Raw genomic sequence first — 62,893 nt, forward strand, 5'->3', positions numbered from 1 at the left:
AGGGAGGGAGGGAGGGAGGGAGGGAAGGAGGAAAGGAGGGAGGGAGGGAGGAAGAGAGGGAAGGAAGAAAAAAGAAAGGAAAGAAAGAAAGAAAAAGAAGGAGAAAAGAAAGAAAGAAAGGAAGGAAGGAAGGAAGAAAGAAAGAGAAAGAAAGGAAGGAAGAAAGAAAGAGAAAGAAACAAAGAAAGAAAGCAGATAAATTAGTTAGGTCTTTACATTTACTTTGTGCCTGCACTGATTTGTTATTATTATTATTATTGCAACATATCCTTTTTAAAACTACTATAGGATTGGAACTCTGATCATATATGACTTTTTTTTTGTCAGTCATGGGGCCTGAATTCTGGGCCTGGGCGCTGTCCCTCAGCATTTCAGCTCAAGGCTACCTCTTGAGCCACAGAGCCACTTCCAGCTTTTTCTGCTTATGTGGTGCTGAGGAATAGAACCCAGGGCCTCATCTGTGCAAAGTAAGCACTTCACCACTGAGCCACCTACCCAGCCCCATATATGGCTTTTGATGCTGGGAATGAAACCCAAGAGCCTCAAGTATACTGGATAAGCTCTTTACCACTGAACCTTACCCTCAGCCCTACCCTCGGGACACTTGACTTTTTGGTCGGTGGGTATGCTAGTCTTAGGGTTGGAACTTAGGGTCTGGGCACTGTCCCTGATATTCTTTTTCTCAAGGCTAGAGCTCTACCACTTGAGTCACAGTGCCACTGCTGGCTTTTTTTCTGAGTAGTTTATTGGTGACAAGTGTCTCATGGTCTTCCCTGCTCAGGCTGGCTTCAAACTGCAATCCTTAGCTCTCAGCCTCCTGAGTATCTAGGATTACAGGCATGAGCCACCAACACAGGGCTCTGAAGGTTTGACTTATAACACTTGTATTCAAACCTTAGCAAAAGCCTCAGACTGGCTCAGTTCTAAGGGAAAATAAGCACTTAATCATCAGAATAAGAAAAAGAACTGAGAGATTAAATCTGACCAAGAGATTAAATAATAAGCACTTAAGCATCAGAATAAGAAAAAGAACTGACGAAGAGAGATTAAATCTGACCAAGAGATTAAATCTGAGCCCAGTGTAATGGCAATTTAGGAAACTGAGATTAGAAAGATCACAGTTCAAGGTTATCCTGCATAAAAAGCTGGGCCTGGCAGTAGAAGATTGTCACCAAGCTATGTTGGAAGTATAAATAGGATACAAGTCTCTATTAGAGAAATAAACAACTAAAGCACAATGAGCTGAGGGCATAGCTCAAGTTGTAAAGCATGTGTCTAATAAGCATGAGGCCCTGAGTTCAAACCCCAGTACTGAACAGAGAGGGGAGAGAGAGGGAGAGAGAGAGAGAGAGAGAGAGAGAGAGAAGATACAGAGGAGAGAGATTAGAAAAAGAAAGAAGGGATGACAGATAGAAGAGAGAGCAGAGAGAGAGCCAGGAAAGAGATGAGAAAGAGAAAAGTGACATGAATTTGCTAGATTTCAATATGGACATGTAGAATTAATGACTCTACTACTTCTCCCCCATGATCCTCTCTGTGACCACCATGTGGCCATGTAGTCTACCCTGAGTTTGATCTGGAACCTCAGGATTGAATCCTATCAATTCCTGTAAGTGTTTAATTGCATTCATTGATTTGGGAATATGCTTTGAATTTTCTACCCAGTCTGTATTGTATTAGCTTCAATGCAAACCTCGAAAGGCTGTTCTGCAGTGAAATGAAATGATTTTAAAGGTGGAATCGAATGTGTAGAAGTATTCCTTAACTCTTTCATAAACCTCCTCATTCTCAAAGGGATTTCATTAATGGGTCGACTTCAGCTAATGAAGAACTCTACCATAAAAGAGACAGGATGTAAATTTTCTGGGGCTGCTATAAAAAATGTAAAACCAACACAGTGTCTTAAACATCTAAACATTCTTCTCTTATGGTTCTGGAAGCTGAAAGACCAAGATCCAGGCATGGGTAGCATCCTTTCCCTCTTAAGGCACTAGGGAAAGATCCCTCCCATTCTCTCCCTGTGGTAGCTGTCAGCTTGTATTAACCATCCTAATGTTCACATTGGCGCTCCCTGTCGATGTGTTCCAATTCCTCTTCATATAAACACAAATCTTGGTATTCAATTCATGCCCATCGCCTCACTTTGTATGAACACCTCTCTAAAGACCTTAATCTCCAATTAAAGTCACATTCTGAAGTTTGTGGTTAGGACTGCAAAATAGTGTTGGGGGGGGAGAACTTGGTTCAATCCATAGATCCACATAGTTCTAACCAACTTACAACTAATCTCCTCAACATCTTCAAGCTCGTAAATACACTATTTTACCATCTTCTTTGCTCTGGCTCAGACTTTTCTTATGTATTTCCTGGTGTAAGGCAAGAATCTTTTTCCAGTTCCTCTATTTTCATGAGCTCTATTTCCAACCCTTCATTGTCTACTGAGCAGCCAGTGTTACCTTGTAAAATATACCTCTGACTTTGGCATCTCACTGATGAAGATTGCACACTAGTTCCACATAAACCCTTAGTATTAAATACAGTTCCTCAGAATGACTGCAACATCTTTTCTCCATCTGCATTCTGGTTACCTCTTAAGCCTCAACTTTTAAGTCTATTCCTGCTTTCACAAACAGAAAGCAGGTCTTTGAATAGAAGATTTCATTTGTGTCCTTTTGCAAGGCTGTGGTTAGCAAGTAAAAAAGAAGCCTTTGTACCAATTAGGAAAAGGTGCCTAGTAAAGGGAGGTAAATTACCACAAGGAAGCATTCTTTCCTCCAGGTAGAGGCGCCCTGGTGTAGGCTCAATAGGCAGCATAGTAACTAGGGAACTGGTTATATCTGCCCCAGTTCATTCTCCTCCACCTGGTATAGGATAAAATATTCCCATCATGGCTGCTTTGTCCTGTATCCATGTGCAGCAGTTGTCCCCCAAACATACATTAATCTTTAAAAAAAAATCTCAGGTTTGTTTCCATCACAAAAGAGTTCTGACCTCCCAAGCTGCAGAAAATCTTAGACTAGGGGATTCAGTGGCAGCACCAGAGAGCCTGCATCCAAGAGGAAATGCGCTCCTGCTGGTTCTCATCCCCCTTCGGTATTTCTGGCACCATCTGGTGCAATATACACATAGACTCAGCCCCACATGGATTTCCTTTATTCTTTACAATTAGACAGTCTACGGAGTCACCAGTGTTGGAATAGGTGTTGGTTGTTAGCAGGGCTGAGAGTCCTCTCTTTGCTCCTGTACCTTCTGCAGAAATGAATAGAGCATGTGACCATTGATCTTCTTGATCCTAGGCCCATTCCAAGGAAAAGTTACTGATCATACAACGAATTGTCTTTTAAAAATTATTTTCACGAGCTACTAAAACAAAGGGAAAAAAAGCTTCTCAGATCTAACATCATGTGGTTACAATTGTGCTATCAAAAGAAGCCAATTGTGGCAACAGAAATCCTCCTCCCTTCTTCCCTCCCTTCCAATAGAGCCTGGAAATTAAGGGTCCAAAATTTTACACCTGGGCCAGTAGGTGGGGCAAGTAAGAATCTCCTTTAGATTCAGATAAAAGTGAGAGATAAAAGTGGTTTGGCGTTGATGGCGTTCTCTGTGTCTGTATCTCACTTGGCATTTGTCCAGATTCATCAGAATGAACACCAGGGAAGTACCAGCACTCACTCGACTAGCAGCGCGAAGTCTAGTGAAACATGACGCTTTGGACACTCATGTCCTACAGGAGCTGCCTGTGGAGTTGTTCCCACCACTATTCATGGAGGCCTATGACAATAAGCACTCTAGGAGCCTGAAGATTTTGGTGCAGAACTGGCCCTTCAGCCGCCTCCCTCTCGGGGCTCTGATGAAGACGGTACAAGTGAAACCCATCCATGATTCACTGCTTGGGTTGGATGAACTAAATTTAGACAATAACTACCCCAAGAGATTGAAACTTCGAGTGCTCGATTTGGGAACTCGGCCTCAGAACTTCTGGGATGTATGGTCTGGACACACAGACGATGCCTACTTACCAGAAGCCAGGGATGTCAGGGCAATCATAGCACACAATCGAAAGAGCCGTGCAAAACCTCCCTTCCAGGTGTGGGATGAGGTATGCCTTCAGGACCAACAGGATTTCTCAGAGAATGCCTCCGTCTTTCAGTGGGTCAGACGGAAATCGTATTTGGGAAAGGTGGGTTGTCCAAGACTGCATGTGACAACTTTTCCTGTGTTCCTGTTGAAGCAAATATTGAACGACTCGGACCTGAATACAGTACTGGAACTGAAAGTGCACTGTACTGAAAATGAGCCCACCGTAGATACTATTTTTGCTGCTGTGGGCCAGATGAGAAACCTTCAGGAACTGTTGTTCTACAGAATCAGTGATCCTGGCGTCCTGCTGGGTAGAGAAAATGTTGCTTTAGAATTGTGCAAAAAAATGAAGAAGCTGACCTTCCTCCGTAAGATCTATCTAAGCAATGTCTTCTTCCTGAAAGACAACCTTGGCAAAATCTGCAGGTGAGAGGATGTCTTTCTGTAATGTCAAGCTTAGTGGGTATCTGCTGTTTGCCAAACGCTGTTTTGTTTGTGGGGTTTTTGTTGTTGTTGTTGTTTATTCTCCAAGATGAGGGTTTGAATTCAGGGCCTGGGCAGTGTTCGTGGCTTTTCTGCTCAAAACTTGTGCTCTACTACTTGAGCCACAACTCCACTTCTGGCTTTTTGGTGCTTGATTAGAGATGAGAGTCTCATGATCTTTCCTGTCTGAGATGATTTCAAACTTTGGTCTGCCTCCTGAGTTGCTAGGATTACAGGCATGAGCCACAGGCACCAGGCACCCGGTGCCAATGATAATCAACCATGATGGAGCCAGTTGAATGTCAATGAAATGCTTTGTTTCTACTCTATCCTGAAGCAAATTCTCAGATAAACACAAAGAGTGGATTAAATTGGGATGGATGGTCTAGAGGTCTAGAAAGGGCTACCATGTCAGGAAGCCAGCTGTTTAGGGTTCAGCTTTAGTGGGGGTGGATTCATAATTTCCTTAGGAAGCATTTGCAAGTTTAGGTAATGAGAAATAGGAAAGAAAAGAGGGTATTGAAGGGAAAGTACCTACATCTGCACATTATAAATATAAGCTCTGTGGAAAGAAGACAAGCCTTCTTGAATTTGCCATCTGTGATAAATTGTGTTGAGGTCCAGTAAGGGTGATAAATAAGTGGGAAATGCATGGTTCTTGAGTCGAAGGTGATGAACAGAAACTATTATAAACTGGGATAGATGCTTTGTAGAGAATACAGGTGTGTGAGTCCAGGTGATATCGTTAGATCTCTTCTGACTTTTGTCTTTGTACCTTCTTCCACTGGTTTTATCTTGTCAGAACTATAAAACAGTTCGGGGCGTTTGTTTTGTTTTTTGTGCCAGTACTGGGGCTTGAACTCAGGCCTTGGGCATTTGTCCTTTAGCTTTTTCACTCAAGGCTGGCTTGCTATCATTTGAGTCACAGCTCCAATTCCAGCTTTTTGGAGATAAGAGTCTCATGCACTTCATTGACTGGGCTAGTTTTAAAACGTATCCTCAGATCTCACCCTCCTGAGTAGTAAAGATTATAGGCATGAGCCACTGACACCCAGCAGAGTTGTAAGATTCTGATAGTGATGGAAAAGAGCTATAGAGATTGTAGGTCCCCATGGTCACACAGTAATATGAAAGGTCTCAGCTTAAAAGGAGGAGACTTGAACAACCAGTCCCTTCTACACACAGCATTCTTGGTGCTGACCATCTGATGGTCAGAATGACCTTGGTTCAAATGTTTGTCTCCCACCTTGGGATCATTCCTGACCATCCTCTAATCTCTACCATAATTGGACAGAACTGTTTTGTTTCTTTTTAGGTCCCTAAATGCCTCTTTGGAGACGCTGTCAATATCCGAGTGTGAGCTTACAGAATCAGACTGGAAAGACTTGGATTTGCACTTAAAAACCAGGAAGCTAAAGACCCTGTGCCTGTGTTCTGTCAATCTGTCCAGTTTTAGTTTTATTCCCTTACAAGCTCTGCTAAAACGAGTTTCTGGCACTCTTACAAACTTCAAGTTGGAGGAGTGTAAGATTACAGATTCCCACATCAATGATCTTCTGCCTATCCTGAGCCACTGCCAGCAGCTCACCACCATCAGCTTCTACGGGAACACCTTCTCCACAACCATCCTGAAGGACATACTTTTGAAAACCGCTAGTATGAGACAATTAAACCTGGAGCGGTACCCTGCCCCACAGGAGAGCTATTACACAGGTGGTGCTTTCAACATGAACACCATTGCCCAACTTTTTCCTCAGCTCAGGCAGCATTTAAGAGCTATAAGGCAGCCGAAGGAAGCCTTACTGTATACTAAACAATGCATACACTGTGGGAAAGAATTAATCTATCATCTGTAGGCCTGCCTATGTCAATGCCAGACATCTACCTAGTTGGATGAACCTGGAACCTAGTTGGGGAACTTGGAAATGAAAGCAAAGACTATTCAAGAGAATAGAGAATAAATAACATTTCAGTGCAGTGATATTTGTGGGTGGGAGGGTTTCCACCTTTTGGGTGGCTACCTGTTCACCTAGGGCTTCAATAAATAGGCAGATGTTTCTCTTTGGGGTTAAAGGAATTTAGTCAAAAGTACTGGTAGTGAGTGTGTAGAATTTTTTACTATTCTGATCTTTTAGTCTTTCTATAGGAATCCCTACAGCTAGTTGTAACACTGTAATGTGTCTTTTATGATCTACTTTTCTTATAGGTAGCAATAACATAGTTTTGGAAAATTGAAAATAGTAGGGTGCGAAATGATAACTTGAGGAGAAAACGCAAATATCCTTGAACACTAAGTTCTGAGCATAGGCAATTCTATAAGTAAGAATATTTTGGAAATAGATCTGCATCCTCACTTCTATACCTGGCCAACACAAGAATCTATGTGACTAATTATGTAGAAATTCCCTGAGGAGAAAATAGCATTTTATAATTATGGAGGTTTTGTGTGTTTTTCCTTTTGAGGAGGCCAAGTGAATCTAAGAATCTCTTGGTTTATTCTAAGACTGAACTTGTTGAGAGAGCAAGCAGTCCAGCTAATTCTTTGTTGTCCTTCACAAAGGCCTACATTTTAAATAGGTGGACAGGGGTTGTTGGAAGTATTTCCCAGCATTTTAGAAAAGATATTTTATGGAGACAGTTCAAGTTAACTATAATTGAAAATAACCCTCTAGTTATCAGTTCTATTCATTTACCTAATACTTATTTTAATAGCAAACAGTTGGTGATTTTGCCAGAGAACCTATTTCCTGGCTTCCTTGAGTTTTGGAGTTTTTGGTTGTTTTTTTTTTTTTTTACTAGATTTTAAATGAGTTTGAGTATTTCAGATGCTTGAATATTACTAATGTCACTTCTTAAACTGCTGTACTTGCTAAAAGCTATTTACATTCTTATTAATATACCTTTCTACCTTTGGGTTTTTGTCTTTTCTCTTTTGCAAAGTCCTTCCAGATTTACAATTCATGGAGCCCTGATAGAATAAGGGAAGTTCTACATCCTCAAGAGAACTGAGGTTTTCCTTTCTGATTTTCTTCCAGAAAGGAATTTTCCTAACACATATGTCAAACAAACAGCCCATCTCTGTCTGTCTGAGGGCCTTCAAGTATCCTTTTTTTTTGTTCCCAGGAAGGAAAGTTGACAAAATGCAGAACTGGATCATTTAAGTCTTGGGTCAAATTGTGACTCATTTTGTAAACAACTAGGTGTGAATCGGGAATCCATATATGATTTTTCTATATATCTGTCTCAACAAGCTCAATTACAGCAACTCTGACAAAGATGTAGTCTCTGTAACAATGCTGCTTTTGTAGTCCATATGCTTTATCTAGCAGCTTTGAAATCTAACCACTGATCTTACACAAGGGTATTTTTCAGTTTGGGGGCTGGGGTAACAATCCTTTCACTATGTACTTTGGGGAACCCTATCCTGTCTTGTGACTTGCAACTGGAGGGGTAGATTGAGCCTTTTATCAAGCCTTTGTTTTCTACCAAGTAGGAATTAGCCTCTCATCTTTCCTTTTTCAAACACAACAAACAAAACACAAAAGAGTCAGGCTGGAGGCTCAGAAGCAGGACACTGAATTTACTTGCTAATTTAAATTTGAATGTAGCAAGCTGATGAAACCCTTTCTAAAACTAAGGACCATAGGCAATAGACCATCAACAGCCCATTCACACCAATTAGTCCAGACCTTCAGTTCAGAAAGTGAGGAAGATTTTCCCCAAATCCTGGAAACCTAGGGACAGAGTTAGCAGTTACTCTCACATTCCTAGACAGTTCTCACATTGTTAATCTGATGATTACTCAAATATATCTTAGGTGCTTAAACTATGTTGACTATTTTTAAGGATAGATTTTAAATTAGTTTTAAAAGGAAGCTTTTTCTCATGAGTATTTGCATTGACTAATAAAGAGTAATTGTTAATCTCATCATATATATGAATATTAAAATGATTGTTCCTTTTAAAAATTCACTGGCTTGGGTTTTCTTTGCTGCTTTGAGGCGTTGTTGTCGTCTGTGATAATACATTGGGAATTTCAATTTATACTCATTTCCAAAATTCAGGTGGGGTTTTTTTGGAGGGGGAGGAGGGATGTATTGGTGACTTATTCAACTAACGAGAATGAAATATGTCACTCCTGAATTATAACCAAACTAATATGGCTTATTCATTGCATCAGCATTGACTGAAAGCACATCAATTCTCTCACTCAGCTCCCTTTCACGTTGTAGACTCATAATCACATTGAACACTACTTAACAATGTTCTGGTCCTCCAACCAACAGGGCTCAACCAAATTGATAACACATTGTCATACTTTCCCAGAGATTCATCCAAAGAATGGAGATTTCACCCTAACTTTCATTTTCCCCATATGGTATAGGTGGAAGGGGAAAGCTAACTGTTTCCTGGTAGAAAGTCTCCTGAGTTACCACCCATCAAGGAGTTTTAACATGTTTCTTTCATTCTAAGAAGTGTCAATGTCCTTCAGTTCCCTAAAATACATAATTTACAAATTAATTTTTACCCATAAATCTACATTGTCAAGATGCTAACAGTTGATATTATGCCAACATAGTTCAAAGAATCTGATGGAACTAATGACTTTGGGTGTTTCATCTCATTAGGTATGATTAAATTATAGCAGAATTCAAGCCTGCTGAAGGCTACTAGCACTAAAAAATATAAGGCAACTCACTGCCTGAGAATTTTCTCATTCCATCAAGCTGTTTCCTTTTTTTAATTAAGCTTTAAAAAGTTTCTTAGCAATGTCAGGTGTAGATGCTTACTCCTATAATCCTATCTATTCAGGAGGCTGGTTCAAAGCCAGCTCAGATAGAAAAGTCTGACAGTTTTATCTCTAATTTACCAGCAAAAAGCCAAAAGTTTGTAGTAGAGCGAAAATGCTATGAGTAGAAGGTCTTGAGTTCAAGCCCCACCATACACATATACACATTCACATCATACATGTGTGAGTGTATGCATACACAGGCACACATGAATTCCTTTAAGAAAGTTGATTCATAAGAACAAAATTATGACAGTTCTATTTTGCCTAAAATCAGACTTGTTTGCAGTTTTGGATGACAGGCCCCACAGTTATAAGCTTTGGACACATAAACCTCCAACCCTAACATCTCTGTTAGCATTAAGGAAGGAGCCAAGTGATTTCAGTACATGAAACAAAAAAATTGAAGCAATTATGCAGTCATTCAAGCCCAGAGAAGTGGGGTGGGGGAAGAAGAGAGGGAACTGGCTTGAATTACCTAGGAAGTGCCTCCATTTTCAATCAAAAACTCTCGAAGCCACAGCCTTTTCTTCAGGGTAAAGCTAATGGAGTCACCATCTGAATATCTTTTGAGTTTTATATGTTTAGCTAGTAATTTCCAGGTCACTAACCACATTTTCTTACCAGGAAACACATCCAGGAATTCTTTTGAACCCACAGCTCCCACAGAACATTGGCCAAAGCCTCTAGTTTTATTCCCAGTCTTGCATATTGCATGGGAATACTAAAACAGATTTGGAGTAGAGGGTCTTGGGTTGAGAGAGACCACAAAGTAAACAAAGCACCTTGGAAAGTAGAGGCTGTTCCCACTTAGCAGCCCAAAACTCTTTTATAGTTCAGGAACTCAACTTCCAGGGGTGGGCTAGATTTTCTTAAGAATAAGATGTCTAGACACAGGAGGGATGTGCACAGTAGTTAGAAAAGTACAGAAAGAAATACAAATATGTTAGAAGAAAAGTATAACAGGTAACAACTCAAGTGCCAGGGTCAAGTGAAGGGGTAAAACTAAAATCCCCCAAAGGCAACACAACTGGTTTCCAATTGAGAAGACAGGTGGCCCCCTAGGGAATGGGGCTGTGTTCTCAAAAACAAGTACTTCACATAGTATAAGGTATACTCTCCTTTGATCCACCTACACCCAGCTTAGGGGGAGGCTCCTTCCTGGTATCCGCCAAACATGCTGCTCACAGCTTAGAGCTTTTTTTCCTGGCGTGCTTGAACAGATCACCTCCTCAATTAGTCCACTCACTAACAATTCCTGGTGTTGTTGATGCTTGTCTCTACTGGGGCTTCTACCCAGCATAAACACATACATTACAACTGCATTTACTAGACTGTTGTGGAGTCCAAATATATGGTACAAGCAGGAGTAGTGACTTCCACAGGTAAGTTAACACAAGTTTTTAAACCAGGCTTACTTGGGCATTAAAACAAGAGGCTAAAAATAAGGATGCAAACTCCATGTAAACTTAAACAGGCTTAAATCATTTAGGTATGGGATGCTGTATTTTTTTAGAATATTTTTTTGTAAATCTAACTCTTAAAGGAAAAAACACAACTTAAGCATAAATAAGCTTTCTATAAAGGGCCAGTAAGTAACTGTGACTTTGGGAGAGAAATCAAGTCTAGTTTACAACTATCACACTGTGGTTATAACAGAAAACAGTTACAAGAAAAATATCTAATGAATTTTGAATACAGTCATGTTCTAATAATGTGTTATGGATATTGAGATTTGAACTTTATATAATTTTCACCTGTCATGAAATATAATTATTTCAAGTTTCTCAACCAACCGGTTACCTTGCAGGGAATACCAGCTAGCTAGCCCTGATATCAACTGAAATGGTAAATTCCAAGGAAAGGCAATACAAGGAGAAAAGAGGCAGAGTTAAGGAGTTGTACTAAGCACATTTTTGAATTTTCTGTAAGATGTTTTGCCAGCTTATTTTTTTTTTCCTGGCTAGGGAGCAGTAGATCCTCCCAGGGCTCATCAAGACTACTTAAGGGCTCAACTTTGCAGCAGACCTGTCATATAGCTCATCCCTAGCCCACACTAATCTCTACTTTAACCTCTTGTATACTGAGCTAATTTTCTTCTGCACAGATACCAGCCACCCAGACCACCCTAATAGTCCCGAGCCCCCTGGAATTATTCACACTTGTCAATCCTGAATTTTTTATTCTATTTTATTTTTTACCTAGTTCAATCTTTCCTTTCCTTTGAAGCATTCCCCCTCACCCCACCCCCCCACAGACCAGCTTTTCTTCTACTTTCTGCTTCCTCCCCACCCTTACTAGTCTCTCCTGTGGCCCTGCCTAGCATGCGGTTCTTCCTTCTCTTGAGAACTGCTAAGTAATATAGATTGAGGGAAAGAAAGGGAAACTGCTAGGTAGATAAGAACTAAAAAGTGGAAGATGTAACATGTGGTCCATCATAAGGCTTCTTGTTCCGGTAAGTGCCTCTGACTTCTGCTTAAATGTTTCTTCTTGTAATACTGTGAGGTCTGCTTAAACACTTCTTCCCATAATTCTCTACGTGCAGAACACTCTCAACCAATGAAAAGAGTCAGGGTAGCACAAGCACAAGCCATCAAGCAATCAGTGCAAAGCCTAGAAGAGGAGATATGGGAGGAGCCCCATAAAACAGTAACTGTCCTCTGAGAGAGTTCTTCTCTAGGGCCCCTCTCCCAATTCAGGCTTTTGCTATTTTATTCTCACAGATTTTTAACATTCAAATAAACTGAATCTGTTTACCTTAAACATTTTACTGACTTATAAAGAAATCTATCCCCCTAAATGACATCAAAACCTTTCAATGGTCATAGCTTTCTTGTAGAATTGATTCCGTTACCTCATCAATTAAAATCTCTGGCCGGTGCTAGTGGCTCACGCCTGTAATCCTAGCTACTTAGGAGGCTGGGATCTGAAGATCGTGGCTCAAAGCCAGCCGGGGCAGGAAAGTCTGTGAAACTCTTATCTCCAATAAACCACTCAGAAAACTGGAAGTGGCACTGTGGCTCAAGCGGTAGAGCGCTCGCCTTGAGCTGAAGAGCTGAGGGACAGTGCCCAAGCCCAGAGTTTAATCCCCATGATCGACCAAAAAAAAAAAAAACACCAAAATCTCTGGGAACAAAAGAGACAGGAGTGTCTATACACTAAGTAGAATCCAGGTCCAAAAGTTTCAGTATCTTCTGGGGCCTCACTGCAGATCTACAGTTCTAAACTCTAAATAAAATCCCCAGGCAATGTACAAGGATACTGAAGTTTGAGATGCGCTGGTGGTTGAAGTCTGAACTCTGGAAGTAGAAGGTTCAAACCCTTGTGCTTCTTGTTAGTCATGTGGCCATGAACAACTTACCATATATACATTTATCAAAAAAAACTATGGTGATGATCACATTATCTGTGATTAAATATTTAGAAAGTACCTGGCCCTTGCTATTCATTAAATGTTTAATATGCTTCAGTTTTAGAAAATAAGTATCCCTGCACATACTCCTAAAAGTTACTTTCTTACAGCTGACATTCTGAGCTGGTCACAAGAAATGGAACTCCTGTGATTCCATGCCCACCCACCCCACATTCCCATCCATAAACACAAAGAAGGACACCACAGCTCCTGGCAGCAGAGTGGGAATTATATTGATGGTTGTAAAAGGACAAGTTGGAGACACTTTAGACCCATTGCGGTGAAGCAGAGCACACACACATGCTTGGTTCTGGCAACCACAGAAGGAGGTTTCCAGATACAGCTCTGGTTTGAACATGGTGTTTTGCTTTTCATTAGCACAGATTACTACTCTACAGTTTCTCCTAGAGTAAAGATACATAATAGCTGTTTGCAGAGCAACTATAGATCGATTTAGATGTTTAACAAGCTGAACTATTTCACAAGCAGATCCATCATTGTCTCCACATCAACATATTTGTCAGCTGTTTTGATTCACTTGCTGAGGGTGAGGAGGTCACTTTTCCAATTTACTCTTTGTTTATAGGTTTAGTCACCAACAGACTCCAAGAAGTAACCATAAAAATTAGTCTGTTAAAGAAAATAAACCTGTAATTATGACAGGGTTTTGTTTTGTCATTAAACCTTCAAAGTCAGATAACTTAAATGTACAAGGAAAAAAAAATAGGCATCATGGAAAACTAAGTAACAAAAAAACTACAAAACAACAATACATCTGTAGAACACAGTGGTCAGTTAGTTGTAAACAGTTCCAGAAGGGCAAAGAGAGCCAAAGGTCCCTCTAGCTTGGTTAGCAGTCCAATGACAAACTCTGCTTTTTTTTTTTTCTTCCTAGTGGCTATTTTCCTACCACAGTGTTAAGCTTCATTCTTATATTAAATAACTTATATGGGTAAAAAGGAGTTTGCTAACCAGCAGCCAACTCAAAACTTCATAGGAAGAAGGAGGAGAGGAATTTACAACACAACACATACTAAAGGAAGTAAAGTCCATGGTTGGCATCAAACCAGTCTTCCCTAGCCTGGCTGAGGTCTGAGATCTAAACTGAGGGGGATTTCCCCTCACTCCTCTCCTTTTTTTCATTTAAATTAACAAAGAAACATGGGCTTCCTAAGAGCCGGTGCTCAGCCAAGTAAGTCCCATTAGCAGCAAATGTTCAACCAAATAAGCAAAGCACACACACGCACAAAAGAAAACTCCATCCAGGTGCAGAGCTGTGATTCACATGGAAATTCCAAAAGATGAATCATGTCAGAGCCAGGATCTTTAGAGGATTCTTTCTCAAGTGTCTTCAGTGAACATTTCAGTCCCACAAAACCTTGAGTCAATCTGTCAGCTGTGGGAAATGACTTTCCCATCTGCTCTGCAGTGGGCTTTCTTGCTTTGTTGATCTGGGATCTCCCAGGGCTGAGGGGTCTCCATGATCTGTCCTAGGAGGAGATGCCAGAAAACAAAGGCCAGCCTTTCTGTGGTCTGCACCATGCAGCAGCAACAGCAACAGCAACAGGCAGCTTCTATATGTTAAACTCTGCCTAACAGGCTGGACCTATAAAATAAAGAAGACCGTGTAAGATTGATGGCAGCTTTTAGGTCCAGGATCCATACATTTTGTTTAGTATACATGTTCTCTTTTCCAAGTTTTAAATTTCATTTTACATAGGTAAAACCAAAAAGGGGAAGAGAGTAGTAATTGCATGTTGGAGGACTGTGGTACTGTTCAGCCAGGACAAAAGCGTTAGGTCCTATGCAAAATATAACTAAAGCAAAAAGAGATAAGTAGAGGCATGGCTCAAGTGGTAGAAGACCCAACTAATAGCTCAAATACCAGCAGAAGGGGAAGAAAAGTGTGTATTGTAAAGCAATTTTGATAGTACTACATTATATCTTGACCTGGGGCTGCTTTTACCTATTAGAGTATTTTAAATGCCTAAAGTACAAATACCAGTTTTGTTTGAAAAATGCTAATAAAATAGCAACATAATAAAAAATTTGAGTAAAAAACTCCTGATGGTTCTTAAAGTCCCAATTCTCTTCATCAAAGTAAAGAAGGGAGTTCATTGCCATAACACCCCAAACTTACCAACTTTAACCTGAATTTAGTCTCACATTTCCCCCTCCCCTTTCTTAATCTCAAGTCAAAAGGATTCAGAAATAAGAACTGATCTTTTAATCTTTTAGGCAAAGGAAAACGGCTTGTTTTTTCAAGATTTACATTTTTAGCACATGTTTAGCCCTACTGCATGGTAATTTCAACTCCAATATAATACTATTATAACATGAAAAGCAATAAAACTAAAAAGCAGTACACTGAATGATGGCAGTGAAAATTCCAAGCTACAAAGATTCAATGACCAGAATGTTAAGATTCCAAAAAGTGAAAAAGGTAGCCTGGGTTTCCCATGGGATGCATGTTGGCTTTTTTTTTTTTTTTCAGGTAAAACCATTATTTCCTGTAGATTTGCACAACCATGAGAAGAAATGAAACCTACCTTAAAGACTTCCATCTGTCTTTCTCTGTGTGGTTTTCAGGTCCTTCACTCTCATAAGAAGCCAAGTAGAGAGCTACAATTAACCAAGGAAAAGACTGCTTCAGTACTGAGGCCTCGTCACTGTCAGCCATCCCCTGGAACTCTGGGTTTTTTTTGGTTGTTATTTGAATCCTTACATTTTTAGGCCAGTTTTTTCATCTTTCTAATATTTTTTTCTTTTTCTTTTTTGGTCAGTTGTGGGCTTGAACTCAGGGCCAGGGTGCTGTCCCTGTGCTCTTTTGTTCAAAGTGAACACTCTACCACTCTACGATAGCTCCATTTCCAGTTTTCTGGGGTTAATTGCAGATAAGTCTCAGGAGGACTTTTCTGCTCGACTGGCTTCAAACCATGATCCTCAGATCTCAGCCCCCTGAGAATCTAGGATTACAGTTATGAGCTACCAGTGCCCAGCCTTTTCTTACTTTTTAAAATCAAGGAATAGTAGTAGTAATACTAGTAATAGTAATGCTAACTTAAAATTCTCTTCACTCCTTACTGTAGACACTATCAATGTACTATAAGGTATTATTAACCAATAGATATACTGATTGTTAGAATTTTAGGATAATTACAAAATAAATAGGAAAAAACAAGGTTTTTTTTATTCTAATCTTTTCCGGTGAATTATTTCTATATATATCCAATCATGTTTTTCTGTTTCCATTTCCCTAATTTTTAACAGATCAAGATTTTCCATTATTTTCAGGGAGCAAAGGATAGCAAGTCAGTGTTTTGGTTCCTAACTCTCATTACTTGGACTATCAATAGACCACAAAACACCTTTCCCTCATTGGAACAAATTGAAATAAGAAAAATCACTTTCAAATGTCTTTTTCCCAAAGCAGATCAGGTATTAAAAATATAGATAGATAAGATAGATAGATAGATAGATAGATAGATAGATAGATAGATAGATAGATAGATAGATGGATGCATGGATGGATGGATGGATGGATGGACGGACGGACGGACAGACAGACAGACAGAGAGACAGACAGACCTGGAAGTACAGTGCATAGGAGTGAATACTAAATGAAAATCTTTTTGGGACAAATCCCAAGGCTATCTGTGCAACCAAACACCCTAAGATGGAATAGAACAGAGGAATGATCTCATACACGAGGAGTAATCAAGCGTCAAGCAGCTGTGTTCTAGTTTTCTAAATGCAGATCTGGGTATGCTCCATAATCCAACAGAATGGCCTTACCATCTTCACTGAAGACAGGAACTGTGAGGAGATACTGCAAGATCTTCCGGTCCCTCTCAAATGGACACTCCACTTGTTTCCATGTCATAAATTCACTTACTTGTTTGGCCAGTTCCCAAAATTTCTAGGAGAGAATATAAAAATTTTAAAGGGAGTCATCAAAAATTGCGTGTGTTGTTTTAAAACTGCTTAATTACAATTTTTTTTAAAAAAATTAACAAAAACTGTATCTGCTGGCTAGGTGCAGGTAAAATTTACTAATGCTCTCTCCCATCGTCCTCTTCCTCATCATGTAGTAATAGTAACGCTGTGGCTACTCTATGTGGTTTGGTATTGTTGAGTTTTTACAAAAGAACAAGGAAAGAGAAAGTTGTTTTGTTTTGTTTTCCTGGAACTAAAGAGCTATCTCTAGCTGCCTGGCCTGGCATGCAATACTGAGAAACGGTCTGTGCTCTCACTGACAAACATTTTACTTGCTCACACTCACCTCAAAATTGACATGGCCATTTGGAAGGCGGTTGGCACAGCCCTCATTAAGGAAATAAATATCTTTGATTAGGAGACTGAAGAATGGTATCACAATCTAGAAAAAAACAAAAGATTCAAGTTTGTCTGGGTAAACAAAACATTTAAACCTCTCATCCAATAGTACAAGGGATTAATGAACAACATTAAATGAATTGCACAAAAGACCTCAGAAAATTAAGGTACTTTGATTTGCATACAGCAGTTTCTTCCTTTTTAACATTTTGTGAATGGCATTAATAACCAAACAAAGCAAGAAAAAGTAGTGTTGGGAAACAGATCCTTTTCCTATGGATTCTCCTATTCTCCCAATGCCACAACGGATAATAAAATCTGAACATTCTAGCTACTATTAAAGAAAAAATACCTAAAAGATTTTTTTTATTTTTATTTTGCAACTTCTTAAACACAGCACAACCTTAAATACATGATCCACCTTCATTTCAGATTCTATAGCTACATCATTTAGACATCTCCATTTTAGTTTGGGGTTATTTTTGCTTCAGATGGTTTTATTTTGACCCTTAAAGGCATTGCTCAATATAATGAGAGAGCTTGGAGCTTCAGGCAATAGTTGTTATAAACTTCCCATTAAGTAAACCTGGCCTGTGTATTAGAGAACAAGTCAGCACCTGCTGCGGTGGAAAAATCACCTAAGAAAAGTACCTGGCACAATTTGCTTTGAGAGAGATGTGCTGAAGTGAAGGAAGAATGTAAATATGTACGTTTAAATGAAAGCTTTCAAAAACAATGAACTTCAGTAATACTTTCCTCCCTTGATTCTTTAGTTCAATGAGGTAGTATTTAATTAATAAACCTAAAGTAGTAAACTTCAAGAAAATACCCTAAATCTCATTGAATCCATAAAAAGCAGAGAAAAAGGCTTAGTATGGTCATTTCTCCTTCCTCTCAAATGCTAAAATATTTTTAATGATTGTAAAAATTGTACAATATAAGTAATACACTAAACACAGACTGTTTCTGAAGTTTTATAACTTTGTGTGGTATGTCTACACCAAATGAATGGAAGAAAAGCATACTGCTAGCTTGTGAACAAAAATATTAAAAAAAAACAATTCACTTATAGAAATTCAAACATTAAATAACAATTCATTTGTAAAGAGAAATGCAGATATTCCCTTAAAAATTAAAAAAAAAATAACACCAGGACATGATTAAGTTATACAGGACTCTAAGCATTAACACCCAACGAGACCAAAAGAGGATATTCTTACGGGAGGAACACAAAGGCACAATGCCTATGTGTATCTGATCATACAAAATGACATTTATCAAAATGAAGAACTCCAGGAAATAAAAACAAGATGTTTTTTCTTTGTTATTATTTTTCTTTTCTTTTCTTTTTGTCTTGTTTGTTCATTTATCTGTCTTTGGGAGAGTAAGGGTTGGGACAGAGATGGAGGGACAAAAGGTGAACAAATACAGCAGTGGTACTCACTAAACACTATGATGAAAATGAACTATACAACTTGTGGGTGGGGACAAGAGAGAAAAACTGGGAGAGAGCGAGGAAAGGGGTGACACTGTCCAAAAAGAAACGTCCTCTTTACCTGATTTACATAACGACAGCCCCTCTCTACATTACCTTTATAGTTACAACTTTTTAAAAATAAAATAGAAAAGATACTTAAGAATAAAGCTTTGATTAGTTTTGTTTCATCGCTCTCTGAAAATAACCAAAATTGAAATTCACTAGCTCTCTTGAATATACTTTTTATATTATCTTTCATTATCTTTAGTACAATGGAGTGACCACTCAATAAATCAGTTTATCAGTTTATAAGTACAATGCATTAATCATTTGTTCTTCTCTGTAAAGTCTCCACAGGTAAATCAGTAAGATCCGGCTAGCTTCTGCTAATTTTTCTGCCTATTGCTCTACTGTGTTAGCATTGAAAGTATACCTGAACCTTGTTGCCTCGTTGAAAGAATACTTATGGCTGAGAAGCAACAGGATTTGGACTCAGACATAATTTTTAAAATCTGGCTTCAACATGCTTTATCTTATATGTAAAACTTAGATCTAATTTATAAATATATATATGTAAGCATATATGGGGTCATATGCATATATACACAAGTGTATTAACTAAAGAATGGTGTGTGCAGGGGAGAATTCCAATGATGTAATTCTTTTGAACAACTGTTACAGTCTAACATAATGAATTTGAGGTATCAGGATAGACAATGGTAAGGTCAAGGACAGGGGTTAGACAAAGAAAAGAGGAAGGATGAGAGAAAGCAGTCATAATATTCAATACATACATATATGTGCATGTACATACATGTTGCACTAGGAGAATTAAGGGATGGGCAGAGTTGGAAGAAATGGGGAGAATGATAAAAGGAATGACAATGATCAAGATGTATTGTACTCATAAACTGACATGTAGAATTTGAGAAGCTAATAAGAAAAAAATCTGACTTCACTATTTGCTGCTGGTAAAAGGTAGACTGTAGCCTTTTTATATGGCCTATGAGTCACACTTCTTATATTTTTAAGTGGCTGGAGGTTTGGGGGGATTCAAAAGCATAGTATCTGGGAATACACGAAAAATATTACAAGAAATTCAAATTATAGTGACAAGAGAACTTTGCCAGAACACAGGCAATATCATTTGTCTATTTTTTAGCTATGTCTGCTTTCATGCTGTTATCCAAATTGAGTATGTACTTAGACAAAAATAAAGACACATCATCTTAGACAACCCCAGGAAAATGAGAACCAAATTATCATCAAGATGTAATATTTGTATCCTGGAACAGCTTTTAAGCAATTACTTTTATTATTTGGTGCTGGGATATGAGATTCATGGAGTGTTATTCATTCACTGACTCATATAGGTATATTTAAACTTTTTCAAAGTTCATGCCATATGTATCTATCTAGGTGAATTATTAGTGTTGGGTGGAAGAATTGTTCTTTCTATGACTTTTGCTTTCAAGGGTGCTCACAAGACTTTCTTTTGAATATCTGAATTACTCTTTTATGGAAAGGAAAACATAACTCATCTTAGTTAGAAAATGCCTACAGACATCAAGAAGGTAATCTTACAGGTTTCTTCAGCTTCTCATTTATTCATGGATAATTCTCATCAGATCTGAATATCCGTCTACAAAGATCCCTATGCAATCTAACATAGCAAGAATCAGCAGAATACACAGACGTCAGATTTCCATGCATACTAAATGAACATAGGAGTAGGAGAGAGTAAATATTTTGTTTCTACAAGGTCTTAATGATGATGATGATGATGTTATGAGTGGGAGAACTTCTCAAGTAATGATGTTTTCCATTTCTCTTTTAAAATATTCTTAGACAGTCAGCAATTGTACTTTATAGATATAATCAGTTCCACACCTAGCAGGGAATACTAATGAGCAGGAGTAACTTGACAGGAACACAAACAGAATAGCAAAAGAATGAACATCATGAAACCCTATGAGGAATGATTAAAAGCCTGGAGACACAAGTATTCACAGATGGAAAGGAGTTAGTCAGAAAGAACTTCAGGGCTTGTATGTGGAAGAAATATTTGCTTTTCCCTTTAATAGGGACTAGGAAATGGGCCACTTTGACCACATAAATTTGAGATTTGAAAGATCAGAGATGCTATTTTTTAGTTATGCTTCCAGGAAAATTATAAAATAAGGACTTTCTTTATTCCAAAGAAAGTCTTCCCTCACCTCAAAAAAAAAAGTAGAGGAATCCCAGTTTTCTTGAGTAAAAGATGCATTTGACTAGAAATGTTTTCATTCTTATTGTCTTGGGAGCAATTGTGAACAAGAAACGGCACATTTCTTTGAATAGCTGTGGTTTCACTTGTTTCATTGAACTACAGGGTACAATTCATAAACTGGCACGAGATTGGTTTAAAGAAGTAAATGAAAGCAGAAAGAATTTATTATATTCTGTAAAGAATAAATATTTCGGCCTTTTTTTCCCCTGAAAAAAGCTATTGGAGTCCCACAAGTGAGATTTCTTGGAGAGGCTAGACGGCAGAATTACTGTAGCCCACGAAGCAGCATCTGAGATGGGAGCCCACGGCATTTATGCAGAACCACAATTAATCACTGGGGTCCAGGCAAAAAGACAAAGTGTGTTGCATGTAACACTGGGAAAGGGCATGTGGTCCTGTATCCCTTCACTTCAGTGGGAAGGCCTCCTCCCATATACGAGATGATTCTCCAAAGCAAAAAAGAAATCCCTCAGATTAGGTCTTTTCTCCATGGAATCATAGCAATACTGGGATTTTGACAAGCACAATTTACAACCTGAGAAACTTTCCAGTGAGTGTTAAGTTTTCTTCATTTAAAAACAAAAGCTCGTGTGTATATAATACATCAGATGTGGTTGAGATCCAATTTAGCATCTTCAGAAGATAGGTTTTGTGTTTGTTTTCATTTTTAATCATTAAGATGGAAGCTGTTAGGGAGAAGTGACTTAGATACCATGAAATATTTTGTCCCCTTGGTTTTTTTTTTTAATTTGCTGAAAATACATGTTAAAAGATAGAAAGCAGAGGACTGTCTCTATCAAGCAACCTCGGTTAACCATTTAGCATAATACGTATAAACATCCCAAGTAACATGAGAGTCAAATATCAAGACAATTTATCCTTCCTCTAGAAGGAAATATAAAAGAGAAATGCAACGAGAAAGGAGCCTAAGATTCAAGCATAGGGTAGAAACAGGAGAGTACTAACTTGCTTAAAAGTAGAGTAGAAAGGGAGAAGATCTTTAATTGCTCAGATATAACCCCTCTATTTTTTTGCCACCCACATATCTAATTAGTAACACCAGGCCTAATGCTATAGCAACCAACTTACTTTCTGAAAATAAATGACTTAATAGTGAGAGGCAAGCTAATTCTTTAAAGAGAAAAGGTTACATTAAGTCAGCGACCTGGTGCAGTGTTTAAATGTCTTTTTTTCTATTAAACCAAATTGCTCCCTAACGCTATTAGTCATCTCAGCATATGATTTAATTTACTTCTAGGTACACAACTCAGAGGCACTGCAGAGTAAGTATTTCAGTAATGCAACAATAACACAGTTATCTATATTTGCCAAGTTCTTTACCAAGTCACCTTTACGTTCCCCATAATTCAATTTTCCTTTAAGATTTCCCTTCCTGTGTGGCTGGTGATGAGATTTCTATAGTATGCATCTCTCTTAGATCTACACAGGTAAAAGCAATGCTACCATGAATAGCATACTATTGTAAGTGCATACCTTCTCTCTGCTGCTATGAGCAGTTAAAGACCTTTGTGCTGCCCCACGAAGAGCTGTTCGATAATTATAGAAATTGCTGGAAGGGTCCATCTGATGCTGTAAAGAGAAAATAGCATTAACCATATACTTCTCAGCTGTAGAAGTTCACAAGATCACATTTACCTAGACAATAAAAACTCAAAATAAATTAGAAAGCTCATTAGGGATATAATTTGTCTCTCATAAACAAATGTGCAATTGCAACTCACTACAACTCAAATGTTTTCTTTGTGTTACAACAAAAATCTGACATCAGCTTTGGTAATATTATACCTAAACCATATGTATTTACACTAATTATTATTATTTTTTTTTGGTCCAGTTGTGGGGCCTGAACTCTGGGCCTGAGCACTGTCCCTCAGCCCTTCAGCTCAAGGCTAGTGCTCTACCACTTGAGCCACAGTGCCACTTCTGGCTTTTTTCTTTTTGCTTATGTGGTGCTGAGGAATTGAACCCAAGGCCTCAGGCATGCAAGGCAAGCGCTCTACCACTGAGCCAACTTCCCAGCCCCTACACTAATTATTAAGAGCAGAGCTAACACTAGTAAGATAGAGTCAAATGCTAGCATTAGGAAAACATCCCTCATGTGAAGGTCAATGGGCCAGGTGATGGTGAGCCAGGCCTTATGACCCAATGCTTTATAGTAAACTTGATCTCTACACTTGACCACAAATCATTCACAAATAATTAAAGCATATCATTTTGCAAGAAGGAAAATAAATGTATTGGATAATACAAATAAAGCAGCATAGATCTAATGGTAAGTCTCAGTTTCAGGGAAAACTCAGGAAAGAATAATTACTATTTCCATGGTCACAGGGAGGTGAATAGGATTAAACACACATGCTCTTGTGCACAATTCTACCTATCATCAGAATTGTATATTCTCATGGCTTTTCATAGGTCAGCTAAATTTGCTGAAAGAATGGGTAATGCATACTCCTTGGGGATAAGGAATCCAACCTACCCTGGGCCACTAAAAAGCAGTAGGTCAAGTAGGAAGCAACACTCTTCACTACTCAGGGGCCTGATTCTTCTCCAGATTACATGATGCAACTGAAATGTCTGCACTTGGCCATTACCCCAAAATGTACATCTCTGCTTTTAAAAGGGCTAGTCTAAAGCCTTCTTCCTCAATTCAAATTCCTTTCCCTTTCCCTCTTCTAGGTCTGTAAGACTCTTTCTTACCTCAAGAACATCAAACTTCGCAGTCTTCACTTTGGCCCAGGTTTTTTTTAGTCGAGAGACTGGGCTCATATTCATGCCAGCTTCTCATTTTAAATGCATAGAGGGAGAAGAAAATTGACACAGAGATTAAGAAAAGTAATTCTAACATACTCCTGAGAGGCATATTCTTAAGTTACGGAGACCCACATCTTACTCATAAGTAACAAACTCCAATTTTACAACTTTTTCCTGTACATTCTTCCTCAGCCAAGAAACTTTATCTCAACTATCAGTTACCCTGAGCAGTGGTGAGTACATTTTCTTGATACAAGGAAAAGGAGTAAACATTTTAGACTGTTCAAGCCATATGGTTTATGTTGCCACTATAAACAGTCATGTTATCATGTTTCAGTGCAGGAGCAACTACAGACAGCCAAGTAAACAAGTAACAAGGCTATGTCCAACAAAACTTTACTTAGGGACACTGTAATCTGAATTTATAATATGTTCACATTTTAGAAACATTATTAGAAACATTATTCATTTTTAAATCATCTAAAAAAATGTGAGAACTCAAAGCAGACCAGGAGTGGGCCAGACTAGGTCACAGGTCGTAGTTTTCTAACTCTTGACCTGGATCTCCATAGTTACCCATGCTTTGTATCTAGCATCTCACATATCCACTGGACCAACCCAGGAGAATAAGCTGATTCCAGGGGTAAGGGATTTCCCTCAGCCTCATCCAGCTAACCAGGTACAGAGACGGGAAGCTAACGCTGGTCTGACTCCATAATCCACACTCTTCCTAGCATGCTGTGCTACCTCCTCTAAATGATGACTGCGTACTTCAGTGACTTGCAGTGGGAAAGGAACCCACACAAGCCTAAATAAATCCAGGTATGTCATCCATGCCACCACTACCCATAATTTAAGATCAAGAAGAGGGAGCTTGCCAATTGAGGTAAAATTTACACATAGAAAAATATACTGATCCTAAATATACCATAGAATTAATTTGGAAAACATAGATGTCTATGTATCTTCACAGTAATCAAGATACAGTAGCAATATACTATCATCCCAGAAAGCGCCCATGGACTGACTTCCTGTCAGTCTCTTCCCCTCACTCACTCCAGAAATCACCACGCTTAGCTTTTTCCATATGATTTAGTCTCAGGTCATATATTTCTAAAAGGCTTGATGTACAAGCTACCAATGTCTGTTAAAAATTATTTAGACACATTCCTCCCTTATAATTGTGTGTATATGCATGTGTATATTCTGTGTATAGTCTGTGTGTATGTGTGTGTGTGTGTGTGTGTGTGTGTGTGTATAGTCTAGGCAAGTGACTACCTCTGAGCTACATTGCCAGCCTCTACTTAAAGCTTTCAGAGATAAATGTAAAATATTACATAAATTATGCAAATTTATGATGTATACGTGCACCAATCTGACTATTCTGAACATTATGAAATAATTCAGTTCAGTTCTTCAACCATCTAAAAAACATAAGAATTACTCTTAAGGCTGGTGCCCTAAAAGCAACCAGTAAAATAGAACATGGCTCATTAGTAAAATTGTACTATTCACATACTTTTGGTGGCTACATTTCATAGGCCCCATAAAAATAAAGGACGTATTTCACTGAGAAAATACTCACAGATTATTGCCATCAAGGAATTAAAGTTGCCAATATTGAAACATTCTCGAGCTACATCAATGAAATACTCTATCATTCTTGCTCGGTGTTTCTTCTTCACAGGCTGCGTTAAAAGACAGTGAAAGGCAGTTGTGAACACCCAACACACATAAAGTAAGCATGAAGAATATAACAGGGAAGAGGCAGACAAAACTGATTTCCTCACCATGCAGATTTCTGTCGCAACCAAGTAGCTTAGTCGATTGAACCATTCCACATAAGCTTCTAAATTTCGTGTTTTCTTCCGCTCAGTATAGCAACTCTATAGAGAAGCAGTGAACAAGTGTTAAAGAGAGAGAGGAAAAAATGAATGTATTAGGGTCTCATTGTACAAAATATAGAATCTTCATTCCCAGTTTATGGGTGATAAAGTGTGCGTGTGTGTGTGTGTGTGTGTGTGTGTGTGTGTGTGTGTGAGAAAGAGAGAGAGAGAGAGCGAGAGAGAAACAGAGACAGAGGGATAGAGAGAGAGAAAGAAAAGAAACAGAGAGACAGAGAAAGAGAAGAGACAGAGTCAGAGAGACAGAGAGAAAGGAACACCAACCTAACAGTCTTTATTATCCTTATAGAATAGCAAAATCTCTTAGAGTGATCCAGTGAATATAGACTTTGATGCATTTTTTTTTTTGGTAGGTTGTGGGGCTTGAACTCCGGGCCTGGGCACTATCCCTCAGCTCTTCAGCTCAAGGCCAGCGCTTTACCGCTTGAGCCACAGCACCACTTCTGGTTTTCTGAGTGATTTATTGGAGATAAGAGTCTCACGAAGTTTCCTGCCAGGGCTGGCTTTGAACTGTGATCCTCAGATCTCAGCCTCCTGAGTAGCTAGGATTACAGGTGTTAGCCACCGATGCCTAGTTTACTTTGATGCATTTTTATAACATACCTTGCTCAAGAAACAAAGTTACTCTGGCTAGGATCCATCCTCAGAAACACAATTCATAGGAGGAATTTTGGCTGCCCTATAATCTTGATCTCACTAATAGGTTACAAGTCCTGACTACTATCCACACATCTCAAATTAAGTTGTAGGATGAAATTTTGAAGCATCATGCACCAAGAAACAAAATACCTTCCAACGAAAATAAATGGAAGTCTACCCTATCTTGGTTATTATTAGTGTGGTGAGTGATATCTCATTCAAAAGCAAAAGACGTTAATCTCATCTTGAAGTTCAAGGTCAAGCTTGAAGAGGTTCACTATCACCTCTTTCCTTCCTTCTAAAAGACACACACAAAAGTACCCACTAGCTTTCTATCACAAAGCACCTTCTTCATTTCCTGCACTAACAGAAACTATTCTAAGGCCGGAAAACAGCTGTGGCCCCAGCTCCTGAAGGGGACTTTCATCAGTGGGTGACAAAGCCTTTCCATAACAATTCGAGACACTTCTGGAGGTAACTGTGGAAACAATTCTTATATATGTAGACTGATTTTCTATGCCTTTCCAGTATTATTTTCCTTACATGTGGGTTTGACATCATGAGGGTTTTGCCTTAAAAGAGAGGCAAAACAGTGAAGAACCTTGCTTGGTGAACTGAATGTACTTCCTGTCTTTCCTGCCCCTGCTGCTGTTGAACCATAAGCTGAGCATTCCTTTCTATTTTCTTTCTGGCTTAATATGCTAAAACAATTATGCTTTTATCTTCCACCCTCATCACCACAGATGCAAGCATCTACTTGCTGTAAGAGCTTATTAAGTTTCTCCATAAGAAGGAAGAGGCAGCTAAAAGTAAGCGATAGGTTAGCAAAAAGTTAGTGATATTATAAAAACACTCAGAGACCAAAGCTCAAGAAAATGTCATGAGTCACACACAGCTAATGGAAAAGAAAAAAGAAGCAAGTTCTCATTTTCAAATGTACAACAAAATAGTTTCAATTCTTATGTCTTATATCCATTATTAAAGCTAAAGGCATTGCATTTCTAGTTGCAGGGCTGACCTCTGGATAGAGAGATTACCTTGTCATTGTCTAAGGGATCCTTCTGTACAAACGCCTGAACAAATTCTTCTGGCCCGATATAGTTGAGTCTTTCCTAAGGAGGAAAGAAAAAATCCAAGCCATCAACAATATTCAATTAACCTTTGGTAGCACCCCTAATTCCAGTGCAAATTATAAAATAAGATCTTAGGATATTTTTTGGGGTGGGTATAATGCTGGGGCTTGGACGCAAATCCTGGGTGCTGTCCCTTAGCTTTTTCACTCAAGGCTGGCATTCTACCACTTGAGCCACAGCTCTACTTCCTGTTTTTGCCAGTTAATTGAAGGTAAGAGTCTCTCAGACTTCTGTTCATACTGACTTCAAATCATAATACTTCGATCTCAGCCTCCTGGATTACAGGTATGAGTCACTGCACCAGTTTAAAATAAACTTTAACCTCTAAACATTTTCATCACTCTAAGGGTCTGAACAGAGGCAATTTTCTGCTAAGGTCAACATTCCAAAGGATAGAAGACTGAGTGAAGTATGGGGAAATTAATTAGAGGTGCGAGTTGTACAAGCTCAGTAAGCTCCACTTTTCAATCTTGTTTATTCATATTTATTACAAGTTAAATTCCCAAATTGTCAGAAGCATTCAGAGTCAAATTCCTAAACAAACTCTGGTTTGGCTATTTTGTAGATTATCTCCCCCTTGGATTATTAACAACTCTCTGCTGACATTACTGCTGGCAAGTACATTGTCTGGTTGCCAAAACAAACCAAATGTGATTCTAAAGGGCAGTGCTGACAACAGTCTTACCAGCTCTATGTGAGTCAGCTGCTGGGCCAATGTATAAGGGTCGCTGCAGACGGTAATGATATCCCTCTGGATAGACTGTGGCTTGGTTTTCAGAACTGTGAGTCTATCTGTGGAGGTGGAGCTGATTTTTGCCAAAACTTCCTCATACTGGCTGAGCGTGGTGAGCTTTCGGATCAGACACTGTATCATCTGCTGGACATTCTTCCGGTATGTCTGCTAGGGAATAAAATGAAGGGTGACATTCTTGCTCTGCATGTCCCTTTTCAGCTCTAGATATCCTGAGAGACCATGCCAGTACATGTTTTCATCTTGATCTTGGACAATCAACTTGGTCCAGGAAACCTACATGGGCTGAATCATCTTAAAAGAGACTCATATATACCTGGAGTGTCTCAAACCTAGAAGATGTAGTATTTTTCCTCAGGTGGCTTTTGAAAGTGGAATTCTAGTCATTTCCAATTAGTTATTGAGGCGATGTAGAGTCATAAGTGCTACATATAACTAATCCCCTGTTGTCTGGTAGGAATGTGCCTCTGACTTGTGCTAAGCTGAACTACCTCAATCTCAAATCACAGTACCTTCCCCTAACTTCTCTTGAGGTGCACCCTCTTGTTACCTCCATTCCTGTCATTCCTGATTTGATTGGTCCCAGCACGAGAGCTATTTGACAGGAACATACCTTTCCTTTACACTCCCTGCCATCACCACCTTTCTGACTTCCACAGGCAAGAAGGAAGTAGATACTCGTTTTTTTCATATCCAATCTCAGCTTGTCTCTTCTCTCTTTCATTCCCATTCCTAAGCCAGTATTAGTGTTCACCAAACTCTTCTATGACTCAGTTTTCTCTTTAATGTTATTAGATGCCAATTTGCTCACTACTTCGCTGTTACAGACACAACACACAACATTTGGTTTAAAAAGCATTGCATATATTTATGGAGGGGTCTACATCTTGATTTTATATGTGTGTGCCAGTCCTGGGGTCTTGAATTCAGGGTCTGGGTGCTGTTCCTGAGCAGCTTTGGCTCAAGGCTAGCACTCTACTACTTGAGCCACAGCACCACTTCTGGCTTTTTCTGAGTAGTGTATTAGAGATAAGAGTTTCACAGACTTTTCTACCCTGCCTGGCTACGAACTCCAAACCTCAGATCAGATCTCAGTCTCCTGACTAGTTAGGATTATAGGTATGAGCCACCAGCATCGGACAACATCTAGACATTTTTTTTTTTTCTTTTGGTCGGTCATAGGGCTTGAAGTCAGGGCCTGGGCACTTTCCCTGAGCGTTTTCACTCAAGGCTAGTGTTCTACCACTTTGAGCCACAGTTCTACTTTTGGTTTTCTGGTGGTTAATTGGAGATAAGAGCTTCACAAACTTTCCTGCCTGGGCTGGCTTCAAACCATGATCTTCTGATCTCAGCCTCCTGAGTAGCTAGGATTATAGGCATGAGACACTGGCACCCAGCCATTTTGACTTTTAAGACACCTTTTAAATCAAAGAAGTCACTTCCTAAATAAGTAATGCCTTATGTATACTCAAGTATGCCTTTGGGTATGCTTATCATAAGTTAAGGGATTATTTTCCCTTTTTGATCCAAAACTGCCAAACTTGGTAAATTAAGATGTCCATATTAGAAAAAAAGGCACATAAGCAGATTTAAGGCAAACTGAGTCCTAACAGCTCCAAGGGAGAATGCTCCCAGTGCAGATGCAGAAAGGCCCATATTTATAACTCACTGCCTTTAAAGAGGTACCACAATTACCATCTGCTGGGATTGGCTAGCAATACCATATGGTGTCTACCTACAAGCCTACAAGAACCATTATTTCCGCCCCCCCAGAGAAGCCCTTTTAGCAGACTACATAGCAAAAATCCTGAGAGAGGCAAAATTACAACACACATGGAAATGGTTAATTCTCGTGTATGCAAGGATTTAAAGCATACACAGGTACTTTTCCTCTTATTCTCTCTTGGTTGATGTATACTCCAGTGCTCTAACTGGCCCATTAGATGACCTTCATTTTTTTTCTATACAGATCACCTTTTTTTTTTTTTTTTCCAGTCAATCATAGGGCCTGAACTCTGGGCCTGGGCGCTATCCCTCAGTTCTTCAGCTCAAGGCTAGGGCTCACTTGAGCCACAGCGCCACTTCTGGCTTTTTCTTCTTATGTGGTGCTGAGAAATCAAACCCAGGGCCTCATTTATGCAAGACAAGCACTCTATTACTGAGCCACCTTCCCAGCCCATCTAAGTGTTTTAAAACAACTGAACATTCAAGAAAATCTACCTTCCATTCAGCATGAATGTTATCCATTTAGAAGGTGTGTTTTGGCAATGCGTTTACCACTCAAGGAAAGTGCTTCAATTTTGTTTCTATTTTAACATTCCAAGTCCTTGAAAACCAAGTGAAGGTTTATTTTAAATCCCTCATCTCTGTTGTGTCCAGCCCTTCTACTTTGGTAACAGTGAGCTACCTTAAGACTATAAGTATGTAAGATGTTTTCTAAAGTAGTCTTCTATCCAAATGTCATAATAAATGCCTGTGAGAGTTAACACTACTTAAAATTATGCTAGTTCCCAGTGTATTACTCATGATAGATGATAAACATCTTTCTGAGGTAACTCAGTTACAGCACGTACCATTCACCAGGAGTAGAAAACACATGTTTTCTGCAAGAAGGTTGCAGTTTCCCAATCATTACAGTCTGTTTACAAGAGTAACTTACGACTGTCATTACACTACTATGATGCTAAACAGAATCTGGTATGGATAAGGTATATATATCCTTGTCCAGTATCAGAACATTTCTAAATTTCCTCTATATCAAAAAAAGAAAAAAAAACAAAACAATTTGCTTGTTTCTCACAGAATAATTTTTAACAAGAAAAACCCAGGTCCATTCACATATCAGAGTCCTGGGTAGCATGCCAAAAAAGATAAAGCTGTCTATATTGACATGGAAAGATCTCATCATTGTGTGTAACACACTAACACATATATACACTCTCTCTCACACATACACACACACTATACATACTACTATACAGATCACCTTTTTTTTTTTTTTCTTTTTTCCAGTCAGTCATAGGGCCTGAACTCTGGGCCTGGGCGCTATCCCTCAGTTCTTCAGCTCAAGGCTAGGGCTCACTTGAGCCACAGCGCCACTTCAGGCTTTTTCTTCTTATGTGGTGCTGAGATATCAAACCCAGGGCCTGATTTATGCAACTGTCTGTATCTGTGCATGACTACATATACAGAGAGGGAGCTCTTGAAGGATATATTCCAAATTGGCAATCCTTGTTACTTTTAAAAGAAATATAAGATGGGTAGAATTTAGAGTACTTTTGCATCTTGTAAGTTTATTTTTTAACAATTGGAATATTTTCCTCTACTATTTGATTTATTATACACAAAAAATTGAAAACCCACACGCAATTTGATTTTTTTGTTTTTGTGGGAATAAGTAGAGAAATTGTATGGGCAGGTTACTAGTGAGCAAAAATTGCACTAGAGGGGGAAACCTATTATAATAGCCATGTGTGCATATGCACACACAGGACACAATAGGAAGGAGAGAGAATGTATATGGGCTCTTTTTAAAAAGTTTCCTACTTAGGGTTTGGGGAAATGGTGGAGAATGATAGAAGGAGTGACACTGATCAAGATGCATTGTATTCTTAAAATAATATGTGGAACTGAAACCCGTTTGTACAACTGCTTAAAGCTAATTTTTTAAAAAATAAAGTTTCTGGGGCTGGGAAGGTGGCTCAGTGGTAGAGCACTTGCCTTGCATGCATGAGGCCCTGGGTTCGATTCCTCAGCACCATATAAGCAAAAAGAAAAAAGCCAGAAGTGGCACTGTGGCTCAAGTGGTAGAGCGCTAGCCTTGAGCTGAAGAGCTGAGGGACAGCGCCCAGGCCCATTATTCAGGCCCCACGACCGGACCCCACCTCCCCCCAAAAAATGAAGTTTCTTTCTTACACTTGATTCCATTTGTGAAGTCAAGTCTTATGCTGCTAATAAGCACGCTTCTTCACTGACTCATGAACTGTTAAATACATACTTATTCTTTTTTATAACTTCAAATGCCAGGGATGGTAATTACCTAGCAAATAATGACAGAAGTTCTTATTATGAAGTCCAGCCCCTTAAGGAAGAGAAAATTGCACTCTACTTACTAGAGTCATTTGTCATGTAACTCAATCATTTGTTTCATTTCAGGCTTCTTGCAGGCAGGTCCTAATAAACCACTTCATTTTGGGCAAATCCCCAGGGGAGAAACATATTAAAGCAAAGTATATAGACCTAACTGTCCTAGTAGATTCAAAAGAACTTGAGTAAATCATATGCAGAACACACCTGCATCCACCGACTGCTAAAAATAAAAATCCTTGAAGTCACAGGCAAGAAGCAACAAGTCACAACTCCATCTCATGCTCCTTTTGGGGAGGGAAAGAATGTTTTCTCATTCATTCATTCATCCACCTATCCACTCATTCATTCACTCACTCACTTATTCAAATTATTACGCAGAGGCAGATAGGAATTAAGGATGCCATTTTAGGGAAAGAAGGCATAGCATGAGTCCCAGTGAGAACAATTGAAAACTAAATAATTAGAAATCACAGACAGCTATGAAGAGAGGGTAGTGACAGGCAAGCTGAGAAGGGGTATGATGGTGGTTGGGGTGTTGGGTAGAGTTGGGAATTCCCTCTGAGGAAAGTCACTTAAAAATGTGACAGCAGAGGATCCTGTCAAACAAAAAAGTAAGGAAAGAACATCCATCACAGAAATGTAGAGCTGAAAGGGACAGCAACACAGGACTGTTTACACCATTTATAGGGATGAGGAAGGCCTTTGGGAGCCTGCCAAAGCACAGTCAGACGAAGCAACTGCTAAGTGTGGGCCTGAATTCTGAACTGTGGATAAAGCCAGGCATTTCTCAGGGAACCCAGCCAGATCAAGGCAGGTGCATCTCTCCACACATACCCTCATTCAGTCTATTTCTCAGTTAGACTTGGCTTACCTTCCCCCCCCCCACTCCTCTTTCCATGCTCAAAGCCAGCTATAAACTTCCCAAGGTTTATTAAGAATGTGTTATTAACATAGGAGTACTGACAAGAAGACAGAGTTGTATGACTGTTGTGCCCTTTTTCTCAGTTCTAACTCAACTTTTAAACAGCTTGATTTTGTATTTGTGTTTTGTTCTTGTTGGTTTAGCTTAAAAGGAAAAAAAAAAAGACCAGATCTTACTCTTTGACTTGTATGACACAAGGCCATCCATTTCACATTTTCCACTGTATCTTATAAAAAAATGATTTTTCAAGTGTTCCTTTTGGGAAGAATCAAATCATAAATATCTATGGTGTGTGTGTGTGTGTGTGTGTGTGTGTGTGTGTGTGCTGGTACTTTATTAGCTTTTTACACTCACAGCCCTTAGCTTTTTTCACTCACAAATGGTGCTTTAGCATTAGTTTTGGTGGTTAATTGATAGGAATCTCACATACTTCTCTACCAAGCTGTCTTCAAACCACAATGCTCACATCTTAGCCTCTTGACTAGCTAGGATTACAGGTGTGAACTACTGGTACCCAGTTATTATTTCTATTTTTCAAAAAGGCAATAGGAGGAAGATAGCTGACTTATACAGTTGAGTAGTTACATACAACTGAACTAAGATAAAGAACTGACTATACCCCAAGTTTCAGCATTTGCATAAGGAAAAGCACCATGAAGTCACTAATCTTTTGAACAGTTTGTCATAAACCAAGGTCACTAAGCCAGGACTGACCTTGCTAAGTAAACTAACAGTTAATACCACTAGCTTAAGATTTTTTTTTGGTCGGTCGTGGGGCTTGAACTCTGGGCCTGAGCACTGTCCCTCAGCTTTTCAGCTCAAGGTTAGCACTCTACCACTTGAGCTACAGCGCCACTTCCTAGCTTTAAGATTTATTGAATGGTGATACATCACTTTGGCCTTTGTGAGCATGGATATAGCTGAAGAGGATTTTAACAGTCAGAATTTGCAAAAGGACTCACTCAGCCTGACCAAAAAAAAAAAAAAAAGGCTGTCTTGAGCTGTAATCACAGTAATCACAAAAGAATTAATTCTCCTTTCATAAACAGAATATCGTAAAGGAAAGCTAGGTACAAGTTTTCTAGGTGCTAATATTATATCATTTTAGTCTGATTTCTTTTTCAAGTTGGAGAAAGGGCACTACAGTGTATTCACCAGTATCAGAATAGATGAGTGTGCTTTGCAGCATACTTCTGAAAGAATGAGTTCTATTGGAAAGTTATACATGATGGCAAAATGTATTTTTCAGATAAAACAAGACCTCACTACAGTTGGCAAATGCTTTGTCTACCTTCTGTCCTATGTGAAAATGTACCTATAACCCCACACACTATGTTTTGCCCAAAGGCAAAACAGAAAGGTATTGAGGTTCTGGAAAAATAATTCAACATTTCCTATCCAAAGTATATTAAAATTCAAGTTACTAACTTCCTCACTTTGCCTACTCTCCTTTCTTCTTCCCAGCAACTTAGCAGCAACACAGAAACAACAAAGACATCTTTTCCAAACAAGCCTCAACATAGAAAATTAGCCCTTCAGGCCTGCTTCACAATTAGTTCAAATTTATCAATGGTTCAATTGAAGGAAGTGATATTCACGGACATCTAAGACTTACTTTTAATCTACATCTATTCTAGCTTGAAACGAACTATCTTTAAATAACTTGCAGCACTAGAGAACCTTGACTATCTTCTCCTTTTCCAGCTTTGTGAATATACATTCTGATCAATGGTTTCTGTTTTATCAAGGAGTATTTGTGGTCAATGCTACCAAGTGTATTATAAAACAAACCAACAAACATGGCATTATTTCCTTGTATATGAGATCCTTTACAAGTGATTTATTTGCTTCTGTTGTAGTAGGATTAAAAGCATGCCCTCTACATGCAAGCAAGTAATCAACATTGAGCTCCATCTCCACCCTCAAGTTTAAATTAGTGCTCTGAAGAATTAGTATGCTTTTCTTTCCTCTCACAATAAAAAATAAGTAAATAATTGTACTATCCTTTTATCTGGAAATTAAACTTAAGCCACAACACTCCTTTCCCGTCCTACTGGCTCTCAACACTGACATATTTGTTTTCTCCTTTCCTGATCTAGATCATATACTTAAATTTATGATTTATTAATAGGCTACTTGCTAATCAACTGTTATATTAATATTCTATTGACTCTGTGCATCTTAATGCTTCTTAATATGTTATTTTTTAAAGGTGCCAAACTTTTTAGGAAGCACTTAATATATAAGTAAAATAAAACCAAAACATAGTTGTAACTTGAATCCTGTGCATGAATTGACATGAACATATCCCTCAACTTATCAGATAAAACTTCAGGTCATATTTCTTTGAAGTGAGATGGAATAATCATTTGTTGGATATATCACAACAGCCAACATGCCATAGCAGAAGGCTTTTCCAAAGGCAAAGCAGAAAGAAGTGCTGAGGCACTCAGAGAGAATACATTACCATTTCCCACCCAGGCTATTCTGAAAGTTTTGATGGCTATGCAAAATTCAAGCTACCAACCTCCTCGCCACTGGCTATTCTGTGAGCCAGATCTTTTAAATTTCTCATCATTCTTTCATCCCGAAAATCATAAGGAAATGTTTCAGTCCATTCTGTCAAGAGCTGAAGAATTTTGGGTGCAATTTTTCTCATCTGGCTCTAAGAAGAAAAAGCAAATGAAATTCAATGATATTTGTCAACATGCACTACGCCAAATAAATAAGCCTTTTGAGGTTGAAGAAGCAGCACTAGTTTTCCCCTATATCAACATCAAGTGTAATTAATTTCAGAGAGATCTATAACATTCAATTCGTATGATGTAGTTTATTAACTTTTGCAGCGCAAACCCAGGGCCTTGTGCATGCCATAGAAATGTAGTACCACCCATACTATGTTCTTTCAACAATTCCCAGTTTCCTATGTATAGTCATGATGCCACTTACACACTTGAATGAGGACGTAAGCGAGGATCCCTTAGGAAACTAACTTCACAATCCAAGCCATGGAGTTAGCACATATAATAAAGTTCAAAATGTTTCCTTACCTTATCACTATCAGGATCACTTAGTCTCTGGTGCTCAACACATAACTGGCAAACTTTGGCCATGAGCTCATACGGATGCATAAACAACCGAGAACTGAGGAGGAAGGTGAATATATATGTCCTCTGTGACAAGAGAAAAAAGACATTGTTGATGGTGCATCTGATTTCATTAACTTCTCTTGATCAAAGTTCATATACTACAATTTCAAAAGTAGTACCTGCACATATAACAATACAATATGAATTTTTCCTTTCCCTTTGTCTCTATCTTTTTCCTTTAAACCATAATAAAATATTAACAGAATTCCAGCACAAATTTAGTTCCTGAAAATATTCAGAGAACATTTTCACATCTATCTGCAGAAAGCCAGGCTACCAGGACACCTTACTTATTGTAGGAGAGAATAATGAAATTCAGCCCAGAAAGAGAAATCCCACTTAGATATACCACCCAAAGAGGATCTGATTATGTGATCAAATATTATAGTACCTGGATGGAAACAACAAAAAAGAAAGAAGACCCCACTTATCCCACCTATGTTCAATCAAGAATCCTCCTGTGTGTTCATATAGTACACTGAAGTGTTTGTGGCAGAGCAGTTGAAGATGATCTTGTGAGTAACCTATTTACTTGCATGAGGGCCAAGCATTTTGATCAAGCACAATAAAACACTATATACTTTTCTTTCACCACATTGTCTCCCAAGAAGCCAGTAATGAAGTAGTGCTTTATTTGTTATAGTAATTTCAGACTCCCAATGAAAAGAGAAATTCCATGGATTGTTCCCTCACTCCATCCCCCAGGCGCCTTTAGTGGCTCATAAACATTTACAGGGCTGAACAAGGAGCTCCGTTTACTTTTGATTACTCGTTTTCCCTGTGTGGCAACATATCTGAAAATACCATGTACAAATCACACAGAGAGAGATAACTTAGTAAGAAGCATTATGTTGAATTACCATGGTAAGCACAAACTAACCTTTACATGCCAAAGTTATTATTATATTTATAAAAACGAATGAAGATGGTCTCTAGATACTTTCATGAAATGGCCATCAATAACCAGCTGTTTAATAAATCCTGTTATCCTACTAAACTGAATTCCACCAAAGTAAGTACTGTGGCACACAAGAAAAATCAGGTGTTACAGAAAGAAAAAAAAAAACCTGTTTAATTCCAGATGCTGGAGGTGAAACTGAGTAAATACTCAACTGTGAAATTTCAGTCTCCTCCCCTATCCTGTTTTAGAATTATTGGGATAATATGTAACAAATATGCTAGATTACACAGTGCTAATTTACAAACTGTAAGTTATCAAAGCAAACCAGAAGCAAATCTCATCTGAATTCTCCACATGAGTGATAGGATTGGAAATAAACATACTCTAAGGGGATTGAATGTTCTCTAGCATTTTTATTTTAAAACCAAAGAGTAAACACAGATCAACCCTACATATACTTTATTCCAATGGTACCAGACTACCTATACTGTGGCACCTCACCTGAAAAAATCAAAACCTTTAGTGGAGACTATCAAAATGTGACACATACCCATACTTGATTTGAATTCAAAGCATTCAACAATCATTATGTAGTTTCTTACTAAGAAGATTCTTAGCAACCTGAGTATAATTCCACAGTGCACATGGTTCCTGTATACTACATTATACTTTGTTCTATAATAAAGGTGGCCTTCAGAGGATAAGGAATACTTACATCTGGATAGTAATCCACATTAGGTACTAAGTGCTGGATAAGAGCTTCCAGAGACCCAGAAAGGAGATTGTTGTCATGGTAATACAGCCCTCCACAGCTGTCCTCTGAAGACTGATAGAGGTTTCGGTTGTAACCACTGCTATCAAACATTGCTGAAAAAGGAGGAGTCTGAGGCATACTTTCCTAAAAAAATAAATAAATAAAAGAAGAGAACATGGTGTCAGCATACACAATATAAAAAAGAGAAATCATCCTTAACAGGATAAGCTTTAATAATAATGAAGAGATCATTACAAAATATCAGAACCCACCCAAAGCCAAATTGTTCTTCGAATATTACATGTATACAGACTGTTAAGTACAGAAAGATGGATTCTGGATCTCACTGGTGCCATCTTGGAAACATATGGATGATAGGGAATTGGGTTTAACTGGTACCATCTTGGCTTCCTGGTGAATGAAGGTGAAGTCCCACTGCCAGGTAATTGGTGTGCCTGAATTCCTAGAGGCAGGGGTGGTGATTTGGACAATAAATCACTGGACCTGCCAGTTTTTTACCATGAACCTCAAGGAGCAAGCTCCCTGTGACCCTGACCCTTTACCACGACAATATTTAGAGGTCCTGACCAGCTCAGTTGCCATTTTACACCATACCTTGTGTATCCTAACTCTCCTCAGGTCACCATGGTATCCCTCTTCAACTCTTCATTAGAGTTGATCTGCTCTTTCTTTGCCCTCTTACCCTGGTGACTCAGTTTTCTAACAGTATTAAGTGTATCTGAGGCTGCAAGTTTTTGGGGGACATGTGTCCGCTTGCAGTTGCTGGCTATCTAATAAGGACTCCTGATTCGACCTTTCAAAATAAGGCTTCTCGGGAGCTCACAAATTCCCGTATAACAGTACCAATCTCATTCAATCAAATACAAAATGCATAGGCAAGTCAGATCTCTGGCTGTCATGGTTGTACATAATTTCTTCACATTTGAGGAAGGGGCTGAGGAACTGAGTTTGCATTGCTTGATCCCACGAAGTCAAGTATTCCTTCAGATCTTGCTGGGAAGAACTAAACGGAAGAGATAACTGACCAGCCCTGGACAGATGGGAAAACTAACTTACAAAAAGCCTAGAATTAACACATGATGTGTGTGTGTGTGTGTGTGTGTGTGTGTGTGTGTGTGTGTGTGTGTGTGCTTGCGTGCACACGCATGCACATGCTTCTTGCAGATATCAAGACATGTAGTGCTGTCTCCCCAGCTTTTTAGAAGCTCAGATACTGTTGATTTTCTCCCCTTAGTGTCCAGTTCTTGGAAAGGGAAAAAGAGGAATATACAGTTCCCAGTAAACATGCTGGCTGAGAAGGCACCTGGCTGGGAAACAAGGAGTGCCGTGACAGTCCTGAGATAAGTTGCTCCTCCCTCCCCCTCTGTGTGCCTTGCAGCTCACAAAGCCCTGGTCAGAGAGTGTTCATGGGAGGCCAGCAGCTAGTAAGTTATTACTTGGATTCCTGGGGGACGTAGAGCTGGTTCTGAGAACAGACTTGGGTTTCTGGCAGCATGTCTGGACAATAGAGGCATTCAACAGTTGTGCAGGCTGGGGGTTTCAGAAAGCAAACAATGAGGGGAAGCCAAACTGCAGGATTGACAGGGACACAACCAGGGCTAATCCTTCTTTTCAAGAGGCCAAAAGATATTTGCATCCAAATGGAAGAAGGGGGGAGGGAGCCCTGTGTTAGAAGTCACATTCCTTAGTCTACTAGCTTCAGTTCCAGCTACCACTAATGGAGGCACACACAGCTCACAACATGCACACGTGCCTCCAGAAGAGGCGGGCAGTGTTAAGAAAACACACCCGCATAGAAAGCCAAACTAGCCAGTGAAAATAGCACTCAAAAAAGTCAACAGAAGGGTTGGAGGCATGGCTCAGTTGGTAAAATGCTTACCAATGGCAAAAGCAGCCAGAGGTACCAAGTTCAAGTGCTGGCCTTAGAACAAGAAAAAAAGAGAAAAGAAAAAAAAAGTAAATAGGAAAAAATAAAGAGCTTCAACTTTGTGTTTTCCATCCAAAAGAAAAAAAATAAATAAACCACCAAAATACAGTTGAATGCCGGTTTAAAGAAATCTATGAAAAATTTGCCACAACTGGGAACAAAGTGATTGCTGAGAATCACTATAGGGGAATTTGTCATTCAGTTCATTGTTATCTACCTCTAACTTAGGGTCAGGAACTGTGGGTTGTAATGTTAATACATACTCAGCACAATTCCTTAGGTGGTAAGCTCTCACATGTAGTGACCATATTAAACAAATAACTCAATATTATATTTTATAAAGCCATGGACAAAGGAAATATCTGTCCCCTTCAAACTGAACATATTTTATGAGTACAATTCATGTGTAATGTAATTGTTACACATGAGTTGTCCTTGCTAGGAAGTAAAAGAGCCAATCAACTATTGACAGGAGAAATCTAGAGTGTCCTCAAACTTGGAGACCAGGACCTAAGAAGAAAGGCATACCTACAACTTCCTTCTGATGATATCTGGACTTGGTTGCCTGTGGCTTAAGTTTTCCATGGTTACAACCACTGGCACACAGGATTTGGAGAATTCCTTTAATTCATGTTGGATTTTTTTTCTGTTATTAAACACTATATTATTTCTTGGTTATTGATGCTAATCTAACAAAATACTTTTGGGAGATGGTTAGTCCAGATACAACAACTTCTGAAAATCAGAAAATAATATTCAACGGGACTATAGGAAAAGCACTGGTTCAGAATACAAACAATAGATTGCATTTCACTATGAGCAATTTCATTTCAATGTAAGTAATTAGAAGTGATGGCGTAGGGACCTCAGGATGAGCAGACCAAGGATTTGAAAGCAATACACTAGCCAAATGTGTAACTTAAATGATTAGAAATGACTGCAAGACAGACAGTTATGGAGGAAGCCAATGTGCCCGAGGCATCACAGTCAGGTCCAAACTCCTCTTTCTATAAACATGCTACTTGAGACCAGAAGGTGGGGGGAGGTGAATTGCAGTGACCAGGCTGTCATGTGACTCTAGCACAAAATGAGCCAGATGGAACTTTCCCAATCGTGCATTCCTGCTGCCCTGGGCTTATTAGCAGTACATGCTAGCCCACAAGACAGTCATGGGTCATTCAGTTTCCTTTCAAGTAATCAGAACCAAGTATTTGCACTTCTTAATTATACACTCCTGTATAGTAAACAAGGACTCAGATCTGGATTAAGATTCAGATTGAATGAAGTCCTAATTTGGGTACTTAATCCCTGTGAAATCTGCAGAAAGTGCCTTAATTCATCCCTCCCCCCATCCCTGTTATATTCCCCATCTGTTACTTTCAGTTCTGTTCACCCCTTCCAGCATCCTACATTGTTTATATGCAACTACTCATCTTCTTCCTAGGAAAGCTCCTCTTACAACATTCTTTTGAGAATTTTGCCAAAGATTCTTATGTATTATTCTTTGGACATGTACCACAAGATTTCTTGGGAAAGTATAAAATACAAACACTTCAAAAACTTCCTCCCCCAAAGGGACCAAAAGAAAATGTTACTTACAGCGATGCAAGCCAAACTGAGAAAAATTAATTGGTGTTATAGATTATGCTTTACTTAAAAACCAATGGTAACAAGAGACTATGTCACAGGCAGTTTTCTACCTTCAAATTAGTCCAAAGATATGTTGCTCATCAGTTGATTTTCCCATGAGTATTTTTGTTTTCCCAACTTGAGTACTGAACTTATACAGAGCAATAATGAATTGCTGAACTCCAAGTCACTCCAAGAGACCCTGGCCCCTTATTTATGCATAATGGGTAAATTTTCAACCTTGCCATCCACGTACTTATTTAGAACAGCATCTTTCCTTTTCCTTACATCTTTCTCCCTTCATTGGTAGAACATTTCCCTCACTCTGAAATCTCATGTATACTAAAAAATTTGTCCACATTCCCAAACTCTTATTTTTCTGAATTCCCTTTAAGATGTCTCTCTGGAAATCCAGGTGAGTCAGCTCCCACAACTTCATTGGCTTCTGTTTGTGTAATCGTTTACTCACGCCTTTGTGGATTCTGCAACCACCCCATCTGTCAGTAATCCTCATTCTTTTTTACTTCAGAAGCAGCTTAGACTCAGAAAAACTCTAATAATTCTCTGAGCATTACACATTCCGGGGACAAATCAGGTAGGGTTTCAAACCTAGGTCTTTAGATTCCAGGCACAAACTTTTATTACAGTTCTCCGTGCTATCCTGAGAATGGTGTTCTTCCCTTTGAACTTCTAGTATGTAACCATAAAACGAAAAGCCTGTCCGTCTGTCCCAAATTATAAGCTGTTAGAATAATTTATGGTTTACATGTTCTACATAAATCTTTGCTCCAAAGATATATTCATACCACTCATTACTCTTATTAAAAAGTCACACTGTCAACAGCAGTACATAAGTTAGTGACCTTGGCAATCAAAGTACAGTGTCAGCTCCGCAAAGATTACCAAGATTTTGATATATATGTTTGACTTTTTAAAAAACAGTTTAGTATTTTTAAAACAGGGAGCAGGTGAACAGTCACAGAGCATCTTACAGTGGGTAGCACATTGGATTTGATGAAATTCAATGATACATGCTTATACTTTATAGATTTCCAGAAAAAAAATTAGTAAGACAAATGTTAAAAGAAAGATCACAGTTCATGGTATTCATCACTAATCTCTGAATAATCTTTAACAAGTGACTAGTCTAGCCACATTCTGAAAGATTAACTGCCTGTGTAATAAATAAACACAAAGAAAAGTCAGCAGAATGGTACTGAAAGTACTGTCTGTACCAGATCATTTTAAATACTCAAGAAGATAAACAGTTTGTTTTCTCTGTGTCCTCTCCCTCCTTATTACCCTTGAGAGAGCTACTGTTCATTCAGAACAACTCAGAGTCTGTGTCCAGGATTTTAGTTTTACCTGCTTCAACTCTGGAATTAAAGAAGTGAGGCTCAAAAGATTAAGCATGGGCTTAGTTCTTATGAAGATAAATTCAATAATCACAGTACTAGACCTAAGAATCCAGAAAAGTATTTATCCCTGGGCACGTCTAACTCTAGAAATCACTTGCTAATGACACCTCTAGGGAACAGAAGCTAGTGTGAAGTGATGTGAGGTGATTCTCAGACTATAGCTCCCACTGATTATTTCATGGCCATGTAGCTCTAATGCTTTTAACTGTGGTGACCCTTCCCCTTTTAGTTTTGACAACTACTATTCTCTGTCTCTAGGGTTCATAAAGTCTCAGTTTCCACAATCTCTGACTCTCCATTCTTCCTTAGCATTAATTTGCTAACCATATACCTTGTATAGAAAACAGTGCCTACTTCTCAAAATTAGAATGTGTTCACATAGGTTAGTTAACTGTTAAATAAAACTTTTCAAGACCAAAAATTCCCTCATAGGGTTTGGGGGGGGGCAGGAAGGAAGAGAGCTGGATGAGACCCATGTAAAACTTGTTGACTTGATTCAAATCACTACCACTGAAACAGACTACAGATTTAAAAGGTAATTATCAACACTCAGTTTAATTTGGGAGCCAGTTCCTTTATCCAAAACACATTTCTTTTCAGCCAGTATTCCTTAACATTTGTGTTACACATGTGTGTGTATGTGTGTCAGTTCTGGGGCTTGAACTCAGAACCTGGAAGGTGCCCTTGAACTTTTTGCTCAAGGCTAGCATGCTACTCCTTAGCTACTTAGCTCTACTTCCAGCTTTTTGCTGGTAACTGGAGACAAGCGTCTCATGGACTTTTCCTGCCCAGGCTGGCTTTGAACTGTGATCTTCAGATCTCAGCTTCCTGAGTAGTTAGGATTAAAAATGTAAGCCATCAGCACCTAGTGGTACTTAACCTTTTAAGATGACAAACATTTCTCCCACAGTCCCTGAAGAACCATACCAACAAGTTAGCATATACTTTAATGGATTAAGAGGCCAAAGTACTGGTGTATATAGAATTCAGATGTCATGTCTATATCCCAAAGTAAAACAAGGGACATCTGAATAGAACATTGGCCCAACACTCTCAAGACTTGTTCCTTAGAAATCAAGAGATACTTTTTTTTTTCAGGTAGTACCATTCCAATTGAGTTAAAAAAATAAAAGAATGATACATCTTTTGGTTTTGGTAGAACAATTAAAATAGCCTGTTTTCCCCACTACACTCAGGCAGCATAATAAGTTGGAAGGAGAGGCAGTAAGTCAATGGGAAAACAATTTTGATTTTTGAAATAATAAACCAAACTTAAAAAAACTTATGGCCACCAAAATTATTGTCATAGATTACTGACTATGCTGAAAAAATTTCCAGTTAATAAAAGATATACCGAACCAAGGCAGAGGATATGAATATTCCTTCTTAGAATTAATTTGGTAGGTTGAAAAAGTCAGTTGACAGACAAGAAATCTTACAGGGCTGCTAATTTGGTCACAAAGATAGATCATGTTCTTCTAAGGGCCCTGGAAAAGTTCAGCCTGACATTGATCCAGCAGCAAGGAAGCAGTCACTGGGTGATTTACAGGATGAATGAATTTGAAAGGCATGTCTAATGGTTTTAAACCCACTAAAGCACCAGATGAAAAGCTGCCTTTTTCTAAACAGCAGACTGCGTTTGAATTAGTGACTGCTTTTGCACAATGTTATTTATGATGAAGCAGGTGCACGGGGATAGGTGGTTTCAGGTGACAATCTGAATTGGGAGAGAGGTTGAGAAACACACGGGCATGGAGACTTAGTCAAAAGCTATCCCTCAATGCCTGTTAAAGATACTTTCATAAATCTCCACCTGAATGTCTTGTCAGCATTTCCTCTAAATTGAAGTTAGAAAATACAGGAGTCAAAAAAAATTCAATACTATTTCATCATGTAGTGCAATATTTATACCTTTATGTTGCTACAATATTTTAGCATTCACTCAAATGCTGCACAGACCCCCTCCACCCCCCCCCCACACACACAAAGACTTCCTTACCAGAGATGAACTTTGAAAGCATATTTGCTTAATGGGAAGAGATTTAATTTAATATCCTGGAATTACAGATTTCCCAATTCCCATTTTGATTCTAAAGGAACTTTGTACCTTGGTGAGATGCAACTTTAACAACTCAACTTTTTTTTTTTTCCCTTTACTCATTTGAAAAATTGCAGTGATCTGAACTGGAACGCGTTCACATACTTCTCTACCTAGTCCCCTCTAGCCTCCTTTTAGCCCCATTAGAGCTGAGACTACAAAGAATGACTAAATGTTCATACAAGGTCTCTGACTGTAGATTCGCACACGGGTCAAAAGTAAAAGGCAAGCCCTTGATGCTATCTGAAACAGCTTGTTTTGAGATGAGTGAAATGTTGAGAAGATTATCTTCTCATTTCTTTTCCTAATCAGAAGAAGCCATACAGAAGAGATTTCTAACAACATCTGTGGAAATTGTTGCGATGCTATACTTATGCCAATCTCTGTAAGAAAGAAGAGGCAAATAACTTGGAGTAGATAGCTCAGAATCAACCCACTTCTTTTGGCATGTTAACAGACAGTAATTCCAAGATAAATACATTCCTTGGAACTGAGTCCCAATTGCTTCATAGATTCCTCAGTTATGGGAGAGAAGATAATTACTATGTTTGAGAAAGATCCTTTCTTTCTCCAAAATAAAGAAGTGATATTTCCTGATTTGAGTTATAGGCATCCATATAAAAATAAATCCACATTTTACTTTATCTTTAAAAAAGTTCTTCACTAATTCCTCATTGAAGAAAGAAGGGAATTGTGACTCAAATAGAATCTCTGGTTTCTTTGGAAGAAAAAGATAAGATTTGTGATTTTTTTTTTTGTCTTGGGGATGGTGTTAGCAAATTATTAAAGTATAAAATTGCATCTCAGTTCATAGCAACCCGAAGTAAACTTGCAGAGTCATTAAATAATCTTCCTAAGAGATAAAGCAGTATGGTGTGGGGAGGAAAGCCAGGACAAGTGGTTATTCTTTTTATGTGTTCACTAATCTACAATGCTATCTCTCATGTAGTTCTTGAGCTTAACAGTAGATGGCTCCTCTTTCCTTGTCATGAAAGGCTGGTGCTTTCCTGCAATAACAGCTGGTGTTAGTTTTAAAAAGGGCAACTCAGTTCTAAAGAAAAGATATTGAGAAATTAGTGTTGTGATTCTGGCACATCACTGAGTTGAAGAAAGTGGCAATCCTCATACCATATAAGTGAAGACCTAGACTTGCTGATCAAGACAGTTGCTCCTATTCCCTGTTGCCTCAGACGCCCATCTGCGACAGAATAAATTATTTCATTTCCCGAAAATAATTTAAAAAAAATGACTTTCTGGGTAATCAAAGTCAGTATTATCTAATCAAATACTATCACAAGAACTAGAATCCTGGCAGGGCCCCTCTTCTTGACAATTCAATACAATCACTACTAGCCATAATGACTACTAAGCACTTAGTAGTCAGTGCACCCTAAAAGCTATATTTTTAATTCTGTTCAACTCATACTAAATGGCTAAAGGGCATCATAAAGGACAGCACAAATATGACAAGGTGAATCATCATGCATCTATGATAGATTTTATGCTATATCACAGAATATCATATGTTGAACATTTTTATTAAAAAATTTCTTTTTTTTTTTTAAGATTTTGCTTCTCTATACCCAACTCATCTTGGCATAAAAATGAGCTGACAGTGAGGACATTTGTAAAATTCAGATTTTTTTCTCCATGTTTTATTACATAACATAGTTACTGTGATAATTTTATATATATATATATATATATATATATATATATATATATTTGGCCACAAGTTCTTGAAAAACTATGTTTATCCCTCCCATTCTATTCTTCTGTTTTAGATATAGGTAGGTATTTGTGGTCTACAAGATGTTTTCCTTTCTAAAAGGCTAATGTTTTATTTTCCATATCAAAGTACTTTTCCATCATGGTTTCCTAATAAAATTTGAACTGAATAACCTGAACATACATACATACTTTCTGAGGAAATAATAACCAAATTAACTGAGGGGAAAAAATGATTGGCTAAAAGAAATTTAAATTTTAGTAGAAACTGTCACATAATAGGCCAAGAAACTATGAAAAATTTGAAAACACAATTGTTAATGTTTTTCTGACTCTTATTGAAGTTGGTCGCAAGAGGAAAACAAAATCAAAAGGCAGTTTAAGAAGTATTCCATTCCTATATAAATTAATCAATAGAAAGAATTTCACTGTCCTCTCTTCATTTCTTTTTTCTCATTTCTTGAGAAGATTGCAACATCTTTGTGTGCATCGCCTCACCCGTCATTGGTCCAACCTAATACAAGGTGCAGATGTGAAGTGACAGCACAAGTAAAGCAGTTATCACTGAGATAAAAGAGACCATAAACCATCAGCTCAACTCCCCATGTCTAGTCTAGAGTGGCAGGTACAAGGAGAGGTCATGTGACTTGTCAGGCCTCCAAATTAGCATGAACCCAAGTTTCCTTCTTCCCTACAACTGCCATTTTATCAATAGTCCATATGTATGTGTGTATATATACAAATTTAACTGGAGAACCAAAAACAAAATATGTAGAAAAAGGGATTCTAGTTCTGGAAAAGTGAAAAGAATGGATAAAGGATACCCGAGTTCAACCACTAATAAAAATAAATCCATAAATATTAAGCATCATTTCCCACAGGACAATTTGCTTCTTTAAGAGGTCAGACAATGCTATAAGACAATTCCATTTATTATCTGTGGCATCAGAATGGAGCTTCTCAGTTCTTGCTCAGAATTCTTGATTGTTTTCACAAGCAAGGCAGAATACCCTGCATTCCCATCTCCTTTCCAAGGCAGCGTTCTCTAAGAGGCTCTGACAAATACCCATGTTCCTCCCAAGTCCAGTTCTTCCAGGGAGCCTTTGGAAGCTGATAAAGCTGCTCCCAGGGCTTCCAGTGTCAAATTATCCCCCCAGACTTCCTCCTCTATTTTCTTATCATGCCTTTCCCCTAAATGCATAGGAGGCAATTGGTTTTATTTGGTCTATTGTACTTGATTACCTAGTAGTTAATTTCAGATCATATGAACAAAAATGTTAGCAATGATGTACATATTCTTATGACAAATAATAAATACTTTACAAATATGTAGTTATATATGTATATATATGTATACTTAATGTATTGGATTAGATGTTAAGGGGGGGGTGGAGAACGACAATAAATGCAAATATTTTCTGATGATTCTCTTCCTCCAAAGATAAGACAATACCACCTTCAGGAATCAGTATATGCCAAAACCTGAAAATATGGCACAGGAGAAATGAAATCTAGAGTGAACGCTGCATTAGACAAATGGCCAGTATGTTCAGTAGCTGGAAAGACTACCACCTTTAGGAAAACAAAAGATGGGCCAACAAGCAGAAGAAACTTGCTCACTGGTGGCTTATATTCTCAGCCCTACAGATCTACTTGAAATGAAATACATGAGGGACAGAAGCCTGACTTCAGTCAAGTGTCCTGTAGCTTCAGTGGCTCAAACACTGTCCCCCTTCCCATGTTACATTGCCATTCGTAATGGGGGTTAATTAGCTACCATTACTATTATTCTGCTATGAAAACCTCAGCAGCCAAAAAAAAAAAATTCCTTTTCTTTAAAGAAATCAATTCTACATTCGCTCTGAACACCATTTGGCCAGTCATTCCCTCACTAATCTCCAAACAAGTACATGTATTTTAAGCCTCCTTGCTTAACATAGACTGACCCACCAGAGCCTTAACTATGTTTAAATTAAGGCACAGTCATCACATGCCAAGATCCAGCCACTGTTCTCAGGAGGAAAAAAAAAAAATTATTCACCCCATCTGAGTCTGACTGTGTCAGACAGCATTCACGAGTGTGACACCCGGGTCCCTGGACTCTTCCCCTTTATTCACCAATGAGACCCTCCCTGTAAGAGGTCATCTGCTAAATATAGATCCACGCGCACTAGCAGTTCCTGACCATTGTCACATGGCGCTGCTGGCGAAAGGACTCCTAGGAGACGCGATCTCCCAAACACACATACACAAGTCACCTGTACACACCGTGGTCACCGAAGTCATCTGCATAGGCGACACATCCACACGGGGAAGAGAATAACGCTGCCGAGACCGAGACATTCTCCTCCTGCTGGTTGGCACGCTGGTGCCCTCCTGTCAGAGGACTGAGCTACGTGGCCTGGCCTGACCTGTGCCAATGTGGATGGGGTCAGGTGGGAGGCTCCAGTGAACACACACACACACACACACACACACACACACACACGGAGGCGCGTCACGCCCCATCCCCCCCCCCGCCGTTTTGCCGCCTTCTCCCCTACAGCACGGAGACCTTCCCACGTTCTCTCCTAGAAAGAGGGGTCTCCCCTACGCCGTCTGCCCACTGGACTACCAGTCATCATCCCCAGCAGATGACAACTATCTTCAGGACACTTGTCCTCGGGTAAACTCACCCGAGCTCGCGGAAAAAAAAAATAACAAGTCGACAAGGTGTTTCCCAAGTTTGCCAGCCGAGCCCAGGTAGGAAACAGCCCAGAACGAGAGCCCGCGGGGGTAAGCCCAGGACCTCTGATGGCCCTGTCCCTTCAGCGTCAGACCTCGATCACACGGAGCCGGCACCCCGTGCACACACAAACGCAGAAAGAGAGGGGGGTAAGCGCAGCCCGAGATGGAACACAGACCCGGACGCGACTGGAGCTCCGTCACCGTTCCCAAACTACCGAGATCGCAGAGAGACCCTGGGGGGGTCGGGGGAGCAGGCCGGGCACAGCCCAGCCTGTCCCGGCGCAGGATCCCGAGCTCGGACCGACCCCCCCTGCCCTGCCCCGCACCTGTCGTGACCCGGGGGGCCCAGGGCACCGCGGCGGCCGGGCAAGGGGACTGCCCACTCCTGGGAGCGCACCCCGCAGCCGAAGCGCCCGGCTCAGGTCGCGGGGAGGGGCGGCGAGGGGGGAAATCTCTGGGGTCTCCCGGGAGCACGCAGCCCCGTTCCCGCTGCGGAGCTCCGGGACCCTCCAGGAGAAAGAAAAGCCCAGCCAGCCAACAACCTACCCGCAGATGGACTCCGGGTCCTCCGCCACCTGGCTGTGCGCCACGCGCCCACCGATGAGTCCAAAAGCGCCGAGCAGAGAAGCGCGCGGGAAAGTGGGGGGGGGGCAGTAGAATCCGCCGAACCAGTCCGGTCCCTTGTTTATACTGAAACTACCGCACCGGCGAGGCGCACACCCCCTTCCCCCGCCGGCCCCGCCCCATCGACAAGCCACGCCCCCTCCGCGAGCTCCGGCCAATCACGGCGCAGCTCGGCGCCCACGCCGCCGCCTCCGCCCCCGGACCTTTCGGCGGGGCTCGATGGGCCGCGGGACTCCCGCGCGCGCGGCCGCCCCAGTGCTTACCTGCCCGCGTGGAGGAAGCCGGTGCGCTGAGCTTTATTTAGCTGTGCTGCTTGGGTGGGCTCAACTCTGTGTCAACGCCCCCGCCCCGGGCGGACCGTCCGTGCAGTGTCCTGCGCACGCGCGCGCGGGTGCTCATTTACCTGCGCACTACCTGTAAATACCGGCTCGACTCGTTACACGGCATCTAGGAACACAATTAAGAGCCGGAGGTGGCTGCTGCCCGTGGAACGCTCAGAAGGGAGCAAGCCACAGAACCCTGGCTCAGCCAGCGTGCACCGAGAGAGCCCGAGCGCGGGGTACCGTGCAAAACGCTGGGGGGCGCCTTGATGGCCAAAGCAGGCCGGTTCCTGCCGCGGGGAAGCACCCCGCCAGAGGAGCTTACACCAGCAGCAGATAACCGCCCAATCCGGAGGGGAAACTACACCGCTGGGAAGTTCCACCGAAGGCCGGAGCCCGCTCTGAAACAGGACACCTGGCTGGGAGGCGAGGCGAGCAGGCTGGTCCAGGGTGAAGGTTGTGTTGTCATGGTAACCACATACTTACCTCCACCATCGGATACTTGATAGCCATTTTAGGGAATGGTGGTCAAAGAGGTTAAAAAAAAATCTTCATATTTCACCTTGTACACATGAAACACAACTGAAGGGGAAATGATGGCTGCAAGAAAGCAGATCTATAAACACACACACACACACACAAATTAACAGGGTCTGGAGACTTCTCTTGACAGTCTTGTGACCTTGAGTAAGCAGATTTTTTTTCTGTGTGTTTTTTTTCCCCCTGAGCTTCACCTTTTTAAAATACATAAAGCAGCACGATTCGTGCCTATTCTACATGGTGGTGTGTAAGATTATTGAGGTAGAAGAGCTCTGCTCCTATTACATGCTCAGGTTTTCCATTCTGGGTCTGTAACATCCAAGCAGGCCATGTGACCTCAGGCAAATCGCTTATACACTTGAGGTGTCTGGTCTTGTAACAGAATTAAAAGGACCGGATAGGATCAGGATTTCTTAATGAAAATATCCTCTGTATCTTCTGGGTACACTCTCTATCCTGGAGAAGACGATGACCAATTTTATTGTCTCCCCCTTTCCCCCCCCCCCACACACAAACAAGAAAAGATATCTATTTTAGATTTTTAAAATGTAAAATAGATACCAAGGTAATACTGAGGTTAATTTTGTGTTCCCATACCACATTCTTGTTCCCCATCCTGGCAGCTCCCACAGGAGCCCTTTAGAGACACTAACGTAGACAAGCCATCTTGAACTCTAATCCTCTCTGTCACACACATTCTTCAAGACCCTAAAGACTTTCAAAAACAGCATCATGTCCATCAAAGTGATTTCTTCATGGGGTGGTAAGATACATGAGTTAGGTTTGAAATAACATCCCTTGAGAAGCCTTCCTAGACCTCCCCATTTAAAACTGTAACCACCTCCATTCCATATAGCCTTTCTTTGCTTTTTGTTGTAGTTATTTTCTCCCTAAATCTCCTAGCCATTTACACACTGAATATTTCACTTACTGTTTCTCCCCTCTCTCTAGAATATAACCTTCATATGACCAGGGCTTGCTGTGGTTTTCCTGCTGTTTTTCCAATGTCTAGAACAATGACAACACATAAGCCCTCAATAAATAGGTTAGTTGCATAAATGAATTAATTAATGAATGTATGTCTAGCACATGCTGAGCGCTCAAGAAGTAATTGATGCTCCTATTCATGTCTTAATTATTCTCTACCATGAAGAAAGATTATTTCCATTTTGTACACTTCATAGTTTCTTGTCTTTTGACTCCCTAGGCTCAACTCCTTATAAATGTTGATAAGCTTAACAGAATCAGTCAAATTTATGCAAATAAACCCCACGGAGTCATACCTCACTCCACTACTGAAAAATAGCCTGCTGCTATTGAATTTCTACTATATGGAATCCTCTTTTATCAATAATTTTTCTCTTCTAGTCCTCTTATACCTCAAGTACACAAAATTAGAGCAAGTATTATGAGTGATCAAAGTCCAAGCTCTTTCTTTTGTTTCACTCCCTTTCATTCCCCATCTAAAATCCCAGTTTACATCATACCGTATTTAGGGTGCTTTTCAATCCACCTTAAATGAACAATGCTAGTATTGTTTTACAAGCGTACCACATGAGTGTATTTACCTAGTTATTGTGTAATCTGTCTCATTCTATTTCTCTTGTTTTTGACTTAGGCTTTGATCCTCTGTCCATAGTAATACATGTGGGTGGCATTCACTCCTTTCATCCACTGTTGAACATTTCACCATATTTGTGTTACATTGTTTTTACTTACATTATCTGCAATCCTTACTCAATTTCTGAGACATGGGTACTGTTATTTGTATTTGTGGCATGAAAGAATGAGTCTCAGGAAGGTAAATAACTCGCCAAGGCCACTTAGCTGGAGAAGCCATAAATTAAACCCATATACTCCTGCTTCAATTGCTCCTGCCTTCCAACTCCATAAAATTGATTACTTCCTGTAAGAGTTATAAAATAATGTATACAACTAGAGGGCATGTGTATTTAAATTAAACTGGGAGCCAGTTGTTTTCTTGCAAAGTGAGTTTATTATTTGTCTCAAAGACTGTCTTTCATAGACATGGGTTAGTATCATTATTTGTGATTTAAGATTTCCTTAAGACCTCTGAACCTTAAATGAAACTGTCCCAAAATATAGCTGTCTTCAAATGCCTGAAATTCTTAATGTGAAAGAGGAATGAGGCACCAGAACTCCAGTAAAACTAACGAAGAAAAGGTATTAGGGAAGACCACAGCTTCACTGTAAGAAAAACGTTAATTATGTATGCCTTCTCAGCATTGCCCTCTAGTATATGTGTGTCTCTCTGACTCTCTGTCTTTCTGTCTCTCTGTCTCTGTCTTCTTTCTTTCTCTCTCCCCTTCCCCCTCCCCCCCGCCTCTGCCTTATAAAATGGCCAAGTAACTCTCCAACACTTGCACTTTCTCTGTCATTTATTCTCTCAGGATTATTCTGGAATATGGAAATGAACAATCAAAGGTCAAAGGGTATATAATCTTAGCCCCAGTTTGTGAATGCAAGAAAACAAAGGCACAGGTCACATTGCCTAGCAACAGTCAATGTGGACCACAACCTAGTTTTTCTTCTTCTCACAGACAAGGAGGGCAAAACCATTTTTGACAATCGTGATATGCACTGTCTGTCTCATATGTTGACAAAAGATGATGAATGTTTTATAAATTGCAAGCATAAAGGCTGAGGAGATATAATTTTAGAAACATTGGGCCTAAGCAAGCGATGTTAATACAAATTTTTATTGTCTTCTAGATCTTAAAAATAGTTACAACTTCCCTGGAACATATAAACCCAATGATTCTTTTTTTTAACAACTAAGTGATTAAAAAGAAACAACTTTGAGACCTGGAGAACTAAACATAAATTATTTCATGTTAAATTAAGAAAAGCAATTGCTGTTTCATAGCAAATAAACAAAGAGGAAGAAACGTTTTCTATCTCTCGCTTCCCCCTTCACAGAAGAGAAAGAAACACTGCAGTGGTATAGTTAAGCCAAAACCAAGATAATGGAAAACCACATGTCTCCTGTCTTGGCATCCTATATTTTTGGATTCTCTTTTTCATGTAGCTATAATGGAATGATGAGTTACTGACTTAGACAAGTTAGAACCATTCAACATCATACTTTAGAGAAAATCTTTTCATTTCCCTTTGCACTTTAGTGTGATTTCCCATGACTTCTCTTTCCTTATCACCTGAGGAACGACAACATAAGGGGTAAGAGGCTGCTTAGCATGCTTTGGTTTCTTGCTCCTTTTTTATTTCTGGCCTGGGTAGTCTTTCTATGGCCAGCCTAGTTTTAAAAGATGCCGCACTGGAATTTCATAGCAATGAGATGAAGAACAACAAAGCATGACATCAGGATTTTGATATTTAAGATTCCAAATGCATTCTCAATGTGCTCAATCCCTTACTGACTATCCAAAGAACCTCACCACTAAAGAGGAATCCCTGTTGCAAGACAAATGACCATGTCAGCTTTGAAATGATCATTTTAATCCTAATCCCAACATTTTTTGTTTTCAGTGTCCTTTCCATTAACTGACAGGGTCAGTCAGTCAAATAATGGTCACTAAAGTATGAAAAGAGTAAAAAATAATTCAGGAAGTTTTCTTTTACATACCTATGTTGATACTTTATCACTTGCACATTTTTTTTTTGGTGCCAGTCTTAGGACTTGAACTCGGGGCCTGGGCACTATCCCTGAACTTGTGCACTCAAGGCTAATGCTCTACAACGTGAGCCACAGATCCACTTCCAGCTTTTTGGTGTTTAATTGGAGATGAGTCTCACAGATGTTTTTTGCCAAGGCTGGATTTGAGCCATAATCCAAAGATTTTATTCTCCGAAGTAGGTAGATTACAGGCATCACTGTCACTGTTACTTTTTATCTCCCAGATTCTAAAGTTGCACAAAAACATGCAACAACTGCATGGGAAATTCCATCACAGATCTCCTCAAATCCCCCTAACTTTATTTTGACAAGAACCTTGAAAGGCAACTTAATATTTTTCTTTAATAATAAGAACTAGTATTTTACTCACTTGCCACTTCATATTTCCTCTTACAAAGTAAGTATTTGCATCATGAGATGGGGTCTCTCCTTGAGGGAAAAACTTAAACTGATAACTAATATAACTTGATCTTCCCATAAAGTCCAAAGGGGATGCTCATCCTCTTCACAGACCATATAATACTGTTACCTTCTACTATCATCTTTCTTATTATTATTTATTATTATTTTATTATTACTTTCTTATTATGTAAGTAGTTATAAAAAAGGGTTTCAATTCAACAAATCAGTTTGAACTTACAGTGCATTTTGATCAATGTCATCGCTGTAATCTTAAACATACCTTATTTTGGGGGGTAACAATGCTTGATAGGAAATGTACTTATTACCTTATTAATGTAACTGTAACCACTCTATACAATAGCTTTACAGTAAAACAAAAAACAAAAAAAATAAGGCACCATAAACAAACCTCATTTTTATTAGCTAATTACTGAATGTTTAGCATTCAGTAATCTTAAAAAGTTCCATTTTTATTAAATAATTTTTGTTTTAAGTAGAAATTCACCTTTTAGGGGAGGCAGTACAAGGCTTGAACTCAAGGCCTCATTTTCTTGCTTAGCTTTTATCTCTCAAGGCTGTCACTCTACCACTTGAGCCACAGCTCCACTTCCAGCATTTGGATAGTTAATTGGAAATAAAGAGATTCTTCGTGTTGTCTGCCTGGGTTGGCTTTGAATCTTGATCCTCATATCTCAGCCTTCTAAGTAGCTAGGATTACACATGTGAGCCACCAGCACCCAGAGAATTTAACTATCTTTAACATGAATTTATTTAGGTAAATATTCTATAAAGTCCAGTGAAGAGTAAATATAAATATATTTTTCTGTGCATATCTTTTCTCTTTAGCAGTTAGTCTTTTTGAATGATTTCATTTTAGAGTGAATTAAGAAATACTTTTATTTGAAATTTGTATAGCTTTTAATGTTAAGCTGGATTATTTTTCGAGAAGATCCCCTCCGTTTTGGCTGAATGTCACTTCAGTGTCCTAGACATTGAATGAAAAGGGAGACAGATGAATAATAGGATATTAAAATCATAGAGGAATATTAATGGTCATCTTTTTATTGTTCCCCATTCTTTTGCCACCAACCAACGCAATTTTTTAATGAAGAAACTCAGTATGAGAAGGAACAAATAATCTATTCAAGGCTAACAAGATAATAGCAAATTTATACTTGTCAAAGAGCCCTGAAACAATCCAGGACTCAAATACTACATGTTATTACTGCTTAATTATTCCTGCAGGGGTGATCTTTGACATTATAGAAGCATAATTTGTTTTCAAATAGCAAGAGCAAATATTTTCAAACACTTCTTGATAAGATGAAAAGGAGAATTCCCTAGCTATCTCTAATAGCTTTTATTAAATATTTTGAAATGCCACTAGTAATATTTATTATTTCATTTAATGCTTAAAGTAGTAAATGGCAAACTCTTATGACGAAAGTAATCACAGTCTGGTTAATCTATTAACTGGATTTCATAAAGTACATTTTAAAAAATTCTGTTAGTCAAACAGTTTCTTTAATTAGGATTTACTGTTATCACAAAGCATACCTAAGGAATTTTCTCTTTGATATAGTAAAGTAACTACCCTTATAACACTATATTATTATTATTATTATATCAAAATATTAGACAATTAAAGATCAGAAATTAAAATATTAAGTAAACATATTAAGCAATTCTCATAAAGTATTGTGGTTTCTGGATGATTCTGTGAAGTTTAAACTTCACAATCAACCAAATATTCATTTTGATACATGAACATTAATTATTTAAATAATAAATCCATCATTTCCATACAATGTATTTAAAAGTCTTAAGGAAAAACATAGTAGTCAATTTTCTGCACAGGAAAAATAGAACTGTAGTTTATATCATTAGAGAATTGATACAATGGCTATCTGGAAAGGCAACACTAAGATTGAATTGGAGTCAAAGGGGAATTCAATTTTATCTGCAAGATTTGATTCAAAAGGAAAGGCATAAAACAGATTTGACAAAACGTTCATGATTATCATTGGAGAAGGTTACAAGGATGCTATATATATGTATATATAGATGTATCTATCTATATATATACATCTATATATGTCTATATATACATCTATATAGAGAGATGCTATATATATATATATATATATATTTATATATTTATTTTGTAAAGTTCTCAAGAAAGAAACCAGTTTGTGAGCAAAATTGGATTTTTTTCATATGGCTTTACCATATAGCCTTAAACTTCTATATTTTAGACTTATGAAAACAACATGTCAGATAAAGTTATTGTTTTCCCTTTTTGTGCTTACTGGTTGATTACATTTATAAAGCATAAGAACTATAGGCAGTTCCGATAATTATATTGGGTCTCCCTGTTATATTTCTCAGATTAGTGTTTATCAGATTATCTTGCCTTTTGATTTGCTTGTGTGGACCCCCTTCTCAGACAGTGACACATAGTTAACACATAAATGAGCGTTGATTCTTGACTGAAACCTGCTTTAAAGTCAAGTCTCTTACACTAACACAATTAGCATGTGATTAATGTTTCTAGGGCCTGGAATTAACCAGTGATAATTTTAGAATCTACAATTACCCACATAATTGTCCCCAATTAGCTGTCTCTGAAGAGTGGTCAAGAATAGGAATAAGATGGAGGTTGATGGGTATGGCTCCCTATGACTGAAAAGGTCCATTTACTTCAGATCAGTTGAGATTGGAAGAAGCATATTTGGGTTATGCTGAAGTTAGGAAATGCATGTGGAAAAACATGGTTGAATAGAGGTAACTTTAAAGGTAGAATTTCCTTTTCTTCCAGTGAAGAAAAGAGAAGACAAATTTTCCGGCCCAGGTTATTATTCAACAGTTGAAGAGATTATCTCTTAAGCACCTAAGAAAATATATTTAAGGTCTCTATAGACAGAGGTACACATTTAACACTTCCTAGGGGCAAGAAATTCATATCCATGGGCAAGATAAAATAAGCTAGTCAATGCTCCACAAATAAAACATGTGACTTAAGTTTGTTGTTTGTTAGGAGTTCACAACAAATTCTGTTGTTGGTTATTAGGAGTTCACAACAAATTTTTCCATGTCGCATTTTCCTAAATTACCAGCAGTTACAAAAGACAGTCATAAATCCAAATTTCCTAACTTCCTAAATACTAATAAGCTGCATTTTTCTGCCAAAATAGTTGAACTAGAACATACTGTTTTGAAAACATCTCCCAAGTTTTGGGAGTCCTGTCAATGGCCTTACATTAAAATTAATTATAGACACACTGTTGTCTTTGGAATTCAGAAAACACAACAAAGTAAACGTGAACATTAGTTTTGTTGTTTCTATTGGTAAGACAAAAACATATATACTGCCAAAACAAACCCTTTTAAGCATATCACAATAGCATAAACTTGAACATCTTGCTCAATGCACAAGGGGACAAGTAGACTTCATAAACTTCTTTTCTCTTTTTTTAAAAAAATAAACTTCTACAGGAATATTTTGTTTGTCCCCTCTTTCTCCTTTTCTTCCATCTCTCTTTCTCTCTCATCACTTTTCCCTTACACTGAGGCCTACACTACAAGTAAATGAACCATAGCAAACACAGAGTAGAAAAAGAAAAACCGATCTTTGTAACTGGCTTGGCTAATAAACTATCTTAATTCCTAGCATCTTCATAATAAAATGAAGGGATGGGATTACACAATTTTTAGGTGCCAAATTCTACTTGATAGGCCTATCCAGCCCTAGAAGTGAGAGACTTCCCCTCTTCTCATTGATAGTAGAGAATATAGACAAATATTTCACCTGGAGCTCAGTGTCTGTGTTTCCATACTGATTCTCCAGAGATCTGTGTTCACTTTTCCCCAAGGTTCAGACCTTCAAGGAAGGCCAGTATAACTAAATGTACCATGGCATGGTAATACCTTAGGTTGGGTATGATTTAAACACACTTGAGATTCAGCTTCAATGATAGATGGTCTATTTCTGGAGTTAATCTCTTATCCAGTGGTGAGTTGCCATGTAAGGGAAACTGTCTCACTATACTGAGGACTGGCCTGGCTTCCATGCTGAATAATAGCCTGTGTCTTGAGGAAAGTCTCAGGTACAAGTGAATGGGATGACTGATTGACTGAATTCCAAGTATTTTCTAAGAAATTTGCTGGGCCAGAACCTGGAAAAGTTCCTGAGGATCCAGTGATAACAAGGCACACAAGATTCCTACCATCATGAGTCTTCCAGCCAGAAGGGCAAGAGAGACATTATGCAAAGAAATAGGTACACAAGCAGTCAGTCATTACAGGTGATAGAAATCCACTGCAGGGACCTGCTTTGGGAATGTCTGGGAAGGTTTCTGTTAAAGACCTGAAGCATGAGGAGGAATTAGCAGTGAAGCTTTCCAGGACAGCTTCAATCTAGTTTATTTTTAAGAAATGAAAAGGCACTCTCTTCAAATATCTACTTGGTTACTACTAGAATTAGACTTGGAAAAGGAAAACTTTCTAAAAGCAGAATGTAAAGCACATGAAAGCAAAGACCTTGTCTTAAAACCCTAATATAATACGGATATTTGGTATATAATATATTTTCAATTTCTAGTCAATAAAGAAGAACAACCATCTAATAAGTAACGGAGCCAAAGTATAGCTACAGCTAGGCCTGAAGCCAAGCGTCTGTTTTGTATCACAAGCACACAACATATAGAAACAGTACATAAACACTCAGATTGGACTTGCACTGTGGTAAGTGTGGTAACTGAAGGAAACCAATGCCTGCATGTGCTTTCCCTATTTCATAAGTGGTTATGCTGCAGTTTGGAGTGAGCAATGTTGCATAATGACAAAATGGGAAGAATTTGGTTCAAATCCTTCCATAGTGTGAGCTCGAATAAATTGCTTAAGCACGCCAAACTTGTTTGCTCATTTATAAAAATGAAGTAATACTTTCAAAAATGGACCCATTTTGTGTACATAAATGTTATCAACAAAATATCTAGAAAAAATACAGATAAAAATTAAATAATTAAATATAATTATCTTATTACTCAGCTAACTAGTACATTCTTAATATCGTAGCCCCCACCTAATTCCATTAAAAAGTGTGCCTGTATTTGCTTCTCTATATGTGGATTACATTTTGTATTGCTGAATAACTTGAAATTTGTAAACATCCTTAAAAATCATTTACTACACATCTTCTGAAAACAAAAGGGGATATTGAATGTTTTTCTCATGTATGTAAATTATATCATCACTGAAAAAAATCAACATTCCTTCTGTTATCTAATTTCTATTCCATATTTAAATTTTTAAAATGTCCCCCACAATTGTTCCTAAAGATATTTTGAGCCAGAATGCAATCAAAATTTATATTATACTTGGTTGGTATTTCCTTATTCTCTTTTAATTCATATCAGCCTTCACCACACCACACTTCTGATTCTTATCTGCTTTTCTTGACATTTCTGTTTTAGAGGAAACCACACTGTACACTGTCAGTTATTTTTTCCTTCAATGCTATTTTACTTGTCCTTCTATCCTCTATATTACCTATATATTGGGATATGGATCTTAAGATTCTCTATCTTGTCTGAGTTATGCATCATAATAAGAATGCTTCATGGTAAATATTACGTGTTCATATTAGATCAAAATGCCCATGACTACTTCCTCTTCAAATGTTCTGTGGTTTCCTTAGCTATCTCCAGACCAGTAGTTTTCATCTCTATCTTCACGTAGAATAATCTAGGGAGTTTTTGTTCGAAAGTGCATTCCTGACTCACATCCCTAAAGATTCTTCCCATGAACAAAGGCATTGCTATTTTTGTAATACTTCCCTAAGAAGTGAGTGTATCCTTTTCATACCTATTACTATATATAGCCATTGTTATGTATAATACTTGGCTCATAATTACTGTCCAAGAATATATATATATATATATATATATAATTCATCAGATAGATAACCTCATTTACCTATCATATTCTGATTTTTCCTTTTCTATTAAATGGTGTGTTTTGAGGCTAGCTGGTTAATTTAGAAAAATCAGAACAAGAAAAACAATTTTCAAATCTTCTGAAAACTACATGTCAATTGGGAGAGAATTTTTTTGAGACTTCTAAAAAAGAGAAAAGAGCAATCATTTAGTTATAGTGTTAGATTATTTCATTTGCAGACAATATTTTTCTTTTCACACTACCGACTCTGCTAGTTCTTATTATAAGAACTGGTGAAATAGCTCCAAAATTATTTAAGGGGGAAGAAAAACTAAGAGTTTGTTTCAGTTGTAATTGATTCTTTCAAACATGGAGGAATGCTGTAGAGAAAGGATGTTGGCAGTTCTATTTGCTTAAACTTAAATTCAACAAAGTCTTAAAAACAGAAAAGAGGTATATGACTCATTAGTGCTTGCCACAACTTGTCGCCAACAGCTTCAAATAAAGCAGAGATAAAAGTGGTCACCTGCCCTTCTTTAGAAGACATTTATACCATAGTAAACTTAGGAAGTGGTGAATGCAGACTTGCTTACTGCATAGCAACAAACCAACAGGAAATCACTTATGAAAATGAACACACAGCTTGTATCTGAAATGGCTTCTCTATACATTAAAAAATGTGCACCTGCTCATTCATAAAAACAACATTGTCAATAAAAACTATGCTGTGGTATCTTTTTCTTTGATTCTTAAAATGGGGAAAAATCTACTTTCTTGTAAAAGACTACAAAGACACATACCTTTTGATCAAGCAATACAAACTTAGGAAAATTATCCCAGAGATTCATTTCAGCCATTACGTGAAATAACACATGAACTAAATTACTCATTTCCTCCTGGCAAAAGATTAGAAGCAACGAAATAATCCATTATCAGAGAACTGGCTATACTTTTAACATGCTTATAAAAGGCAAACTCATCTCAAGCATAATAGAAAATAATAAAATTATATACAGAATATTACAGTAGAATTCTACTATGTATAGTAAAATATGCTGCACATATGTGTGTACAAGAAAAAAAGAAGCAACATCTATTTGTCCTGTACTATTTTACACATTATAAGAACTTGGGGCAGATAAACAAGGAACTGGTAAGTGGTTAATTATTTGGAGGAGAAAGTCAATAGGAGGAAGAGACAAGAGGGGAATTTTTCACAATACCTTTTCATATTTTATCCTGTTTGAACTGTATAACTATATTACAGATTCAGCATTTTAAAAACTTCCTAGAAGTCTTATCAAATGTTCTGCAAAATGTATTATTTAATAAAATATATTCTTATAGCCCTTCTTCTTGTAGAGTTTCAGAATCCATTCTATTATTTTCCAGTAGGTCTAAAAATGAAACAAACTCTTCATACTTCTCACATATCCAGTCCTAAGATAGGGCCTCAGGTGAAAACAAATACTTGGAGGAAAATCTCTCATGATAATGCCCAGTCTTCATATTATTGTCCTATCTAAATTTTAAATCCATGTGTGACTTCTATGCAGACCACCAATGAAAGATACTCCAAGGCTGATGCTGATAAAACACCAACATAATAGTGCCAAGAAAGACTAGTTTCTCTTCTCTGAAGAGAAAATAAGAATGGCCAATAGACATATGAAGAAATGTTCAACCTCTCTAGCCATATAAGAAATGCAAATCAAAACAACATTAAGATTCCACTTTACCCCAGTTAGAATGGCTATAATCAAGAACTCTAATAACAACAGATGCTGGAGGGGATGTGGACAAAAGGGAACCATACTGCATTGTTGGTGGGAGTGTAAACGTGTTTAACCACTTTGGAAAGCATATGAAGGTTCCTCAAAAGACTCCACGTAGAACTCCCCTATGATCCAGCAATCCCACTTTTGGGCATTTACCCAAATGATCACAAACAAGACCATACTAAAGCTACCAGCACAACTATGTTTATTGCAGCATTATTTACCAT

The 62,893-nt window shown here is 38.6% G+C and overlaps 2 protein-coding genes across 3 annotated transcripts; one reads left to right on the forward strand and one right to left on the reverse strand.

Annotated features, from left to right (window-relative positions):
• The first annotated feature begins 3,643 nt into the window (after nt 1–3,643).
• On the forward strand, nt 3,644–6,419 carry LOC105988479 (PRAME family member 20/21-like). Its single transcript, XM_013020105.1, has 2 exons — nt 3,644–4,506; nt 5,879–6,419. Exons 1-2 carry the CDS (start codon nt 3,644–3,646, stop codon nt 6,417–6,419), a joined length of 1,404 nt encoding a protein of 467 aa, XP_012875559.1.
• Nucleotides 6,420–12,972: 6,553 nt separating this feature from the next.
• On the reverse strand, nt 12,973–50,080 carry Rasgef1b (RasGEF domain family, member 1B). 2 transcript variants are annotated; one of them, XM_013020242.1, is made up of 14 exons: nt 49,957–50,080; nt 37,824–38,006; nt 36,109–36,231; nt 35,586–35,723; nt 27,982–28,194; nt 27,201–27,275; nt 25,411–25,506; nt 25,206–25,308; nt 23,567–23,646; nt 22,340–22,435; nt 17,047–17,142; nt 16,560–16,683; nt 15,314–15,386; nt 12,973–14,370 (listed from the first exon to the last, which is right to left on the reverse strand). In XM_013020242.1, the coding sequence occupies exons 2-14, from the start codon at nt 37,998–38,000 to the stop codon at nt 14,346–14,348; spliced, it is 1,419 nt and encodes a 472-aa protein (XP_012875696.1). In that variant the 5' UTR covers nt 38,001–38,006; nt 49,957–50,080; the 3' UTR covers nt 12,973–14,345. The 2 variants fall into 2 exon arrangements, with proteins under 2 accessions (XP_012875696.1, XP_012875695.1); XM_013020241.1 differs by having other exon boundaries at nt 27,982–28,197.
• Nucleotides 50,081–62,893: the final 12,813 nt, after the last annotated feature.

This window comes from Dipodomys ordii, unplaced genomic scaffold, assembly GCF_000151885.1.
Source record: "Dipodomys ordii isolate 6190 unplaced genomic scaffold, Dord_2.0 Scaffold49, whole genome shotgun sequence".
Classification (NCBI taxonomy): domain Eukaryota; kingdom Metazoa; phylum Chordata; class Mammalia; order Rodentia; family Heteromyidae; genus Dipodomys; species Dipodomys ordii.

Bases quoted from the DNA above. Each gene is read 5' to 3' on its own strand.
- LOC105988479 (XM_013020105.1), top strand. From the start codon at position 3,644: ATGAACACCAGGGAAGTACCAGCACTCACTCGACTAGCAGCGCGAAGT. The intron at 4,507-5,878 runs GTGAGAGGATGT...GTTTCTTTTTAG, and splicing joins AACCTTGGCAAAATCTGCAG to GTCCCTAAATGCCTCTTTGG.
- Rasgef1b (XM_013020241.1), bottom strand. From the start codon at position 38,000: ATGCCTCAGACTCCTCCTTTTTCAGCAATGTTTGATAGCAGTGGTTAC. The intron at 25,507-27,200 runs GTAATCTCTCTA...GCTTCTCTATAG, and splicing joins ATCCCTTAGACAATGACAAG to AGTTGCTATACTGAGCGGAA. The intron at 17,143-22,339 runs GTATGCACTTAC...GTTTTTTTCTAG, and splicing joins CTCATAGCAGCAGAGAGAAG to ATTGTGATACCATTCTTCAG.